We start from the raw sequence: 70,236 nt of genomic DNA, 5'->3' as shown, positions 1-70,236 counted from the left end.
GATATTCTTTAGAGAAGATTTAATTTGTAACTTAAGTAATTTGTCATTACATATGACAATAGCATAGAGCCACATTTCTCTGGTCTGCTTCTAGCTTGGCTGGGAGAGATGATGTTTAATTACAGTTTGCAGTTTATCGTTCCTATATAATTTTCCATTTTCTTTACTTCAGGGGTGACTTTGGAAGGTTAGGCCATGGAAATTCTAGTGATGTTTTTACTCCACAGCCAATCAAGGCGTTACAGGGCTTCCAAATTAGACATATTGCTTGTGGAGATAGCCACTGTTTGGCTGTGACTATGGATGGGGAAGTCCAAAGGTTACTAAGCTATTATGTTGATAGCGATAGCTATATTAATTTTCCTCAGTTAACCTTTTTATTCTTGCTCTTTAAGTAACTTTTGATAAGAAGCTTTTTGTTATAACATAATTTATAGGTTTTCATAGAGTTTGACTAGATAACACGAAATAAATGCATTTTTTTTTGAAGATTTAAATGGTAGACCTAGTCGTACTCAATAGTTAGCAAAGGCAGCTAATGGTATTAGTTGAAGTGTTACAAAGGAAAAATGAGTCAGTGATAATGAACTCTGCTTTGACTAATTGAAGTAGTCCTCACATTACAATAATGATTGAAATGTCTTCACTTATTTGTACCTTTTTTGTGAGAATGATACTCAAATAAGTATACAACAATTTATATACATTGGTTAAAATTGCAACTAAAACAAGTATGAATGCAATGGCTGTTATAGAACAACACCAACCCATTTCAGTTCCAGCTATTTAGGTTCAACTACATGGATTTTACCTTGTTGATTATGCCATATCTATTTTATTTCTCCCAAGCATAAACCATAACTTGTCTCAAATTGGGCTTTAGACCAAGGTTCCAAGATAAGCCATGATCAAAAGGCCCTCAAAACTCCCCTTTAGTTCAAAGAATATTCAATTCCAGATATTTTCAAAGACTTGGTCAGCATGTGTGCTAACTAATTATTGAAATTAATAAATGAGGAGATGATTTCCTTTAAGTGCATCTCTCTCACAATTTGAATTGATCGCTATATGTATTCTATCTCTGCATTAATATTATATTGCTTCCCAAAAAAGTACAACTGGATGTGTATGCCTAACTCTGACAGAGTCTGCCAATTCTGACCAATCTGCGTCCATGTATCATACAATTTGATGATGGCAATAGTGACAATATAAAAGGCCTTTTCTGTGATCATTCTTGATGTATTATAAGATTTTTAAGGCTATCCCAAGTGATTATAATATTGGGCCTTAAGAAATTGACTAATCACAGTTACATTTATGATAGTTGGAAGCTATTTCAACCACCCATCTAATCTATAGTTTAGATTATTAGCATTGTAATTCTGTCATTAGCTAAGCTTAAGTGTTGCTGTGACGTTTGTCTATTATATGTTGCAATCTTGTATATTAGCTAGGCCAACTCTGCTCAAATCTAGCTTGGAAAAACATGGGCCCAAGAACTTGGCTTTGCACATACTCATATTGAAGTAAACAAGCTTTCAGAACCATTAGATTATATACTCATTCTTGGATTCTTTGTGAACTTACTTTCTCATATCCTTTATATTTTTAGTTAACTTGTCAACTTATTTTTTTCTATTCAATTTATAGTTGGGGACGAAACCAAAATGGGCAACTTGGTCTTGGCACAACAGAAGACTCTCTTGTACCACAAAAGATTCAAGCTTTTCAGGTACATTAAGCACATTATACTTCTTGCTTACAAACACATTTTAGGCTTAATTTTCTTTGAGGGAAGGAAACAGTTAAAGAAAGAAGGGACAATAGCAACAACAACAACCAAGCCTTTATCCCACTAATTGGGTTCAGCTATATGGAGTCAAAGACAGAAGAGAGCAAGGAAAAAAAATACATAAGGGAAGGATAAGGAGATATGTGTCTAAGTTTGATTTGCTTTGAGTAAATTTTCTCTTCTGGCTGTTTATGAGAGGGAACTAACGTGGAAGGAAAACTTAAATTTCAATTTTTTTATAAAAAAACAAAAAACTGAAATTTTTATTAAAGAAGTAAAGTTTCTCTTCTTCGTATGTTAGAGTAAAGGTGCAAACTTAAGAAAATGTTACATCTTTCATTAGTTTAAAAGATCAAACAGATTTCCTTATTCAGTCTGAGAGGTCTTAGATTTATAAATGTAATTATAACTAGTCATCCCTCCAAGGAATTTTGAAGTAGCTAGTGTGCTGCATAGGGTTACCTGACTAGGAAGCTGCTGAACTCTTTGTACTTGAACTTTAAACACTTCAACTTCACTTAGTCCATTCTATTGAGAATGGGTAAAACTTGAGGGTTAAGTTACATTTGCACCAATCAAACTATTATTATTATTTTTCCTTGCCAATATCTCAAATAGACACATTGGATAACCATGTTTACATATCTTGTTTCTATTCAAAGATGTGGGTGGACAATTGCTCCTTCATATAGGTTTCTGTTCTAACATTTTTGAGCAACCATTAGGGGATACATGTTAAAATGATTGCTGCGGGTGCTGAACATACTGCTGCAGTTACAGAAAATGGGGATCTCTATGGATGGGGTTGGGGTCGTTATGGAAATTTAGGCCTTGGTGACCGTAACGATCGCATGCTTCCAGAAAAGGTTGCTTCCATTGAGGTACAAACTTTGCCCTTCAATTGTTTGTAAGAAACCTGTATGTTTTATTTTGCATGTGGAACTTTGTCATATATCTTTATATTTAATTAATACATCCAAAAAAGTATATTTTTAATTAATTCAATAATAAGTGGCAGTTTTTAACTATTTATGATTGGATTTTATCCTATTCTTGAACTCTGTACATGGATGTATGATTTCTAATTATGCTCAACTAATTCCTAATGCCTTCAATTTTGTTCTTACCCTATGTATTCAGTCATATTTTTCATAACCTTCCTACCAGTATACATGATTTTTCTTCTGTGGTGTTCTGAATTTTGTTTCCAATAGTTTGGAGAGTTGTAGAGCAATCCAAACTTGGTAATTCTGCAAGACTAAGCATTGTAATCTGGCATAAAATTTTGAGAAGTCATACTGCATCAACAGTGAAAAATTCTATTCTTTAGTTAGATTTTTAGAAGTGGCTTCAATTAATTTCTTATGTTTCGGAATCCATTTTTTTATATTCAAACAACTTAACAATAGAAATTTCTTTGCTAATGGATTTGGTTTTTAATTCACACACACACACACACATATAGGTATGCTGGTAATTTTTTATTCTTCGCATGGTCAACCTGCACATTTATCAATTTCTCAGTAAGATACTCTTCTATCTCTTAACAGGTGCTTGAATTTGACTTGCTTATTCAGATAGGAATTTTTCTTGAAGCAAAGTATAAATTCAATATCTTAGGTTGACTTTGATTGTATACTTTGGCCTTCTATTTCTTGATGCTATGACACACATGGGGAAGATTAGAGCAACATATGCATTGTTTCATGCAAGTAGCCACTTAAAGAAATAATCATAAAAATTTGGAAGGTGAAACACGTGTGTTGCTTCTCTGACAACATAGTGAGATTAATGACACTACTTTGAAGCAACAAGAAAATGATTGTGGGAGTAACATGTAGGTGTTGGCATGACCATGACAACATAGCCAGTTATCATGTATATTTCTTTAGAAACACCGTTGTTTAAATCTTGAGCCGAAGTTACTGCTACTGAGAGATGTAACATTACCTAGCAAGGTGGTTCCTTGTCTTTGCTAGATGACTATTTAAGATTGCCTTCACCATCATAGGTTTGTGACCATATGAATGCATACTTAACACTGTCAAGCTTGTCTCAACTGATTCAGCACATTCATGTTTATATCATGAACATGGACTTCTTTTACTTCATTTCTTTGTTGATTCATTATGACCACCACCCTAAGTTTCCCAAATGGAATTGCAAAGCTTTACAACATCAGCAATATATGTGGCCGACTGGCATTTCAGCGAAGCAGAGGAAGAGAAACTCAACACTGGTGTCATTGGCTTGAGATCCCATAATGTGTGAGCTTCAATGGCTAATGGAGTTTCCTGTCTGTACATTATCTCCGATGCAACACTTTCTAATGGCCATGAAGTGGTGTGATCGAGTGGGTGAAGTAGATAAGGATGTTTACTATAGGTCTTGCTTGTGTTTGGTCACCAATTGCAAAAAAATTAACCAATAATTCTACCCTGTTTTTCTTGGGTCATGCCAATGCAAGGTAAATATTGTAAATTCATGGTGTTTTCTCGGAGCTGGTAGAGTTTGGAGATTGAAGATCTTCACAATGACAGAGTTGTGTAGTATGCGCTCGTATCAATCTGGTTGACAGCATGAATGAACATGACAGTGATAGGTTTTCCCTTTCGTGAAGGATAATTAATTAATCATCCTTTATTGAAGCATCACACCAACTCTTCACAGCGAAAGTAGTGCATGCATCGAACATTTTGTTAAAATGTTACATTTATTTATGGCAAGAGATTAGTGTTCGTGCATTATTTAATTTTTGTGGGTACAAACTCTAGGTTGGAAGATTTGATTTTTTAATTTTTTTATACATGCCTCAGCTTGATTTTTACCTTGCCTCATGGTTATTTGTCTTTTTGATGCTTGAGGTGTTCTTGATTCCATTATGGTAGTGGAAGCAAAGATTTGATTCAATCCTACATCAAAGTTAGTGGTGGTGGAGGGTTAAGGGTGGTATTGATGGATGTCACCACTACTAAGGCGGTTATTGTCAACATGGAGAGGACTCTTGCTCCTAGTCATAGTAAAACAATGCAATACTGATGGGAGGTGTTGAGAAGCACAAACACAATGAAATACTAAAACAATGCTGTAAACAAATATTATGAAGCGCAATACCTTATGCAAACTGATTGGTTATCCACTAAATGCATGAAAAGGTACTTCTTGGGAGGAATATGATTGTGATGATTAAATACATGGATAAAAAATATAGTATAACCCATAAAACTTGTGTTTTAGTATCAAAGAGCGGTTCTTGCATATGAATGTGGGAGCTATAAAGGACTATCTGAAGGCTGGTATAGATTGAGGTATGGAATAATTACCGAAATAGAGGTTATTTTGTTTATACACAACTTTGTCAGCATATGGATGTGGGAGCTATCTATCTGAAGGCTGGTAAAATTTGAGAGGTATGGAATGATTACCAAAATAGAGATTATTTTGTTTATACACAACTTTGTCAACATATGAATGTGGGAGCTATGCAGGTCTAGCTGAAGGCTGGTAAAAATTGAGAGGTATGGAATGATTAACGAAATAGAGATTATTTTGTTTATACACAACTTTGTCACAATCGGAAAATATATGCATCATAGTTCAATGGGAATTGGACAAGAATCATATGAGAAATGTGAACATGCGATGTTACATTTCTAATGCATTCTGTATAGAATACATGAGACTGAAACTTATCTCCTTTAAGTCCTATAGCTAAATGCATTGACAGTTTGTACTTTGTCCTTAAGCTTGTGGAGTGATAGAGCAGTTGTGGACACTTGATGAGTCTGCTTTTGCAAGTAGAGAAGTGAGAGGCTGCTTCGTAAGATTATTCAGTAAAATTTGAGAAATCTTGCTAAGCAAGTACAACAAGGCTCAGTAATGCACTGCCATGAGAGAACCATTATATGATAGTATAACAATTCTAAGCCTGGGGCTACCTTTTGTAATAAGGTATGTAAATATTCAGATCTTTCTTTCTTTCTAAATATATTATTTGAAAATGAGTGGCGAATCGTTATATATATGTTCTAATAATTAAAAGGGATTTTTAACTAATCAGGGGTTTGATAATTGTATTTTATATCATGTGTATATTATGGAAGAAAATTAAAAAAGAATGAATGATAGTGTTTTGATGGGGTGGTTTGTAAAAGGAACAACCATATAAGTGGAGCCAAAATATTTTATGAAAACGAACTGAGACCTTTACTTATAGAGCCACAAGAATTACGAAGGCTTCTAATTCTTCTCCCATGTTGAGCAATGTAGATTTGGTGCTGCGAGGATAGGCTTTTTTATCCTGGGGATGAAATCATGTTTTTCAATGAAAAGATTTGCAATTGAACTTCATATTCATGTTATTAACAAGGTTATTTGATTTTTTTCTCAACTTCAATCACTTTTTATAGGGTGAAAAGATGGTTCTTGTTGCATGTGGATGGCGTCACACTATTACTGTCTCTTCTTCTGGAAATTTGTACACCTACGGATGGAGTAAATATGGTCAACTTGGACATGGAGACTATGAGGATCATCTAAGTCCACATCTATTGGAAGCCCTAAGAGACAATGACATATCTCAGGTCTTTACTGTTTCGTTGTCACTAATTAATCTGTTATGCTCAAAATTATAATTGTCAACTAGTTGCTAAGAACAAATCTTTATGTTTGGAACTATAGGCATATGGATATATTTGTATCACATTATAGACACCTTTCTGTCATGATTTCCATGGAATTTTCGACTATAAGTATGACCAATTTTGGCTGGATTTCTAAATTCTGAATATTAGGAATGTTGTGATTCAAATACCCAGATCTTTTGTTTCCATTATACACTATATAATAAATTTTGACCTTACTATACAAACATTGTGAAATGCCAATGCCCATCAGGACTTTACCTATGTCACTCTTCTCAGGTCATATTAATAGAGATAAAGCAGAAAGAACCTTTTGTATAGTAAGGTCTTTGATGCTTTGTAAAAAGAAGGATTTGTGATGCACTATGCAAGCTAAGATTGTTTCTGGGTAACATATCTAGGATCCAAATTTAAAAAATTGACCAATTTGAAGGGGTGCTGAGGAATGAGATTAAAACTGGTTCTTCACCAGACTTATCAATCACACTCGTGTTATATCTTGTTTAGTAAGCTAGACATGATTGATATCTATCAAGCTACAGCTTGAGGAGTGAGGCTTCATATTAGGGTATCTGTATAATAAAATATATCTTAATGCTAACCTCTAAGATGTTCATTACTCTATTTATGAGCAAGGTTACAGTTGCATGACAATTTGTCTTGTGCTTTAGTTTTCATACAGTTATCCAGTATCCCCAGTCACATAAAGCTTGCAAACCTGTATTATTTCTGTATTCCACAAGTATTTAGTTTGCACATTTTGATATCATTTTCTTCTTCTTTAGATTTCAGGTGGTTGGAGACATACTATGGCGCTTACAGCTGACGGAAGACTATATGGTTGGGGATGGAATAAGGTTTGCTGGTTCCTTCACGAATCCCCTATTTATGTATCTGGTTCTATTCTGCTTCATATGCAATTTGTCATTTATTAGTTTTTGTTAATGAACTGGGGTGACCCGCACTGAAATTTTTGACCCCTGTGCACAGAACAGAAATTCACTTGACAGTCTGACAAGTACTTCCATGTGTTTTTGAACTGAACTTTAGTAATGAGATAGGTATGTAAAAGAAAATCTAGGATTAATACTTTACTACCATAAAGACTTCTTATGCCTACTATATATATGGGAATAACACCAAACTTTGCAATTATGCTTGTTAGTTCTATTTCATTTGTGGATTTGTCCAATATCCATATTTGATCTAGTGTAAGATTCAGGTTTAGAGATGGAATTCCCTACTCCTTTAATGTGCTCCATAGATTATCCTTGATGCTTGAACTCGTCATCTACTACCTCCCTGATTTGTGTTGGATACTCAGATATTGTCTCTCAACGTGAACACTAAAATCTTCATTAACAGATAAATTTTTTGGAAATAATTGCTTCAGAGATTTGAATCCTTGTGTCAGATATGCCTAACATTGCCAATTACTAGAATTTGATATTTTTGGTTTTATATTGAAAAGATATGGAGATCTTGCAGTTTGATAAGTATAATATCAAGAATCAAATATAATGTACTGTGTACTGCGAAGGATCAGAATCACCTTATATCCCATATTGAAGTAGGTGCAGTGTAATCCTACACTGTAACAGATATATCAATTTCTGTAATATTAAGTTTTTAAATGTATTACCATAGAGAAACAATTATAATCAAATTCTGTGATATTGTGTTAACTTAGATTCCTTTTAAAACATAGTTTCTAATTGTAATCATAGTGAAACATCTCAGTGTTTGACTTAGCAATTTACTTTGTTTCCATCTGTCCTTGTTACACAATTTACTTTTATCTAGTTTGGCCAACTTGGTATTGATGATAATGATGATCGGTGCTCTCCAGTTCAAGTTAAACTTCCGGCAGATCAGGTAAGTGGTTGTCTCTTTTACATGAAATACAAAATTTTAACTCAACTTGTTACATTCCCAGGTATTTTTCCATCTTTGTCTTGAAATAATTATAACAGATCTGCTGCAAAAATGGCTTGAAGGAGTCTTACGTTACGGCATCTATTTAGCTTAATCTTTATATGATAATCATGTGCAGAAATTGAAGCAAATTTCCTGTGGTTGGAGGCACACACTTGCTCTGACAGAAAGAGGAAATGTTTTCTCTTGGGGCAGGGGCACAAGTGGACAACTTGGCCACGGTGATACTCTTGACCGGTAAATGCATCTGCAACTCTCCAAATTTATGGAAGAGTAAGCAGAATGTTTAGTGTTTTATTCTGAATCTTAATCTGTCAATGCAACTCTACAATATTCTTAATCTGTTAAGTTGATCTTCTGGTCTGCTGCAACCTTTACTATCCAAGTAAACCATGTGGATATTCAATAAGCTTTCTTGAGTACTAAACACTTAATGGCTTGCAGTTAGAGGTAGAGATTGTTAAAATGTACTAACACCTAGTGCTTTGGAGGATATATTTGGATATATGCCAATTATAAAAGCTGCCTTTTCGAGTAATATGATGGTTATAGTACATACATCATTTATTTGCCTATTTATGGCTGTGCGAACACTATGTTCTATGAAGTAATTTCTCTCCTTTTTTTGGGGTGAACATTAAAAGTTGGTCATTCACCTTTCTCTAAGAAAGATCCTTGTAGCCAATAATTCCATTTCAAAGATAGTTTAATAAGAAGGGAAATGAGCTTGGTTGTCTCTGCGCTTCAATATTGTTAGGTGAAGGCAAGAGGTGGACTCTTCGCATTAAGATAAAACTTGTTGTTCACAAGTAGCTGACAATCGTCTGCTAAAATATAATGGCATCATCTTGAGATAGAAACACTCCATATCTGGAGACCCTATGAAGCCTTAATAATTTTGAACTCTCTTGATTAGAGGAATGGAGAGACTCAGAACTTTGTAAGAGAAATGAGAAAAATCACTAGAATTTGATCATTAAAAATTAAAATACATGGAGAGAATGGCGTTATACTTGTTGGGACATGCTAAAGAGGTCTGGTGGGTAGATATATCTTTCATGCTTACCTGTCGCATGTGCCAGCAGGCTTTCTAGCTTGCAAGTGTATTGGCAAATGGATTGTGTGCCTTTGCAGGTCATGCACAATCATTGTGTGCCCATCGGCTTGAGAGAGCTCTGTGTGTTTGCGAACTTCCGTGTGCCTGTGGGCTTCGGTTTTCTACTTATGCTTACACTTTTGCTCGTGCTTATCATGACTTGGACTGAACTGGCAATGTTCTCGTGATTTGTTCCACCGTCATCTCTCAGGTTCTTTGGGCATTAGTTTATCATTTACCACATTGATTTAAATCTTTAAGATAATCTACTCTCGACATAGATTGTCATTAACAAATAAAATCCTACTCAAGTCTCTACTCAAAGTCAGTCATCGGCCTACCTTGTCAAAACCAAATTTCCAACATAAATTTTGTATGTGTATACATAGTTTAGTTTACAGACAAATGTAGTATGAAAATTACTCAATTTTTGGTATTCTGTATTGACATTTCAACACCATGCACTTGCCTGCTTCAGTAAATTATCAGTAAGAAGTTAGATGGTGTCCAATATGGACTTTATATTCTCTACAAATTGGACTCATGTTTATGCATTTTTTTTCAAGAAATACTCCCAAGATGTTAGAGGTTATAAGCAAGGACGGCTTAGGTTGCAGCCAAATGGAATCCTCCAACTCGCTCTCTTCATCAAGTAATTTATTCTCTTTATGCATCATCCTTCAAGAAGCATGTTTGTGGTATATCCCACTGTTAGAAACTCTCATAAAACTTGTGCTTCATAGGCAAAATCTGGGTTTCTCCATCAGAAAGATATGCGATTGTTCCCGGTGAAACTGTAAATTCTCGATTCAATTTGTGACTTGCAATATTTGTGATCGGTTGGTTTTTTTTTTATTTTTTTGGTTCTATGACAATGCTGAGATTTGTGTTCAGGCTGCAAAACTTTCAGCAGATCCAATCAGGGGTAATGGGAGCGATGCAAACGTCCCTGAGAATGATGTCAAGCGGATGCGAGTCTAGCTCCTCCTCCAATGTTTTAAAAGATTATGAAGATGTGCACCATTCTACGCCTCTTTACCTTGGTTGGTAGCAGTGCAGTTGTTATTTGGATCAAGTTGCTATTTTGTTACTTGTCTTCATTGGGTCTAGCTGGTAAAATATTTAAACATGTTATCATTTTAGAACTTTTTAACTTGTATTCTGAGTTGATAAATAATTTAGATTTCCACATTAGATTGCCACAATTACCTACAGAAATTCTGGTACATCGATCCCTGTTGCCTCGTAACCATTTGTCTAGAAGTTTCAGTTCAAAGTTGCGTGAAAATAGGTTTAGTATTACTATTACTAAATCGATCAGCTAGAATTCTTTCATTGTACTTACAACAACGTGATTGGTGTACATTCTCTAGCAGATTATTGGCAATTTTATCAATTGGAGGTTCCCTACTTTGTAATCTTTCAAAGCATCATTTTTTTTTTACATATTCAATGTATTCTCGATTCTTTTAACATAACAAAAATGTTCTTGGTTTTTAAAATTAACTTATTCTCTTTTTTTTTTTAGTTTTATTATACGATTGAAGTTTTATTATTTTAGATAAATACTCAATTTAGAATGCATCTACAAATTCAAACTTTAAACTACAATTTTGAAATAAAACTACTTCATAACTATTTTTTGGTGTTTATTTTTTTAAATAAAAAGAATACTAATATTCTAAAATGTATCTATATATTTAATTTCTTATTAAAAAAATAAATATAGTTTTAGTCATCATTTTTGCTAAAATTATTATTATTTATTTTAAAAAATAATTTACTTCTAAACTATATCACTTGAATTTCTATTACTTTTTTTAAAAAAATCCTTTCGATGACAATTTTAAAATGTTTTTTATTTATATTTTTATAATACTTCTAAAAATTTTAGTAGAATTGATATCGTTTCAATCTCTATCTTTTTTATTTTTTAAAACGTTAATTACGTGAGTAGTATTTCAACATGCAGTCTTACAAAGAATTATTAAATAAGTTTTTTTGTTTTGTTTTGTTTTGTTTTGCATGCGCTCAAGATCTGATTTGTGCTAAAAACTAAATAAATAACTGATATGTGAGTGCAATTTATAAGCGAATGTTGTATCGATCTAGGTAAAAAATTGCTTACATAGTTTAACTTTAACATATGTTTTGCCTTTTTTTTTTCTTCTATTGCTTCAAACGAGAAGACATTAATTAATATTAAGTTGGTTAATTACAGACACTAAGTGTCACTGTATTGTACAATAATTAATTCGTCATATACTAATTTATTTTTTATTATAGAAGGTAATTTAAAGGAGAGTTTCATTAGTTCAGATTTTAGAAATATCCTCTTATTATAATACGGGATAAAATTATATATATAATTGATTTAATATGATCTCATCCGGCTGTCTGCCCCGCGAAATCTATTTAACTTCATTTTATCCTGATGGCCTTGCTTATGAGGCCATGCACCCCATGTGATGGCCATATGAAAAACGACTACCGTAGGATCTTACTTCTCAATAGACTTTCTGACGTGGTGGAGTCAACAAAGGTCAATACCAAGAAAAATTATTTTTCATAGAGTCAATCGACCACATCAAGAGAAGAAAATGAAGATAAAATTTCGACATTATCGCTTCCTGATGTGAGATGGATTTCTATCACCGTATCATCGCAGATAGATTTCTGCGGCATCACTTTCTATATCACCAAATGCACAAGTGGAAAGCGAAAAAAAAAAAACAAAAGAAAACCCCCGAAACTTAAGGAAGACTTCATCTTTGTTGCAGCCACCAAGCACTCTCTTTAATTAATATTCAGTATAATGCCTTCCTCGCTGTGCAGCATTTGGCTCGGACCAACCTTCCCCTTTCCCTTTCCCTTTCCCCTCCACTCCATTAATGGCTGCAATTCATCTGCTCAACGTCTATGTCTCTGCCTCCCTTCCGGGCCCCTTCCACCGCCTAATTAACACGCCATGCCATTCACGCACTCCATTAACCTCCCACGGATCCCGTACATTATCATCATGCATGCCTATAGCGACTGTTCTGGTAATCAGGCACCAATCGCACACACTAAACCGTTTAATTCTGACAGAGTAGAGAGCAAGCAAAATGATGGATGATTTCAGTTTCCCCACCGTCGCAGTAGATGAAGACCCCCTCGCCCCCTTCCCCCACTTCGCCTCACCTCCCTTCTGCTTCCTCAGAAGCTTGCCCACCTCCGCCGGAGATCAGCAGCTGCTCAAGGACGCCGAAGCGATGAAGAAGATCAATCCCAAGGTAGACAGCGCACCGAGCAGCCGCCGGTTTGTCGACGAGGAGAGGATGGACATGCTGTGGGAGGATTTCAACGACGAGACGGCGAGGAAATTGAGCAACAAGGCTGGCTTTGATTCGGCAGGCAACAGCAGCAGCAGCAGCAGGTGTTTGATTCATAGGAGGAGGCCGAGCCTGATTGTCATGGTGAAGGTGCTGAAGAAGTTGATGTTGCTCCAGAAGGCGGCGGCTGCAGCTGCATCGTCTAAAAGAAAGCAGCATCACTCTACGAATTAAATACAAACATTTTCATGTCACGTAGTCCTGATGATTTCCTATAGATATAAACTAGCTAGCTAGTCAAAAGAGATACTTTGTGATACAAAATCGATCACATTCTCTCCACCTTACATGTACAGAAACTTGCTGTCTGCAACAGTTGGAGGTATTAATGAGTACTGTGAACCAAGCCATGTGGAGACGACTTCACCTAAGATCATTGAGGGTACTGTGTAGGACCTTGGCTCCACCAATTTAGATCATGTTGCACATGGGCTGAATTGCTCGATCCATCCTAGTACGAGCCCACGCCAAGGTGGAAGGTGGTGATTTTTTTTTTCAAGTCTTTTAAGAATTTTCAACCTTCCAATTTACATAACAATACAACTCCATCTAAGCAAAAACTTAATATGCACAAATTGCAGCAACACGATATGGTAAATAGTAACCCAGACAACAATTAATACAGATTTCATTAAACAAACAAAGACACACAAACAGTTATGACCGAGACAAAACATTTAACTTAAAGATGAATTTATATTAAAGGACAAGAAAAGAAAGAAAAAGAAAGAGAATGAGGAACATTAGACTCCCAACTTCAGAAGTTTTATTTCTGTCTAGATGGAAATAAAAGGGTACAAAGTCCTCCACCAAATAAAAACAACAGCAACGTATTATATAATCAAAGTTAGAATTGGATAGCAACTAGGACAGCGAGAGGTAATATTTCCAAAGTAAATAGTAGAAAGGGTATGTGAATTCCACAGAACATTTACTCAACTTGAGTTTTCAAACATAAAAGGTCCACTGTGCCCTTTGATATATTGATGCAGGAGTCTTCCTTATAACGAAGCAAGAAAACAAAATTCTAAATACCCTTGGATGCTTTAGTTAGGAAAGAATAAGAATTGCTTGAAGAAAACTATACAGAGATTTTAAGTGCATATATATTAACAAAAAGGCAACGTTAATTGCTAACCTCTAAATTCACTACGATCAGCACCAATGAACCAATCAATGAATTAGGAACACCTGTTTAGTTGCCATCAGAAACTGAGGTTGGGTTGACAGTCTGCTATGCTGAAACTTCAGTTCTGAATGTTATGTTGCTGCATGTCCATGGTGACTCTAATACCATTGTATGCTTTCAATGCTTCTGACGTAAAAGTTCCCAATTCTTCAAATGTTGGAACTAAAGTAGGGACAATATTGGAAACAATTTTTTCAAGTCGTCTTAGAGTTTCCTTGTGTAGTTCTCTCTTCTCATCAAGTCTCTTTTTTATTGCCATCAAGGATTCATCATTTTCGTCCATAACATCATTCTTACCTGCTACAATTTCTAGATGCCCATTATCCTGCTTTGCCTGCATAGATTTAACCCTTCTATTAAAGGCCTTCGACAGTTCTTCTTCTTCGAGTCTTTGGTTCTGTTCTTCATTTTGACTCACAAACATTAAATGGACGGTTTCTGCAAAAGATCGCATTCGTTCAAGAACCTTGTCGGCCGAAATACACTTCATTGCATGATACCAATCATTGGAGACAATAAATACGGATGGAGCTCCAATCCTGCTTGGAGAGAAAGGAGCAAGACCATCAGGTGTTAGTTCTTGTTCTTGAGGAAGCCATTTCATTTGCCATCCATTGAGCGCTTCTACAAATGACTTTTGAATGCTGATCCAGTTGTTGAAACATTCGCACAAGTTTAGGAGAGCCATCTCCAATTCTTTTGTAGCCTTCGCTCCAGACTTTCTTTTAATAACTAGAATATAACTTTTGCAATCAACCAGAGCTTGCAACTGTTTCTGATGGCAATCCATCATAGACTTCCACATTCTTACCAAACTGCATGGGAGAAAGATTACAATACGAGAACAAGCTTGGAACAAATAAAACTGGCAAAAAAGGTTGTTTGAAAAATCTTGAGAAGCTCATATTATCAACTAAATTGATGAAACATTCATGTATTTCCAATTTTCTCTTGTAATAATTTCACGAAATGTCATATTGTAAATTAAAGCATTAATATAACTCTCTATTAAATATGCAAAAGACTATCTGCTAACTTTTAGAGCCCGAGACAGGTCTTCCTGTCTTTTTTACCCTTTGGATCACTACCAAGATCTAAGAGAAGAGCATAAACAACAATTGCATTGTCCAGGTTGGTATGTTTGACGTATTCTTGTAGTGAATCTCTAAGATTGACATAGAGATTGACATAGGACCCCTATCTTTTAAACACTACTTGTGCAACCCAGCTTGCACCCAAGGAAAGCAGAAAATTAACAAAACATGCTGTATCAAGTTATGCCTTTGCTTCAGTATTCGGAGTAAGATTCATGTTTGTTTTCTCAACTAAAAAAAATATGAATATTTCTCATTTAAATCCTAAATAGTTGAGACATTCAATTATTTTGTTACAGGTATTTTGTTCAATTTTTATTTGGAGTTGGATTGACTTTCTTTGAGAGTTTATCCTATTAAGACCTAAAATCCAATTAAATTCAACTTTTTTTTCTAAGAACCCCACCTTATAAAGTTGTGTCAAGTTTGTTTGAGCTAGTCAGGTTAGATAGATATTTCTATTTTTCCATCTATAAAGTGAGAATCTATGCTCAAAATCAGATATAGGAACCCAACACTGAAGGTGTATGCTGCATCATTTTGCATAATTTGAGATTGGGATCAAAGGGATCCAGGCATCCAACATATGAAACCGTTGTGAAGGTCATGTTGTAAACGGAATTGCCAAGTCTGATAAATGTTAGAAAAGATTTTAATAAAAAAAGTTTATAATGATGACCAGAAGACATCATAACTCTAAAGTAACCTTTTACTTGTATAAAAAGGCATGCACTTATTATCTATCCCAAGGTAATAGTAGCTCTTTATGATTATAAGGTATTCTTATTAATCTAATAAAATGATTTATTTAATTTTAAATGTTACTAGCAACATAGCCTTGGATAAAGCTCAATAGAGGAATAAGATCCATCCCCTACACATCATCTCTCCTCATACTATTTTCTCCTTATAAATTCAACTTGGTCTTCCATTCTATAGTAAAATAGATTTTTAACAACTATTAACTCTTCTTTTTATGCCAATTGTGTTCTATTAACCATTTTAGAATACCACTATGTTACCAACAGATTAGAAGTGCACCAACTCCATATGACAGTTACATTAGAGTATCTGAGATTAATTACATATTTGAGAATTAATAATAATTTCAAATATCATCTATTCCTTGATTTTTTTATAGAGGAAATATAATTAGGTATTATTTCATTTATACTATTCCTCAATTTACCATTTATTAGGTCAATTATCCATATCATCCTCATGTCCAGTTTGCCAACCATACAAGGTCAGCTAAGTGTGCATTATTACTCTGTTGAGCTTATATAACTAGTAATCAACTAATTAGATCCTTTTGTATAACATCAACTAAAGTTTTCTGTAGTCCACTTGGATCCCTCGCACCTTCCACTCCAGTCGCATCAAATAGTCTACCTATAACTTTTTGTAGGCTTTTTTGTTTCAACGCTGATCCATGTATAGTGGAATACATCAGTCATATCTTGTCTTTTAGCCAAAGGGGCACACTTTGATGCAAAAGAAACCAAGGAATTCTCTCTATGATCAGACTCTTTATGTTATTATTCCTATCTTCATTATTGTCATCCTTGTTGAATAATAGATCCTAACATCCAAAACTCTCATAAGAATGCATGTTCATCTTAACTATTTCACTGATATTATTGAAACTACATTTGCTATTTAGTCTTATAATTACTTAAACGTATAACCTTTTGTTTCTAAAATTTTCTCCATAGTTCAACTTTTCATTTATTACATTAATATAATTGACTATATGTCTCTTTCTTCTCTCACCCCACTGATTTTACAAGGCCTCTGCAAATCCTTCTCGTCTCTCCATTTTTCATCAGTTATTTTACTATATGAACATAGTCTCTAGTTGATCTTCCATACAGGAAAATAAATTGATTTTCAAAATATTTATCTCAACTATAATTCTGCTCTTAATAACTCTCCCAAGAAACTTTCCCTCTCTATCTCTCCATTATGTAAAGCAAGCCTTCAAGAAAAAAAAATTTGTGATATCAATTCCTCCTTAGTTGTGAACATATTATTGAAAAAAATTGAAGCAAGAAACTTATGGTAGTTTACAATAAAAATATGTATCATGGCATGACATGGCGGTCAATCTAAATTTTTGTTTAGCCTACCAACTGTTAAATCCTAAAATCTCTACTCAACAAATTAATTAGTTTGAGAAATATCAAATGAAATTTTGAAACATCACATGCAAGATCCACTGAGGAAATATTGAAGCCTACCTTTGGATTAATTGGATAAGTCGGGGCCCCAACTCTTCATCTCTAATCTTGTGCATCTTGTTTGAGATATTGGTGACTGATTTAATGATAATGCTTAATTTTGCATGCAAGTCTTTTACTGATGCCCAGGCCAAATCAATCTTGGAGTTGTCTTCCCCTTTGTAATCTAAATCTTTCAAACGCTTATACTTCTTCTCATAGCGGAACCGTAGCTTTTCTTCATCCTAAATACACCACCTAAGCAATTTAATGTAAATGTTGATGCCCCAAGGAAACCATACTTTACAAATAGTTTAAAAAGCAATTATGATATTATATTTCACTGTGCTTAAAAAAGTAAATTTTTTTTCATGCAAAGGGCCTGCTGATTGAAATTCAGGGTTAAAATATATGAGGAGTGAAGTGATTTGAATATGTTGGATCAAAATTTCACTTTAGGACTATATGAATGATGTCGTTTCTTATAGATTCTAGCAACACAAGAAGAATACTTGAAAAGAGCATACAGAGATAAAATCAAACCATGTTCTTTTGTGAGTTCTTTATATCAATTTTAATGAAACAGCAAAATTGTCTAGTAATAAAATTATGAACAGTAGAGAGAACAACAAATTTTTGAACCTGCAGGAATTACTTTATGCAGATAGGATTTATAAATTAGCAGTCAAATCTTAATGTGCAAGTTGTTTAGTCTCTTTTCTATTCTTTTTCTCTGAATAAAACATGGGAATTGGATTTCTTTTCTGAATATGCATTTTGATTATCATATGGTTTTTTTATGCCTCCACATTCTAAAGAAATGTAGATCCAGAACTTCCATACTTAAAAAAGTATATTTAAAGAACTAAGGAAGAATTGAAATCAACAAGAAAAACTTCTACTTTTTTATGTGTGGGGCAGTAACCACTATGCAAGTACAGTGCAGAAAGATCTCAAAGATGCTTCATGATATTTATACTGCTAAAGTTAATAGTTATAGGACTGTTAAATATAAAGGATAGTCGTGATTGACCATTATTACACTAGTTGCTCCATCAGAGCCTCATACATGAGTGTAATTGTTTTCTTTCAACTAGAATAATATAATAATTCTGTTTCCACTTAATTTGGCATCAGAAAGCAAATTTCCTTTCAAGGTTATGACTTTTCTATTTCAACCCCAAAAGAGGTATGTTGTGGATTTGATGTGATGGAACAATCTCCCCCTTACATTATGTGTTCGAAAATTCCTTCTCCACATCCACTTTCATCCCTTCTTGAGTTAATAGCCACCCTTCTTTTCAACTCACTGTAGCACAACAACAATGTCCCAATGAGGTAGGAGGATCCATATAGCCAATCCCATTTAATAGGATAAAGGTTTGGTTGTTGTTTTTGTAGCATGACAACAATGTGTCGGCATCCACAGCATAACTAGAGATGACAATTAGACCCGGACCCGATGGGGAATCCGTTCCCCGAATCCATTTTGACCGGGGAATCCCCGAATCCGAGAAAGCGGGGATGGGGATGGGGAATCCCCGAATCTCGGAAAACGGGGATGGGTCGGGGATGGTATTCCAAATATTCCCCGTCCCCATCCCCGAACCCGACCCATCTTATTGTTAACTCTTTTTATTTTTTTCTTTTATAGGATAAGTGGTGTCAAAATTTTGAAAAATTGAAGAATGGAAGAACTTCAAACTTATTGCATCGATTATGCATTAGTTGAATGTTGTTTTAGAGATAATGTTTTGTTTTAGAGTTTAATATTTGGTTTTATAATGTTATTTTGTAAGGATTTTATAATATATATATATATATTTAAATTAATATTTTAAAAAAATAAGACGGGGATGGGGATGGGTATGGGTATGGGGATACCCATGAAAATATCCGCGGGGAAAACCAACCCCGAAACCCGTGGGGATCCCCGAAACCCGCTGGATACCCGAAACCCGACGGGGATGGAGATGGTATTTAAATTATGATACCCGACGGAGATGGGGACGGGGATGGTATATGGGTTTGGGTTTCGGGGACGGGGATGGATAAGGCTTCCCCGCGAACCCCCGAACCCGTTGCCATCCCTAAGCATAACTCTCATCCTGAGCAATCAATATCCTCCATGTCACAACATCAACATTTGTGGCATTATTTCTCCAATGTGAATTGCATGTGTCCCCATCCACAGCTTCTATGAGCTCAAAATTAGCTAGGCTTTAGCTCATAAGGTTTTTATTATTTTTTTTAATTTCTTTTCTCTTATTCTTATTACATTATGTGTAGAGAGAAAAGAAAAGTTATTAATTTCTTTTAGGCTACCATTACTTGCACTCCTCTTGTAGAGAAATTCTTATAGTGGGTTTTCAAGAGTGATTAACCAATCGAAATAGTAAGTTGTAGTGTAGGAATAGGGAAGGGAGCCTTGGCGCAATGATAAAGTTGTTATCATATGACTTAGAGATCACGAGTTCGAGTCTCGGAAATAGCCTCTTGCAAAGCAAGATAAGACTGTATACAATAGATCCTTCCCCGGGACCCGCATTGGCAGGAGCTTCATGAGCTGGACTGTCTTTTTTTTTAGTGTAGGAATAGGGAATCCAAACTATGTTAAATTCTCTTATTCACATTGTTATTACTTGTTTTTTTATTATTTCTCTTGCATTCACATCTCTGATTCTTACAAACAAATAAGTTGTGATAGTCAAACTTTTGTTTTAACCTTGCACTTGAAAGAGAATAGAGTTTATAATTTTTAGGTTATCCACTATTCACCTCCCATTAGTCATGCCTCTTTTTTTTAGTTGGCACGAGGTATCCGGCTTATGCTGACTAATCTTGGGGGTGATCGGCCTAGGCCCAAGGATTCTCTCGACTATCATGGTAAATCGGGAAACACTCGTAGTGGCTCATTCAGACAACCCGTTTTCTCTAGCCCGCTACTCACTGGAGGACATCACCCCTGTAGTGCGCTGCAGTTAAGTCTCGAACTCGAGATTCCTAGGATCCGTTGGAGGACCTTAATAGCTGCACCGTTGCCCCAAGGGCATAGAAGGTGGTGCATCAACCAAATCGACCATAAAATAGAAAATCAAACCTTGCAATATTGTCATTTGTTGTATTAGTAAACAGAAAAAGTGTTCTTTATATTTTTCCAATTATCTTGGCCAGTAAAGTCCACATTATTTTCAAAATCTAATGCATATAATAACAAGGTTCCTTTCTCATAATCTTCATCCTTGGTCAACGCTTTTTTTTTCTATTTAATAGTTATTGAGGTAAGCCAAAACTATTCTATACAGTTCAGCAAAAGGTGGAATCCGCCACCCTAACGGCCCTACACGGTTAGCCCCACGACCATCTATGAGGAGGTAAATCAGGAAGTTGCAATTGGTGGGGAGGGCATTGTCTCGGCTTCGCCGAAATTCGACCCTTGCCCACTTCAGCAAATCTACCCCATAGTAACCAACTCAATCATACCCCGAGGGCAAGTCTATACAAAAAACATACAAAATGTAGTCAATAAACAAGGACATACATAAAATGATCTAGCAATTGATACAAATAGTTGCCAACATGAATGAAGTGAGAAAGTCATATAATTTCTTGTACTGGTAACCATACCTTAACTTCTTTGAAGAGTTTCTTCTCCCATAAATACAACTTTTCCAAAACGGATGAAAGGTTGCTAGATATTCCAGCCACATGGTTATTCGAATTTCTAGCCTTTTGCCTTGTACTTACAATTGAATGTTTTGACTGCTTGGAAGGATGTGAATGAATCAATACACGGAGAGTCATGGGACGAAAGATCCTGGAAATGACAACTGGAACAAGATATATGAGATTTAGAATTTCCGTTTATTGTAGAACAATAGTCCTCTCCTGTCAACCTTCTTTAACAACTGCTTTAAGAAGAATTTATAGGACAGTGCATCAAGTATAAATGTCATTAGAGCATACAAGCTGAATGAAACAAAAATACGGCACTCGTATGTAATTCAGGAAAAGATAAGCTGCAGGTGAATGCATCAAAAAATTTGAAATTATATTGCTACGTGACTATTACTCAGTAAATTGAAAAGAAACATGTTATCATACACATAAATAAAAAGAAATCAGAAAAATACTTGTAGATCATCATTGATTTCTTTTTGAAAGGAAAAAAAATGATAGTGGTAGAAAGGATTAACAAAATTGTTACTTAAGAGATAATTCAGTGTATTAAACATCCATGTAAGATGTATCAATCTGTTTCAAATTTAAACAACGACCCATTGCAAATAGTGATTTAGCCAAGATTATAGAGAAGTTTGCATAGCCACCGACAAAGATGTTAAAGAAAAAAATTCTAGTTTGGAATTTAATTTTCTTTTCACATTCACAATTATCTAGAAACCCAAAATTAACAAAGGCAACCAGTAAAATCCAGGGTTATATTATTCTTATCATTTTCAACAAAATATTTGTTTGAATTGAATATTGAATGGGCAAGACCATGGAAGATAAGCTTTGCCATTTCTCCATGTGAGAGTTGAAAGAGATTTCTTTCAGGTATGAAAACCGCAAACAAGCTAATACCAAAATGAATCTGAGGATGTTATTTCTATTTTTATTCAAGAACAAAAACTGAAAATGGTGATAAAACAAAAATGAAACCCTTCTTACTGAAAAAAAAAAAAAAGGAAACCAGAACCTCTAGTTACTCTTTTAATGAAAATGTCAAATAAATAAAAAGATCCAGGTCCGTCCAAAACCATTTCAATGATAGAATTAGGATAACAAAATCGATGCTCACCTCTATGCCTTCTGCTCCGTGGCCGGTATGGCAACTCGTCCACCTCGAGGGTCGTTGATACTTCTTCACCACAATCTGTAGCTGACAAGAAATTATCCTTGATCTCCTTCACAACCTCCATCATATCCCTCGTACCCTGGAACATTAGTGTCTGTGCATCACTTCGTGCAGACAAGGATTTGTCACCACTAGGCCCACCCTCGTCTGTCAAATATGAGCTATCCTTATACGTTACCGTGTTCTTGTTCCTACTAGATCCTTCATCGCCTTCATTGCTTGTCACTATATTGTTTGCTGAACTTTTGTCTTTATCTGCCAACCCGATTTGTGCAACCTTCTCATCCTTCTGTTCCGTTGCTTGAGTAGAAAATAAATTTGAGTTTCCAACTGTTGTTCTTACTCCTGAATCATCGTCTCCTTTCTTCTTTTTATTTGTCAATTTCACAGGTTCCACCTCTGCTACCTCCTCAAGATCAGGAATACCTTCCTGCTTCCGCAACTCGATTAAGTCAGAACTGCTAACAGAGGAGCGTACACCAAACTTTCCTCCGGAATAATCTGGCATGAACTCCTCGTAGGAAATAAAGGGATCCAAGAAGTCCCAAACAGAGGATTCCGGAGCTGGAGGGGGAGGAGTAACAGGGTCGACTTGAGGCACGGATGTACCTGTCATCATAGCCTCTCTGCCATGAGACGGAGATCCTATTGGAAAACCATAGGGAGGATAGTCAAGTCCATATCCATATTCATTGTGTGAAAAGTTCGTCCAAATTGGAGCGAATGGATCCTCGTATACCAACGTGGGGATTGCCGTGGATGACCTCAAGTAGGAAGAACTAGGACTGTCAGAGAAGTCACGAAGGTTGGAGGAAGGCATCTTCTGTTGTTTAGCATCATCAACGCCTCCTCTGTTCTCGGTCTTCCTTCCTCCTTCACTTTCTTCGCCGTTTATCGACCCCGACCCGGAGGAAAGCGGCAGGTGGGAATCCTCCAGCGAGATAGAATGCGAGAGCGACGTCGCCGAGGAGGAAACGGAGGCGGCAGCGGCTAGAGGCCCCGAACGCGGCTTCCCCTTGCCGTCCCCGGGGGGAAGGACGAGGACAGGAGAGCCCGATACCACGGAGGCCGGTGCCAGCTCCTCTTGGACGAAGCGATGCAACGCGTTTCCGACGGCGGCAAGCGCCCGGCAATAGGCGAGGTGGGCGAGGGCGAGGTCGTGACGGCGGTCCCTGGCCGCGCGAATGAGCTCCAACCGGTCACGGCAAAGCCCGATCAACTCCGACTGCTCCTCCGCCTTGGAACTCGCGCATCCCATCTCCCGACGGCGAAGACGACGACCTCAGTCAGCCCTTCCATCGCGCGCCGACATGAAGGAGGCATCGACCTCAAGGAACCCTAACCCGACGAGGAGGGCAGGCCTCCTGGTTTTCATCCATCACCGATCACCATGAGAGCTCCTCCGCTTTCCAGCGATAATGCGAAATGAACGGAGGCGTCCGCGTCGGCGTTGCAATAGGCGAAAGCGTTACGCGGCGGGGGCGGCGCGGCGCGGCGGAGGTCGCATGCGAATTCGAAGCCGAAGAAGCGAAACGGCCGGGGAGGCAGGCCGAAACACTCGTTACCATGAAAGCGTGGTGGGTCCCAGCCTACGACCGTGGAGTTTCTGTTTCCTTTTTAGAAAATAATAATAATCATTTTGCTCCCCGCGCCCGGCAGGCCGGCGCCTATCTTTTTTTCCAAATAAATCCATTAAAAATTTTAAATTTGTTTAAATACATCTAGAAGTTTAAACTTAAGAAATAAAAAATAAAAAAACACTCTTTTATTTTCGGGCTTATCAAAAATAACATTTTGCCTATCTATTCAAACTTATTTACTAGCTAAAACTAGTTCAATTTAATTAAAATTATTATAATATAAAAGTTTTGATAAAACTGCTGCGATTAATAATATAAAAAGGATACTTTAGGGTAATTTTTTAAAAAATAGAGCATGTTTTTGATTTATTTAGATGCCCTTGAAAATAATCAACCTCTCTTTATGCGGTAGGATAGCTGTCTAACAACTTGCGTGGGCCCACAAGGAATTTCCTGTGCATTTGTTTCTGGATGCGTCGAATTCCACGCGGGAATTGAGAACGCAGACGGGAAAGTTGGCGGTTTGTTTGAACTTCAACTTTATTTATTATTATTTCAACATCCCATTTTTTTGTTTATCTCAATTTTGCTCATTTCATTAAATGTTTTTGATTTAATAAAACACTGAGGATAAAAAAAGGAAGAAAATTAAGATTTATAATTTATAATTACAAATATCAAAAAAAAAATCATCACGTTACTTTCATATTAAAACGAGGAAAAAACGTGATGACTTAAAAAAATTGATCAATTATAAATTAGTCCTCTAATATTAGAAAAATATCTTGATTGAATTTCTTTGCTCTAAAATATTCAAATCAGCTCTTTCTTTTTATTTTTGTGGAACGAAATATTCTTCTTTATAAAAATAGTTTATTCCAATAGTCAAACTTATTTGTCAAAGGGTTTGAAAGCTTAACTAGCTGAACCTAACTAATGAACATGAAAGCTCTGCAAGAGCTTGTGGTGTTAAAGTTGAAATAGCTCTTGTATTGTTTTGGGGCTTGCATGTAGAAACCTTCTTCAGCAAAAAAATAAAATTCATCATTTCAACGACATGCCCTACAACTAACAGGTAAATCAAAAAATTTTAACCAATAAAAGATGATTTGGCGAGATTCATCATCCAACTAATCCAACTCAACTATACCTCGGATGTAACAAACATTCATGACATGCAATAAAGTAGTTTTGATAATGCTATCAAGATCAAGGAGATTCAATAATATTGAATAATCATCCTTTCGAGTGTCCTTGAGTCTCATTTCCCACCAAAACTATAATGTCTTGGCATTGGAAATTTCCATGAATGTGAAGCAGCATTGGAAATAAAATGGACAAAAGGTATTGACAAGTTTGATGAAGAAGCTATCTCTTGGCAACTGGCCCTGCAATTTGATATTTTAGGGAATGAATCAGCACTTCATCAAAGGGAGCATTCAGATGTCTTTTGTACACCATGACTAGTCACGAACAAAATGGCATGAAGTCAACAATGTATAGAGGGTGTTTCTTTTTTACATACAAATAACCTGAAGTGGAGCAGGATGCACCTGCCAATGGTCTTCTCACAATATCATATACACCACAGGATAAACAACTTGAAAACAGCCCGACTCCCAAACGTCTCCTTTTATTTCACAAGTCAGCTCAATTTTAGCCAGATAACCAAACCATTAGCATGACAAGCTACATAGAGCAGGCTCTAGCACACTGCTCAGCGAGTTCTGCGGCTGTTGGGTGGCTTTAATGATGAAGATGATTTAGACTTGGCAAAATCAACCAAGTCTTTGAAGAGTGCATCCTCAGGCTTGGTTTGTTTTGCTGATGGTGATGAGTCCGATCCTCCCAAATGTTGTTGATGAAGTGGACCAAGGCTGGTATTTCCCTGATCAGAAGAGTAGTTATTTTGAGAAACAGATCCATCATGAACTGTGCCCCCACCTGATAAAACATTCTTCTGTTGCTCAAAGAACTGCTGCCTTTGGCCATATTTTGAAGGGGGAGGTGGTAGTAAACCAGTGGTCTGGTTCTCCTGATGAGATTTTGGAAGTGGCTCTGCACTGGATTTCATTGCTGAAATGGGCTCAGCATAACTGGTTAGACCATGTGACTCTAACATTGTGGCTGTATCAGAAGCTAGCAGAGAATGAGATAGGGAAGGTGGCAAAGGTGGGTCAGGAGGAGCAACGTCATTGTTAAGATAGTCAATTGAGTTTGCCTCTTCCCTGACTGGCTTTGAGGGTTGGGGAGGAGGTTTTAGGGTAGTTGTGTTTCCAACACTAGAAGAATTCTTGCTCTGCCCTATTGCACTCTCCCTAGAAGTCCTGGAGCAATTTCCAAACATTTTTATTTGTTAGGTACGTCTATACAACTAAAAAAAATGTTGATACGAGGTAGGTAGAGCTCATGATAGAACATAGGCCACCAAGAATAGAATAATAACAACCGTGCCTGATAATAGAATAATTTCTAGTTCCTAGTGAATTGAATTTGACATTCGATAAAGAATACAATGACAACAGATTTTAGTTCAAATGGCATATGATTTCGATGTACTTCAGCAAAGGCACTAAGAAATAATGAAAAATGATTGGAATGCTGAATGTTAGGACATGGTCAAGTAGAATATCTAAAAAAAAATTATCTATCTGCTTAAGAAGATATTATTAAGCCTCCTAGTGGCACATCAGTCGAGCAAGAAAAAAGTTGAACTGTTAGTTGCAAATATCTAAAATTTAGCGTATCATAAATTTCAGAATTAAATAGAATAAAATAAGAATCAAACTTTCATTAATCTAATCAAATAGCCTTATGATAAACTTTTGATTATTTCACTATAGATAAATTTGGCCTAACCAAGAATTTTTAAACCAATCACCAACCAACTCAATTCAAATATTAGACTAACCAACAGTAAAAATCAACAACAAAATATTTCATTGATCTCTTTTCTAGAAATAAAGAGTTTAGATCAACACTATTAGTGTATTGTCTGCATTGTAACTTGGTCTCAGATGATGGTGAAGCACGCCACCCCCTCATCTGTCTACTAGGGATGCCAGATTTCACTAATACGCTATGTGGATTGCTGACATATGTTAATCCATCCTGTGCTAGCAGTGAACATTACAACTTGTACAAGGTTTCAGCTCAAATTCTTTTGGATTATAATGTGACAGTATGAAGCTGATTCGCTCATGGTAAGAACCCTTTTCTAAGCCGTACGGCATCATTTACAAGCATAATATGAAATGATATCAGTTTTCTTGAAGAAGGATTCATTCAAGGTGAAGCTCTAATATTGTGACTTGCTACAGTGTATGAAATAAATATCAAGAGTATTCTTCTACCATAAATAAAAACCAAGTTACAACATGTTCAAGCTCAAATTCACCTATAGTGGACTTAAGCCTCTCCTAGTTGTCCGGAGTTGTTTTGGATGTCAAGCCTACATGACAAGTCTAAAGTTAAATTTTTGAGGGATCTTCCTTCATGAGCATGACAATTTAGAATGAATACTTGGATAAGAACTATGAAGAGGAGCCTTGGTGCAACGGTAAAGTTATTGCTATGTGGTCTTACAATCATGGATTCGAGTCACATAAACATCCTCTTGCAATGCAGGATAAAATTGCATACAATAAACCACACCCTTATCCGAGACCCTACATTGGAGGAAACTTTGTGCACCAAACTGCCCTTTACTTGGGTAAGAACTATACCACTTTTGAAAAACATCTTATTGTTGAGAGGAAAAAAATCTCTCATAAGAGATTGAATGTGCACTATGCTCAACTACATGGTTTCTCCCTTGTAATCATGAAAAAAAAAACTGTGCATATGGCCAATGAAGTTTCCCTTTGATGTCTCAGTCCTTGTTTGGTTTATTTTGGATGCATAACCAGGAAAGGTGAGGGGAAGCAACATAAAAATGTATATGAATAATCCATGAACATGTCAATTCAGCCATGATATTCCCTCCCTCCCCATTACCTTTCTTCCCTCCAGCTATCTTTCCAACCATGTCTATAATTACCTCCAACCTTTCTCTCTTGATGATAATGGATTACTCACAAGGAAAATAAATTCTACTTCTCTTACAAATTATAATGCCACTTGGCTTCCGTAACTATCTTGCATCAAGGTGTGATAGCTTAGTATATTCTATACTTCTTTACAAATTTATTTAAGACTTCATTCAGAAAAGTGGGCATCAGGGACAGAGAGAATCCTCATGTCTAGTACCTGAGAGATAGCTGAGAGAAATCATCCTCAACCTCATCATCTTCATGGTTTATATTGACAATAGGCGCAATTGAAGCAATTGGCACTCCAGCACTAGGAGCAGATCCCTTCAACATATCATTATATCTTTGAAGTACACGCTGAAGTTCATCATTCAGTGCCAGACCCCGACAAAGAATCTCTTCATCTCTGGAACAAAACAAAAGTCAAACTCTTTATGTATCATTTTGTTTTGCAAAAGAATTAGTGTCTAAGATCTCAATTCATTATCTCCAGAGTAAGAGTAGCAAAAGTTTTGAGAATATACTCTGTAGTGTTCACAAGAACCATCACACGCTTTTGAAAAGAATGGCATTGCTCAATGAGGTCGACTATAACTTCTTGCTTTAACTCCTGTCATATGCAAAATGAGTAATTGTCATTCTGATACTAATTAATATTGAGGTAGAAGAGAATCTTGTGAGTCATAAGTTTCTACCTCTTGATGAGTCATAATTTTGACCCACTAGCAGCCAACCAATAGTATAAAGAAGGGAAGGGGGTTGAGCTAATATTGAGGTAGTCAGTCATATAAAAGACATTGAATGGAGACTCACACTCTCTCCTCAATCATCAAGAGGAAACATAATTCCTTGTTGGTGAAAGAAGTTGAAAACATTGTGGCAGAAAATACACATTGAGATGAAAGGTTAAAATGATCTAATTTCTATTTCATAGAAGAATTAGATCAAATTGATCAACTCCATTAGCCTCCCTGCCCTTGGTGTTCCTTAGTACTATGCAAACAACAAAAGTACAATCGAAGGAGAATGCCACCATGTCAACGCATCAAGCCTTCCCTTGTCCAGCAAGCACCCCACCCTCACCAAAGGCTAACCATTAACAGTTTCTGAAACAACCCCTTGCATTCACTATATTTAAGTCTCCACTAACATTAAGGAGGGATGATTTGAGGAGGGAAACGAGTTGGGGGAAGGGGAATAATTTAGTAGACGAGGTAGAAGAGACAAATTTAGAGAAAAATGAATATTTTCAATCAACATAATGATGCCATATTAGTCACTCCTAAGGAGAAACTATTTAAGTTCAACTATACGAATCTTATCCCTTTATTGCCCAACAAATAGGGTTAAGACTCATGTTCATTTGTCTAGACAATTTTAAGGTTGGCCATCTTAGCCTAATGAAACCCTCAATCTTTTTCATTTGGGCATAGGTCTCACATTGATGTTTTATCTAAAGCTCTCAGATATGAATATTTATTTTATCCTTTCTAATGACTCCACACATCTCGCCATTTTATATCCAATAATTGATTTTTGTAAATGTTCACAATTTGAATTATGCATTAAGAGGGCCTAAATTGATATATATCAAAGCAATCACAACAATAATCAAAACAATTCATGAAATGAATCAGCTGAGAGAATGTAAGTTGCACAATCATATAGTTATCTTTCTAAAAGCAATAAAAGGGAAAACTCTACCTCATGGTTCTTTGGATCTAATGCATTGAGTATGTCAGATAACACATCTGCTACTCCTTGAGCATTCTGAATTTCCTCCAAGCTGCATCAGGAATTGCATTTAAAATGAATCTTTTTTTTTAAATCCTATATTAACAAAAGATTCAAAAAAATATATTTCACAAAGCACCTGGCTTACCTAAATCTTTTATGCCTCACGTCCTAAAATTAAAACAAATAACAGATCAAGAGCATTCCAATATTAGATCATTATCCATTTGGTAATTAGTTCGAGCATGCATTCTTCCAGCGATACAAAGAACACATTCAGCAAAAAGGGAAGGCCTCTTTCTCTTGTTGTAATTCCTGTGAGGCACTTACAATGTTAACCATATTCCCACTATCCAGGGGGGTTGATATATGAACTATATCCGGTCAGATATATCGCAACATTAAGTGTATGCCTAAACCATTTTCTCACAGATTTATTCTAACAAGCACTATTTTATCTAGACCTCTTGGATCAACCAATATGCATAAATTCACTTAAGTTGTTTATTCATATATTAATCTTCTATAGCTGTTGTTTAAACAAGTTACGCTTGCTATTTGGCATCAGTGTGTTGCATTTGGCATCGGCAGAAAGGTCCACACACAAGTAGTGAGTTGGCACCCACTTGAATATTTTAATATGGTTGCATGGTGATTTGACTGCATTATTGTATGGTTGCATGAATGCATTTTTATGTTCATGTTATATTCTTGAATGGGCAAACTAACCACTGTCCTGCAAGTGATATGAATATTCCACACATGCATAATGTTGCTAAGGTTATTTTTATTGTTAGTAGTTAAACACTTACAATTAGTAACTTATAGTGATAGGTTGTTCACTCAATCTTATCTGTCTTATTTTGGTTGAAATACTTATATATGATGGACTAATACCCTACTTTCTGTGGTGTTGTCCCTAGATCCCCAGGTTGGGGTGTTTTGTGCCCATGATTGGCTCACGAGGATGACTCTACGATGCCAGGCCAGCTTCTACTTGATCCTAGAGCCTTCCTATTGGTTTATTGCTTATGTTCCATTATCATGTTTACTTTATTTAAATTTTTTCTACCTTGTTGAGGCTATGGATGTTGGTTCAATTTTGTGTTTGTAATATATGTGGTCTTGTGTCCCAGGAACTTGTTTAGAGCTTGCTTTATTTCAGTGTAAGTTTTATTTACAGTAAAGTTCTTACTGATGTGGCTATGTTTTCTACTATTACGTGGTGGATTGCTCTAATTATGGATCTAGCCATGTACCAGGGAGATTCTGTCAAATTTTCTTCAAATGCTCTCCCTTATGATGTGTTTCTCAAGTCATCTCTTGGAAAGGATCCCATATTAGTTTTTTATTATTATTATTGAAATCAATTTAGTACAAATTAGATATCTGAAAGGTCAACCAAGCATAACCATTCATTTAATAGACTACTAGAAAATGTACAGCTCAGCATGTGGTTTACTGAAAGAAACTTGTTCATCAATAGCACATGACCACACTTGGACTCCCTATATCCACAAGACCAATAAATTGTCAGTCTAATTTAGTACGACAAATATGTGAACCTTGGTTGCAAGGATACATTCTGAATTCAATTTCATTTAGTAACAAAATTATTTCAGAATAAAAGCAAAGAATAGCACCTAATATTGAACAAAAAATTTAAAAAATAATAATATCAAAGGTTACATTTTAGCTGATATGGAATAGACTATGAACTTAAAGCGATCAACTATTAAATTAAGAACATTTGTGAAACCAAAAAGACAAAGAAAGTACCTGAGAGCAGAAAAATCAGACTGAAGTGAAGCTCCTACATTAGCATTTTCAAATGCTGATGCAGCATTTTCATATGATGATGCATTTTCATATGATGATGCAGCAGGCTGATATGAGATAGGAGGATTTTGTGGTGGGGTAAATAATGGCACAGTGTTCTCAGTATGGGGTGGGAACTCAACTCCAGCAGCCTAAGTCAATCCATAAAGTAAATACTACACAGTCAATAGGAGCAACATTAACAGCCCTGTAATGCAAGAAACTAACAAAGTGAAAGTAAAGAGCAACATAATAAATATCTGTTGGTCAGATCAGATCTTGAAACATTCTAACAACGCGTTCAAATATTCAAAAGCATGCCCCACTCCAAAAAAACAAACACTTTCAAATAGCATAATCATCAAGTTCTATGTAAATCTCCATCACTAGCAATTCCCAAACACTTTTAATTGAGTTTTCTTTGCTTTCATTTTATGCCTCACTCCTACAACCCCAATTATCAGATAGTCAAATTATTGAATCATTTAAACATTGTGAATGCTCATCATCTATAAAGTACATAACAAAGATGAATTATGACATACGAAGGATGCTAATAAATACTTCAGTGATAAAGAACACACAAACACTCGCTGGGGCTAAATAAAATCTTGAAATCGTTGCAACTAGATAATGATACGTGTTGTAGGAATATTTTCAAATAAAACCAAAAAATGCATGATGAGATTTTCCACTTAACACATTAAAAATTTATCAGCATATAAATTATAAACTATTGATTTCATTCAATGGTTCGTCAAACTCAGGGAGATGAACGGCAAAAAAATTACAAGGTATTAACTAGGGACAAAAACAATAAAGGTGCCAGGACAAATGCATACTCTAAGTTCTCTGTATGCAGCATGATATTGGGGATATTTTCCTACTGCTCCTCCAAAAGCCTCTTGCCATGCATCAATTAGAACTAGTATCTTTTCTCTTACGTTTAAATCTGCCTGCAAATAAAATTGACATGTAATTCAGTTGTATGAAAAGTACTAACAGAAGATCAGATCATAACTAAAAGAAATACTTACTTTTTTCTTCACTATTTTGACCATTTCATGTAAAATATCCCGCTCAACAATTTGTTGGTGAACGTTATCCCCACAATTTTTACTCAGAGTTTCTAGCACCTAGTTAAAGTTTTTCAGAAATAGTGTCATCAATGCAATCTGAATATAACAAAAACAAAAGATATAATGAAGTTCTAAGGCCAAAAAAAAACAAAGGTAGAAGAGCCACATTAGAGAGATATTTGTTTCATGAGTTCGGTGTGAAAGCACAGTTTAGCCAACCAATTTTACTTTTCTTCTGACATGAATGTCACTCAAATTAACGTGCAATTAGTTTAACTACTAAGGATCAGGATAAACCCTATGCAAATAGAAACTGCCAAATTGAATTACACTTACAATAGTTAAAATGGATTATCTGAACGAAACTAGGTGGTTTTGAGTCTTTTGACCACTTGAACTCAAATTGTCCAACTGCATTCACTCTGCTCTAATTATTAGGAGAGTAAAGTTAGAAACAAATTTAGGCTGTTTTCCCCAGTTCTCTATTTTCCATATCAAAGTAAAGGAAATCTATCAACAAAAAATGTGCTTGATGATAATTTTTTTCCTTATATTTTAGAGGAAAATCAATCATCCTCTGTATAAAAAATAATTTTTTATTACATAGGGAAGTCAAAAAAAAAAAAAGGTTGCAAATGTCCTTTGAAAATTCCTATTTTTTCTAACAAAGGAAAACTGCACATTTTTCCAGAAGCAAACATGCTTAATTTTTTAATCTTTGAATCATTCAGAAAATTGAATGTCAATATCCACTTGGCCCTTCTCATGCTTCAAGATAAGAATGATTATCCTGTACTTTTTGTCTTGTCTTGTTCCTTTATAAAAGATATTTCGAAGTCATCCTAACCAACAAAACATTCCTTCAATTTTATCCACTTGACACATGGATGATGGATCCATCTGAATGTTGAGGTCAAAGCATATTAGTTAAACCAAGAGAACAAAGGTTTTCAACCACAAGATTACTTGCATTGGTACATAAATTTATGAGGCATCAATGCACATACTAACAATATTCTGGTTCTCGGCTCATGACATGAGCACCAACACACTATCAGTGAACCAAATCCTTGTCGGCTAACATTGACAAATTTGGTGAATGTGTTTCAGACAATATCTACAGAGTAAACAAATCCAAGACTAGATGGAATAATATTGTCACAAGATTTCAGGAAATGATTTGGTGATTGTGTTTCAGACAATATCTACAGAGTAAACAAATCCAAGACTAGATGGAATAATATTGTCACAAAATTTCAGCAAATGATTTTACCACCAAAAGATCGATTAAATTTAGTAATGATTTCTTCCTACTATGGAACAAGGCCCTTTTAGTTTCAGCAAACATTAGCTTACATACACACTTATGTGATGTGTCTAAAAAAGAGCCCGCTTATATACCTATATATAATTCGTGTTGTTGGCAAGCCAAACAAATTGTAGTACATTAGTTATCTTAGCAGTATATACATATGGTCAGAAAGGGCATGAAAAGGATATGGTTAAACATGATACATGTAAGTGTAAATATTTTATACAAGAATAAATTGGTCATAAGGGATGAAATTAATTTATATAATGAGTTTAGAATTGAAAATGTGAGATAACTATGATCAATGACAACAATTTCTACATATTTTGTTGCACCTAAAACCTTTTAACCTATCATATAATTAATTTTTGTAGTCACTGATAGTCATTTAAACCCGTACTCTTCTCATATTTGTAGAAATCCATAATGATACTGAGTAAACCAAACTTTAAGCCTCATAGGGAGTCAAGATTAATGGTTGATAAGAGGATGATAGGAAAAATATGGTGAGTACATATTACAAGGGTGTACATCATTATGAGATAAAGACTATTAGGATGAACCTGAATTAGAATAGTTCTATGATAATGATATAAAGTCCTTTATGGTCTCTTAATGAAATTTCGTGCACTTGCCTAGAATTGAAACAATTCAGTATCTACCAAGATATTTTAAGTAATGTTATGCATAACTACTATGGTCAACGATGGATATTGTAATGTACATGACAATTTGTATCAGAAAACACACAAAATATAATTCCATTGTACAAGCTTTAAAAGGTGCACCGGGCTGCCCTTTTCAAGCTTTAAAAGATGTTTTTCATATGCGCTTACACTGTGAAATCTTGAACGACATATATTTTACAAATACTTGCTAAAGAATCTGTAGTAAATTCATGGATAGGGCACAACACATAGGATTCTAGAGTAAAATTGTATAAGCCTGCCAAGACAATGGCTCAAATTATTTTTTACTATTACATGTGACATCACCAATTGAAGAGATTATGGAATAGAGAACTTGAGCAGTTAGACCAACAAAGAACTGATATAGCTGCATTCCTTCTAAAGAATTGTAACTAAAACACTCTGTACATATGTCATAAATAATTTTATTTTTAATATCAGGAAATTTTATTACTTTCAATATAATTAGAGGAAGAGAAGATAAAACACTTACAAATAGTGCCAGAAGTTGAATTTTTGGATTCTTACTTCCAAGGCGCTTCTTAAGTATTTTCAGTGCATCCTTTGCTTGTCTGCTCAGATTTGTAAAAAGAAATGTCAATAATGTAACATCAATTTAGTAATAACAAGTAACAGAAACAGAAATATATATTAATTTAATAAAATAACTAATACATAATGAGGATAAAATAGCACAGTGAAATTAAATATTAAAATGATTAGTTAATCACGGAACTGGTTGAGCCAATTAACAATACCCCCTAAATTAATTTCCATATTGCTTGTGTGTGTAAATATATATGCATATATACAATACCATTGACATATCTAAATTGATAGATGAATGCCCTCAAAATTAGTTAATATAATACACTAAAAAAATAACATCAACACAAAAAATCTATACATATAGCATTACACCAAGTACAGCAACTTCATAAGTAAGCTTCACGCTAAATTTCTCTAACCATACACAAGAAAGTTCACTCCTTCAAAACTGAAGATGCTGAAGAAAAAGGGAATGTCCACCGATAGACAATATCAAGTATACAATTCAGTTGAAGCTTATCTAGTCATCGAAAGGTACAAATCTATCAACAGTATGTTTTGGAAAACCAAAGAAACTAGCTGCAGAAAGGTGGAAACAGGCAGCATCCATGTTCACTGATAAATTGACTCATCCATCCAGTAACTTTCCTCGCCGTAAAACTAAATGCAACACCAAAACAAATGAAAACGCCTCGACAATTCGAGATCTGCTAAACGGAAAGCGCAAGCAACGAAAGGTACCCAGGATCCATGTTAATAATGTCGCACAACTCGATGTTGATCGCCCAGTCCGGGCCGATCAGCGAATCGCTCGTAGCCCGTTCCGCACACACCGCCGCCGTAGCCATCATAAACTAATCTGCTCGCGTAAGGAAACAATGAGCACACCAAGCACAAGTCAAGCAAAATATCAAATCTCAACACACCAAAAGAACCCCTCCGAGAACCCTCAAAATCACCTTCTTCCTACAAAAAAACAAGGAAAAAAAAAAGCCAAAATACCTCAGATTCGTGGCATTCCAGAAGTAAATCAATCAGATCATGAGCAAGGGTTTACCTTCAAGCCAGCGGGCGATGAAAAATCCCTTTCCACAAAATTCTTATCTTAAGGAAGAATTAAGTAGCAGAAAAAGCAGATTAGATCGTCAACATCGAGTGTCCATTAACAGAGATTAAAAAAAAAAATTAACGGAGAGGAAAGAAGAAGTCGTCGGCAGTTGGAGGGATCGCGACGAATAAAATAGCAAACGTCTACTCCGTCCTCATTCTTGCTTTCACATCGTGCTCGCATTTCTAGTCAAAATTCACCGCCACGAAGTCTAACTTTACGAACGGGTTAATGGTATGCGAAACCCGATCCAATCGATCGAATCCATCAAATTCTTTTGCCTTATGAAACCATATGGCCCATCCATTCCCAGTTCGGGTTTGAAATTCCGGATTCGGATTCTGTAGAGTAGCTTTGACTCCGCCGACTTATTAATTGGGTTGGGTAAAGATAAAGCTAATAGCTTGTTAGGAGAGGTTAATTAGTTGTTCTGATGTTGGATAACCGAATTAGGTCGATTGTTTAGGTGTCATTTCAATTAACCTGTAAATGGATAATATTCCTTTTAGTAATTTTTGTTCTTTAGTAATTATCTATTAGTTTGTCCTTTAAACGATCACCAATTCAGTAAATTAGAAAAACATTGAGCTGACTAAGATTAGAAGGGAGCAGTTACCTTTTTCAATGTCGGTGGAAAGGCTTGAAAAAAAAAACCTAAAGAAAGTATTTGAAATGCAATATTAATTTCATTATTTTGTTAATACATATTTTAGTTTTATTAAATCATATCTAACCAAGCTTCATTATCGAGATTTAGATAGTTTTCGCGGGGCGTAGTTGAATTGGTATTCGGATGGTAAATTTGCAATGATGAAATAAGATTCAAATCTCCACGGGTGTATGCCTTTGAAAAAAATAATTCCTCCCATTTAGGAGGTCACTTAATAATGTGATTTATCTTCTTTCTATAAGACTTTAGGATGGACAGTAGAGGAGTGTTTGAGATGAGCATTATCATCTTTTACAACAATTATCAAGAATTTAGATAGCCTCAAGACATGATATGGTGGTAAATAATGGGGTATTTTTTCTTAAACAATTAAGGTTCAAAACACACACAGTGCATGCATGCGGTGTTTGAACAATTAATGATGTTGGGCGCCACGTCAGAAGTCATCTTGCTTTCTGAATTTACATAGTGTGTGAAATGTAAAGTCGAGTCGTTCATTCAAGTATTAATTAATTCATAAGATATAGATACTTTGTAAATAAAAAAATATACATCAAAATTTAGATAGCCCCGGAACTATGGTGCAACGGTAGAGTATATACGCAATCTCTCAGACATCTATGCACTGCAAGATGAATTTCCTTCGATGGGAGATAGAAAGTCGAGTTGTTTAGACTGTCCACTGTAAGTACTTTCAAATTTATTCTAATAATCAGTAGAAAATTTTTATAGAACCGAATCGATCATCTTTAGGATTAACCAATTCTCAAGTCAGATATCTTATACTAATAAAAAAATATCAAGATTTAGATTGTATATTTCATATTTCAATTATTCATTCCTCCCTTTATATTGATCCACTTTCTCGAACAATTAAAATTCAAAATTCATATAGCACATATATGCGGTGTTTGAATAATTAATGATGTTGGGCACCACGTCATAAGTATCTTGCTTTTTGAATTTACATAATATGTGAAATGTAAAGTCCAGTCATTCATTCAAGCATTAATTAATTCATAAGATATAGATACTTTGTAAATAAAAAAATATACATCAAAATTTAGATAGCCCCCACTATGGTGCAATGGTAGAGTATTTTCGCAATTGCTCAGACATCTATGCATTGCAAGATGAATTTCTTTTGGTGGAAGATAGAAAGTCGAGTTGTTAGACTACCCACTGTAAGTACTTTCAAAATTTATTCTAATAATCAATAGAAAATTTTTATAGGACCGAATCGATCATCTTTAGGATATATTTCAGATTTCAATTATTCATTCCTCCCTTTATATTGATCCACTTTCTCAAACAATTAAGGTTCAAAATTCACACAGCGCATGCGGTGTTTAAAATTCATGCCAATTTGAATAATGATGTTGAGCACCACTTTAGAAGTATCTTGCTTTCTGAATTTACATAGTATGTGAAATGTAAAGTCGAGTCGTTCATCCAAGTATTCATTAATTCATAAAATATAGATACCTTATAAAAAAATATACATTAAAATTTAGATAGCTTGTGGATTATGATGCAACGATAGGATGTCTACTCAATCTCCCAGACATTTATGCACTGCAAAATAAATTTCTTCCGTAGAAAATTGAGTGGTTAGACTATTCACTATAAATACTTTTAAATTTATTCTAATAGTTAGTAGAAAATTTTTATAAGATCTTCAATCAAGATTAATCGATTATGAGAGTCGGATATCTTATACTAATAAAAAATATCAAAATTTAAATTGTATGTTTCAGATTTTAATTATTCATTCCTCCCATTAACTGATCCACTTTATTAAGTATTGCTCTTTAATTTGGACCAAATGAATCAACCAGTACGCTAACCCCGTTGACTGGACTTCATTCCGGTCTCCGCGCATTGTCGTTTCTGCTTTATTTCTCCAAATCTTGAAGCCGATCCTCATGGCCGCGTGGAAGTCCGCGTGGCTCCGCAACGGAGGATGGAAGAAATGAGGGTCGGAGAATTTCCACACGTCCAACCAATTGTCACTCAGGCACGACGAAGAGAAGGAAGATCTGAGAAGCATGAGGATCTGGAGATGGAAAATAAGATCTCCAGTGGCTGCGATTAATTTACGTATGCATCATCTAGAAGCCGTCTGACTAACGGGCTTGCGGCGGTTCCATTCCACAGCCGACGTCAACACCACCGAAGCAATCGAAAGTGTGGAGCTTTAATTCTTGCTTTCCGTCCGTCGTTCCTCTTCGTCTTCCTCTCGTCTCCTCTCCCCGCGCGGCTCACTCATGGTCCCTGATCTGTTCCAGGACAAATCCTCCGGCCGCAGCCATTTCACCTTCTCTAATCCGAAACCGCACGGCGGGAGCGATGCAGGAAGCGGTTGGGACGGAAGCGATTACATGGCGTGGGCGGAAAGAATCAAAGGCAATCCCGGCGGGTACTTCGGGCGATCCCGCGGCCGTAGCGTCGGCGCGTGGACCCGGAGAAGTACCGCGACGCCGTTGATGAGCAGCCCGCGATACGTCAGGCAGCACGGGTGGTGGTCGGCTGAGCAAGCCGAGGACGAGGACGAGGGCGAGGGCGACGGCTATGGGACTCCCTCGCCGCCGCTGTGGAAGAACTTCGGTAATTCTCCCAGACGCCCGGGCCCCACGGCGAGATCTCAGGAGATCGTTCGGTACCGGCAGGAGATGTTGGAGCTGGTGAGGGGGTTGCCGGAGTCGGAGTACGAGCTGTCGCTGAGGGACCTGGTGGAGGATCGAGGACTGCTGGCGGAGGGAAAAGAGAGTAAAGATGGGGAGGAGAAGAGCGAGATGAAGGGGAAGAGGTCGGAGAGGAAAGGCAGCACGGCGACGGGGGGTCTCCTTCTCGGGATGCGCTTCCCCTTTCCTGTCGGAGATAGGAGGAAGCGGCTCTCAGCTTCAAGAGAGAAAAAGAGCGGTTTGGGCGGAATCGGAAGCAGCAGCACCAGCAGCAACAGCTCCACCGGCAGCAGCAACAGCTCCACCACCACCACCGCCACCATCACCAGCAACAGCAGAAGTAGAAACAAGTAGTAACTGTTCTTTCTCAACTCTTAAAATCAAGTAATCTTGCATCTTCCAAAACAAAACCAGTGAAAATCTTGCGTTGGGTTCCAGGAAAACGAGCAACTGCCACTGTTTCTTCCAGAGGAACGCAGCTGCAGACATGGATTGAAGGAGCTTCATCAAAGTAGAACAATGGAACCAAAGTCCCTGTAGATGAAGCCCGTGTTTGACTGTTGGATGCCATGATTATCAATTACCTGATGTCTGTAAGTTGTTAGGTGGTTTGAATGAGAGCTTAAAATGATATGTAAAATAACGTAGAAATTTCATATTCCCTTGACGTTTACCTAAATCATCAAAGAACAAAGTTGCTTTTCAGTGGCACAGTTTCAGCATCAATTCATAGTTTCAGACACCCAATCAAATCTTCGAACATATGATTAGAGGCTAAACATGATGCATCACAAATAAGAACACAAAGATTAATTGTAACACATTCTAACAAGCATATTCAGTACGATGCAGCTACAAACTGCTTTCTGAAAGCAAAGTACATGCTGGCAAACTAGTACACAGCCATATATCTGTTCCTCGTCCCCTAAAAACAACTAGGCATGACTAAATAACAGCAGTAGGCACTTGAGAAGGACTTCTCTTGTCTTTTTATTTCAGAGAGCCGACCATATTAGTGAAGAACCAGACAGCCTTCTGTAAAGTGAGGCGCAGCAGACACTGTAGTTGAGGACTGATATGGAGTTCCTTCATTCTTTTCCACGGCAGCCGTTTCCTTGGACTCCACTAGACCTATGGCCTCAAAGATGTAAGCTTTGACTTCTTCAAACCTTGCTTCAGAGAGGGAGACCTCAGACAGCAGTCTCCAAGCGTAGTCCTCGGATGCATCTTCATAATCTTTCTTCCGCTTTAGTACCATGTGTCCACTTATCTCCCACACAGCAGGATTTACTTGAGTATCTAATAGTTCCTGGCTGACTTCTCCTAGGGCCTGTTTCTCAGCATAGCACTGCGAGGTTGGAAGAATAATTAATCAGCAACACATGATTCTTTGTAACTACATCATCAGAAGATTGAAGTATCTATCGAAAGAGCATACTTTGATATAGGTAGGAATAATGTTCATCAACAGCCACATTAAGTGTAGGTGGACCAGACAACTTAGATATGCAGAGGTTCATATTAACCATGTATTTTACTTGATTCGTGTATTCTGTAAACACCACAAGTAATGGAAAAAAGGCTAGTTCTACAAGCAACCTGGACAAAGATTTTCAACCAAGAATGAGGAATTCAAGCCTTACCACTGCCATAATACCAAATACCCATCTCTATCCAAATATTTTAGTTTAATGCAATGGGTTCCACTATTTGAATGGTACATAATGAATCACGATCACTCTAGAAGTCCTACATTTATCAGTGTCCAATTCACAAACCAAATGTACAATACTCCTATAAAAGCGTCACCAGCTGCTAATGAGGAGTGGATCAAAACTATATAACTCAAAAGTAGCTCTAACAGCTATATGATTAGTCAAAGATTAATTAGGTGAAAAACATTTCCTTTTCTTTTCTAGGGCCATGCATTAGGGGGTGGATCCTCATCATATATGACTCTTTTTTATTTCTCAACAAGTATCAACATGGGGAAAACATATTAACATGGAGAAGAGTTTAGAATCAAAAGCACTTGATTATACAAATTTTATACAACTCCAATTTCTCATCAACATTGTTTAAATAAAATTTGCCTAATGAAAGTGATATCTGAATCATGTATTTGACCCTACCGATAATTTTTCCTCAAAAAAGTTCATAGGCTGAAGTATATCTGTGATGATCAGCCCCATTCTTTTATATCTGATCCGCTAACTATTTTACCTTTTAACAGAATGGAAGAATTGAGAGATGGAAATGGGAATAATGGAAAAAAGAGTAGAGAAGAAGATGAAAAGAAGTGGAGAGAGAGAGAGCCACTTTGAAGATGGGTGGATGAGATACAGACTTTAGAGATGAGAATGGCTTGGCTGCTGGAAACCAAAGAGGGGAGTAGGATATTGTTTGCTGGTAGAAAAGAAGAAAAGAAAACAAAATAAAAGGACGAGGAAAAAAAGGAGAGAGAGAAGTGAGAGAGGGAGAGGAAGAAAAAAAGAAAAGAAAAAGACGGGGAGCGTGGGATATGGATTTTGAGAAGAGGTGGTGGTGGCTGCACATTTCCTACAGTGAACAGAGAAAGAGGGAAAAGTGAGAGAAAAGTGATCAAATGAAAGAGGGAAAAGAATAAAAGAGAGGAGTTTAGGGCAATTGAAAATTTTGGAAAACAAAGGAAAGATGGATGAATTAAGAAGGGTACCATGTTTAGATTTAGAGGAAAGAAGGGACTGTTTATTCATCCATTGGGTAATGCCTCTCACCTAGCTTAAAATCCTTATGATAACAACATGTCCCATATTTTATATACAGATGTTATTGTGTTGGACAAAATTGAGATAGGGTTTCAAAAGGAACATTTTGGACTCTTATCCACAAAGTAAGAATTAGTCTAGCAAATGAAAATATCATGTCATAAATTTATTTGTTGCAAATGAGATGTGTAATGATTGGTTCATTTTTATACTGATACAAAATGTTATACATTGGTCAAGATGAGCTCTAGGAAGTGAAAGTGAGCGCCAATGAGGGTTATACATTGGTCATGGCCACATGTAAGTGAACTGTTAATATAGAATTAGTATATGTTATCTAAGTGAAATTAGAAATGCAAGTCTATCAATATTAAGTTTCTTGTACAACAAGGGTTAATTGAGACGGTAGCCTAAATCTAAGGCAAGGTAATTGATTGGATCAACTTCATATTATTATGTTTATGCAAGTGGTTTGATGGGTTAATAATTGAGGCGGCCTAAACCTAAGGCAATAGCTAATTGATTGGATCAAATTCATAATATTATGTTTATGCTAGTATTTTGAATAATAATACAATTGAATTTTCCAAAAAAGTACTGGTGGCTTCTTTGGTTGAATTTGCAAATATCAAAAGTAAATCCATAAAGTGTTATTATTGATGTGGAACTCAATAACAACTCTAATTTACCTGGGGGAAGAGGAAGATCCTCCGGCCAGAGTCAGAGATGAGAACATTAAATGGTATGTTGTTCTCTTGAAGCCAGATGCAAGAGCGGGCAACTATATCAGATAATTCCTTCAAAGTGCTTCCTCCTTCATAAACAAGGCCCCTCACAGGATAATCAAGCAATTTTGAGAACTTCACTCTGCACTGGGACAAACCATTCTCAATTGGAATCTTCTGAGTAGGCGCTTTCTCAACTGGGAATGGTGTGGATAGGACATAAGCCTGTCATGACACAGTTGTGTTTGTCAATGAAGTTGCACTTAAATTAATAGTAATGTGTTGTGTTGATCAAATTGAAATTTTAAACACAATTTTCAGCAGGACTGAGAAAGGATAATGAATTAACCTGGAAGTGCAGATGGTTAATGGTGGCAAAGGCACCCAGACTATTATAGCCGAGCCTGAAGTAAGCACTTCCTGCTTCAGCGGCCATATGAAGAGCAAGCAAGAGATTATCAGGATCAATCCTCTGAGGCAAGCAGTCGAGCACACGGGGAATCAACAAAACGTGACCATATTCAATGGGGCTCACCTGTAAAGTGCAAGCTCAGTAATATGGATAAGGAGAGGGGAGAAGATATGTGGCTAAAACGAGGACAACATAACAGCAAATTGAGCTCTCACATTGATTGCTACAACGCTGGGACTCTTTGTTTCATCTGCAACGGCATGCTCCAGGAACAGTGATTTGTGATCTTCCCCAGCCTCGAAGCGGAACAACACCTCCTCCTGGCCAACCTTGGTGAAGTTAAATTTCGCAGGATCAAAGGGTTGGAGGACACGATCGACCCGGAATTCGGTAGGCCTTTTCTTCAGGTGGCGGCCCTCGTTTAGCTGCGCCACGAAGCCATACTTTCCAGGAATCACCTTAGTCTCGCATGCGGTAACATCATAACGGAACAGCCCACGGCTCATCCGATCTTCCCACTATGATATCCCAATAACAGTTTCATATAAGCACCAAAAGAAGGGGGAAAAAAACAAATTTTCTTAGTTGTTCGAGAGACCTGTCCCAGCAAAAGGGTGTTCAGAAAGAAATCGGATGGTAATTCAGCCACACCAGAAGAAACGTCAGGACTTGCGTCGTTTTTGAAGGCGTACAGAGGAAGCTTGGACACTGCAAACAATCCCGAAAAAGTTCAGCGAACGCATATGGACAAAAAAATATATAAAAAAGCAAACAAATAGGGAAAGAGCGTCGAAGAAAAATATCAAATCGAAGCGAATCATGTATTATACCAGGCAAGCAGCACTCGCCGAGGCAGTTTCTCCCGCAGCCACGGGGCTCGCTGGAATCATCCTGGTAGTTGGAGAGCACGGTAGGGACTCTCTTGATCGTAAGCATTTTTTTTTCTTTCAATATTTTCCAATCAGAGAAGTGACGCAAGGAAAAGGAAAGCCTAAACTAATCTAAGAAAAGGGGGGGAAAAACGGAAGGGGGCAAGGAAGCAACAGAGAAGCGACCGCCTCCGGCGAGGAAGAGGAGATCGGATGGGCTGCCGCCGGCGGAAGGCAGGGCCCCGCGACCACCGTGCGGAGCGGGACTGCGAACTTTGTCCAAGACGAGGAGAGGGCGGCGGAGGGTCTCCACCTGAGATGGGGGGCAGAGAAGGCGGTGGGATCCCCACCGGCCGGCTCCAACGTCACAAGCCGTGGTTGCCCTACTCGATCGCGCGCTCGACTGGTTCGCACCGCTCTCTGCACCACCGGTTTCTCTTTCGCTCCTTCTTCCCTTTTAGCCCTAGGCCTGTCCGAGGGGAGCAGAACGGCCGTCTATTTATAGACAGCCAAAGAAACGCCAGATAAGGGAGCGGCGAGGAAAGAGAAGCGAAGGTGCGGTTGCAGATGCCTCTCTAGTCTCCTCCCCGCTTGCGTTACTTGTCTAATTCTCCTCCTTTTCTTTTCTTTTTTTTTCTTCTTTATTTTGGCGATATAAATAATTATTATTCGAGCGTTCCTAAATAATAACACAAAAAAATATTTTTTTTAAATTATGATAATTAAAGATTCATGGACAGACAGACAATCATGAAAAGCCAGCCACCACAAAATCAGACAGAGGATAAAAAAGAATATTTTCAAAATTTATATTTAATTTAGTTATTTAACATGTAAAATATGTAATTTAGTTATTTAATCAATTTAGATCCGTAGTTCAAATTGAACAACATTCGCTGAAAATGATTGGAAGGAATCGGTGGGTGTGGCAAAATGTGAAGGGCCGCTTGGACATAACTCATTACGGTTTATAGAAGAAGGTAAGGATTCAAATCCTAGGCAAATCTTTGTCATGATCAACTGTAGTTTTTCGATTTATTAAATGATTGTGGGGCTTTACGAAATTACAGATTTACGAAATTATAAATTTATTATTATTATTATTATTTTCTTTCGCTTTCGAAGAGGAAAAAAGGGAAGAAAATTTGGGTCTGGAAACTTCGCGTGTCTTTTTTCAACTGATTTTGTGGTATTTTCTTGCCCACGATGTTGGAGTCTGCCCAAGTTAATATTTGTTTTGTCATGCGGAATCTAATCGAATCTATTTGGACGTAAAAAAAAGTATTAAATGATAATGGACGGCAGTGCAGTCAAAGTTGGTGGCTTATGAGATTTTGACTAGATCTAATGATTCAAAATTATTTTGAGCTAACCGTCGATTATAATTAATATAATAAATTAATTAATTCAAAAATATAAATAAAATAAAATAAAAATAAATATTAATTTTTTAAAAATATGAAATAAAAGTATTTAATATTTTAATATATTCAAAAATATAGAATAAAAATATTATTGAAGTTATACTCTTTAATTCTTCTCCGAATCAATTTTATTAATTATTATATCGTTATTAATTTTTTCAATCAACTCTCATTTAACGTAGATAACTATGAAATCAGTTAAAAATGTTTATTCCATTATTAATGTAGAAACGAAAGAGGTTAAAATAAGATGAATCAAAAGTCTACAATGGTCCCCATGATTTTATTCGAAACCCTTATTATTATCTCCATGGTTCAAGTCTATAATGATATGATATTATCCATTTTAGCTCTAAACTTATATAATTTTATTTAGAGATTTTACTAAAAAAATCTCATACTAACGGAGATTCTTATTTATGTATTTCTAATGTGAGACTTTGATTATAATTCTAATATTTTGGACATAACTCAGAAATAGTTGATAAATTCTAAAATATTCCTAACATTAAGCTTATAGTTATCCAATTGCATTCTTAAATGGTACAAATCTTATGCACTGAAATCAAGAGGATAGAATTTTTTAATAAGTCAATAGATGTGATCAATATTAAGAAGCTTAAATTTTTTTTAGGTTCCAACGCACTACTAAAGTTAAGAAGTTCAACTACGTACCTTATCCTTAAATCTACTATTCAACTCTTAGACTTGAAAAGCTATTATAACAACAAATACATAAATAGATAGTATGTCAAATCTTATATTTCAAAATTAAGAAGATCTTATATTTCGAAATTAAGAATTTTTTCAACAAGTCGATATATATAATCAATATTAAGAAGGTTAAAGTTTTATTTAGGTTTTAAAATACAATTAAGCTTAAAAAGTTCAATTAATTTGTTTTTGAATCTACTATTAAGATCTTCAACTTAAAAATTTATTATAGTAATAAATACATCAAATCGATATTGTGCTCAATTATATAATGGAGTCATTATGTCGACAAGTGCAAATTTTATGTATCACAAATCAATAGATGTGATCAAAAAATTAAGAAACTTAAGTTTTCTTTAGGTTCCAAATTAAAGCACAACTAAGTTTAAGAAGTGCAATCGTCTTATTATCCTTAAATCTACTATTAATTAGCTCTTCAACTTGAAAATCTATTATAGCAATAAATACATCAAATTGATAGTGTGCACAATTGTGATCGAATCATTATATTAACAAGAACGACCTGTAACAAATTTATAATGAACTTCCATATGAGGTATCTTAATGTCATATTTGGCATAAACTTTTTTCACATAATTAAATAGAAGAACAAATCTTTCTTCTCTCAAAGTATCAAATAAAATTTTAGTAGTTGAAACATAGTTTATTATATTTAAAATATTTAAAAATTTCTTTTGTGATGCTCAACAAAAGAGATTTCAATCTAGCTATATGAGTCAAAAATAAAACTAAATCAAATGGATAAAATTTTCACTTAAGGTAACTCTAATCGACTAATACAAGCTATAATCAAACTTCAAAACTCTCAAAATTGCAACTCGGAAACTGTTAGGAAGGTGGCGGTCACAGAATTTGGTCAGAAATCTTCTCAAAGTTCGAATACATATAACCCACGACATAAACTCTAAGAAATTGCCGACGAAATGATAGAAATAAAAGGAAGAACAGCTCGCGTACGATCCGCACCAATTATCATTTTTCATCACTTGTTCAAATATTTCGATTATTATTCAAGTTATAAATCGATACAATAGGTCGACCTAGTTAGATTGGATTAGCATCAGACGCTCTTTTGGACAATTTTCGTAGGGTTGGAGCCACCGTAACCCAAGGGTTGCTTCGCCCCATATTAAATTAAATATATATTTTATCAAAAACTATTATCAAACTTTTCTCTTACGAGCTTCTTTAATGCACTATAATTTTAAACACTTAACTGGTAAAAATGTTTGAATCTATGATATATATATATATTAAAAAATTAATAGGCCAGGTGATATAAGCTAAAATATTTTAATGATTTCCATATATTAAAACATATATAAAAAAGTTAATTTTAAAATATATATATATCCTTTTAATATTTTTAAATGTAAAACAAAATAACTTCTTCTTAAAAAAATAGAATCCGTATAATGTTCTAACGGTCGATTTTATAATATCTGTAAAAAATAAATCAAAAAGTTACACTATTACAATAAAAAAATATTATCTTAATTTTAATTTACTAAAATTTAATTTTTATCTATCAATACATCTATTTTATAAATTCAATATATCGAGCATAAATGTAAAATAAAATAACGCTTGCCATTGAGTTTGAATATACTACAAAGAGACATGCGCTTTTTGTCCAGGAATAAAAATCGTCCTATTTTAGGACACATTGACAGTTGTATTTTGCATATCCTTTCCGAATTCCAGCTTTTAGGAATATTCCGGCAAAATATTACAAGTTACTTTTCAAAGTTTATTTAAAAGAGAATATTTCTTTGAATATTTTAATAAAAAGTATATACTGCAAATCTAATTTATCATCTTCACAAATGTCGTTTTCTATTTTTATTTTGTTCGTCCTTTTCCTTCTTTTGTCTTCTAATTAGCACATGCATTAAAAAAAATAAAAAATAAACTAGAGAAAAATTATGAATGGTGGCTGTTTTTATAATACAGAAAAGAAAAGGACGTACGCATTTTTATTTTACCATTTATTTTTCTTACATATCTCTTACAAAATATTCGAATTATATTCATCATGAGTCATTCCTCCTATAATTAGGTTATAAATGCTATACAAATTAATGTGATATACATGCACAGGCAACACCACACATCTGCATTAATGGACGGTAGCTACGCAAGAAGCTATACTTCATTTCTTAGCAAAAAGGATCGGCAGCAGAACATGCAAAGTAGTTCATTTCTTTCAGCTGATCCTCTAATCCTTTCTTAAATGAAATGCATCCTAAATATGCAAAGAAAAGTAGTATCGAAGAACATCAGCCAAAGGAGTTGTGTTTTCTGCTGGCACAGTACAGTGCATGCAGTTCCTGCATTACACTAAGGTTTTGAAGTTCTTGATCAACAATTAAAAAACAATTGATAATAATCGATCGATCTCCACTAGATGTTTTCCACTTAGTCCGTATGATTCTGCAGTCCGATCGAGAAAAGCTGCTGCGCCAGAGAGAATAATCAAACAGAGAGATCACAGGAAAGCATGCACCCTTCGAGCTAGTCCATGCATGAATGAATGAAAATTCCTGCAGACATGGAAAGAAGCGAAGCTTTTTTTGCTGGAATTCGAGGGTTTAAATCTTCATATAATTGCATATATATACTAAGGTTTTACCTGCATGAGTACGTAGTGCTGCAGCAGCTCGTGACTTGATAAATAATAGTCATTTGACTGCCAATGCAGCATCATCAAGATTCTCAAAGTTACTACAAGCAATATTATCAGAACTGCAGGCACGCTCTTGTGAATCTTGATGATGCCACACCAGCAAACAACGACTGCGGCCTGAGGCAATCTCTCATGCAAGCTAACAAGAAAGAAAAATGAAGTGAAGGAAGATTAAACCTAAAGGGTTGAGAAGGAGGAGGAGGATGAAGGTCTCATATATAGCCGAAAGGTAAGGGGTGAGCATGAGGTACGAGGTGCTGCGAATTCATTAATCCACACACGGACAGAGACACATGAGAGAGAGAGAGAGGTGAGCATGGTAGTCCTGCCTGGCAGGAGAGAAGAGCAACAGTTATACATCGCAATCCGGGTGCCTCAAAAAACCAAGACCTTTACTGCCTTCTGAGCTCGCCAACTTGCCATTCAACTGGATCCGATGTATATATATATATATATATGTGTGTGTGTGTGACTTTATTACTGGCAACAAAGAATGGAAGGAGAAAGAGAGGGAGGGGAGGGGCAGCAGAGAACCTTGCCCTGAAAGGGAAGATAGCGGAGCCCAAGGCGAGGAAGAAATGGCAAAGGGGAAAGTGGAAAGGACTCCAGCTGCCTCCCTCCCGTCGCCTTTGTGAGGTTCAGAGGATCTGTTGCGTTTCCTACAAGCATTCTCGCTAAGGATCAAGGAAGAATTGACAGCCCCGATCCAAACCACCCCACCGCAGAAACCAAGTTAAAGCTTAATTAATTTTCACTGCGCGCTTGTAGTTTTTTAGCAGTAATTATTTGTTCTTCATCAAGATCCTAAAGATTACAAGTTCTTACTCTGTTTGGATTGGAACCAGTATATATATGAACAGGAAAAAGTTAGTAATATATGAGTATTAGGAATGTATTTCATTTGATGATCATGATACAACACTCGAACGAATTCTAGCTAGTATTTTACAATTCTATGGAAATGATTGTTTTCTTGGGATTGGGCTCGACGATATTTTATAGATGTGTGTTGATAATGAAGTTAGAATTATATGTTTTAGATTTGATATGTGTTTCAATTCAAGAGCTAGTTGAAAGCTGCAGGGACGATGCCTCCCTCAACATCGTCCTCTGCCTCACGCGCTAGCTCATTCCGATTGGCGTCCTCCTTCCCTTGGCACATCACAAAGCTTCTGTACGTAGTTCGGCCCGCATGACGGTGGATGAGCGCCGCAACCACGCAAGAATCGTCCTCGGTTAGCTCAATATTCCACTATACTGCTTTGCCTCTCATCGACTTCCTCCCAGCTCAGCTCAGCTCGTGACCATGGCTGGCAGGACCACCGGTGGCCCTAAAAGCATTGCGGTCATGGGAAAAAATTAAGTTCCCGGATCGTGACATCTGAAAGATGGATGGATGCATGGCCGGCCGCCTGACTGACTGGCTGGAGTGACCGTACGTTTAGGCATGCAGCTAGCTAGCTATCGACGTACGCCGTAGGCGGAGGAGGAGGAGGAGGAGGAGGAGGGAGAGTTCAATCAAAAGATCCGTGCGTGGTCAGCCGATCCCCTTAGCAATCTTCTTGAAACTTGGCGATCTCCATATCCGAGAGAATTGATATTTGTGTCTGTGAGGATGACAAGAGTGGCATGATTATGCTTTCGTTCAAAAAATTCTGTTGCTAAATAATTCTGATTGAGCTGACTCCGGCGAGACAACTTTCTTACTTTCCAAATACAAAATCTTTTCGAGCAATAAAATCTGAAGAACAGAGCTTCAAGTCATCCATCATAATAACTCACTACGTTATTGAGGGATGAGCTCCTTAATTCTATTTATTTTTATTCATTTATTCATAATTTAATTATGAACATACATTTTAATTTAATAATTAATTTATAATAATTATTATATTTAAAATTAATATTTCATTTATATTTAATAAGTTAATTTTTTAATTTATAATTATTATGATTTTTATTTTTAATATTTATTACATAATTATTCAGACATAAATATATTTTAAAAATATTACAAAATAATATAAATAATAAAATATATTTAAAATGAACATAAACATTTTAAATTTTTATTATATATGTTTTAAAATTAATTAAATAATATATAAATATAATTATAATTAAAATATATTAAATATATTATAAATAAAATTTATAATAAATTAAATTATTATAAATATGTATAATATAATTAAAATATGGTATTATATATATTTAATTTATATTTATAATAAATAATTAATATTACTATAAATAATAAGAAAAAATAATAATTATAAATTTATTTTTATTTATGATATTTAATAATATATATTATATTTATTTTTAAATATAATAATATATATTATTTTATTTTTATTTTTAATTATATAATATAATTACAAAAAATAAATAAAAAAATGGCATCACCAAATTTGGTGATGCTACAGTGCATCACCAAATTTGGTGATGTACTGTAGCAACACTAAATTTGGTGATGGTATTTGGGGTACCGGTTGGAGGGGAAATGGTGTCAATTTGACACCATTTTGGGTATTTGGGGTACCGGTTGGAGATGACCTTATGCGGAAACACAAGATAAATATAAATTAAATTCCTTGTCAAATACATTGAAATGATCTTTTGATTGTTTTCATATTTTCCTCTGATTTCTTGAATGTCTTTTCTATATATTCACTAATATTAACCTATATAAATCATTTCTTTTGGACCTTTAAACAATAAACCCTTTGTCTTTCGGGTAATTGTCCCAATACACCTCTATGATTCTATCTAATAGTTTACTAATAAAGAGAGATCATCACTTCTCTAATCCTCTCCCTCAATATCTTCTTCTATTTCCAAGCGAGCTGCAAGGAGAAGACAATAAACAAGAAAAATGCCAGTCCAGAAAAGTCATGCACGCATAAATATTATAATAGATATATGATAATGATCGGTACATGTCCTCTCATTGAAATTTTATTTAATTATTTCCATATACTCTCTCTCTCTCTCTCTCTCTCTGTGATGAATTCCTGGCAGTTCATGAAAGGGAGAGCATGAGTTTCTGCAGAGGATTGTCGATCAGTTGCAGCCGCAGCAGGCACAGCTGCAGCTGCTGCCGCACTTGCACTTGGTGCAGTCGCAGTTTCCACCTTCAAACCCAGACGCCATCTCGAATCCCTCAACGCTCCTGCAAATTAAAGCTCTAATAGTCAGTTCATCAGGAGATCGATCGAACAATTCATGGTGTAATAATAAATAACAGACCCCTTGTGGCTGCTAGCACCAAAGTCTACGACTGCTGCAGTCTCCCCAGCCATGTCCGGGTACATCTTGCACCTGCATTATTAATTCAATCATTATGATCTCTACGAACATCTACAGATACTGATAATATAATTAATTCATACCCTCCACAGCCATTGCCGCAATTGCAGCTGGATCCGCAGTTGCATTTTCCACCGCAGCAAGACATCTTCTTGTTATGAGCAGCTAGCAAGCGCTGTGAGATCGAGGTGCTTGAATGCCTTGATCCATGGTGGAGAAGGAGCACCTTATTTATAGGCCTCGAGAGGAGCGATAACGTCTTGGTTCAGCTTGTAATAATCGTCTACGTAAAGTAACGAGAGTTGCCGAATCAGTCAGAGTTGATAAACTGGAGGTGAAGAAGCAGCATGGCCACCACCATCACTCTGCTACTGATTGAATAAAGGTAAAAGTTCTCTCGATAAAAGTTGGGGAGAGAAAAGCATCTGCAGGCTTCAATTCTCACCACTGATTAATGGAAACAGCTTGCTGTAGCTGTCATCACCGTCTCCACCATTATTGTCTTTATCATTTCAATAAAAGGAGAGCATATCGATGTAGGACCTTTGAGGCCGGCCACACTGGATGGTTGAGTGCGATCGAGCGAGCGAGAGAGGAATCTCATAAGCATCTGCATCGTCGTCTTCATCGCCATCGCCATATCGCCACAGGGTTACCACTTGGCTCGAGGCATCATATCAAAGGGTGGCTCTGGCTTTAGTTTTCTTTTTGAACTTTTCACTGCAATTTGGTAAAGATGTGAAAGGAATTTGAAATGATTGATGAATTACAGAAGGGTAAGATGAAGTTCCTCCATTGATTAATTTGAGCATTGATTCCTTCTTGTGCACGCGCAGTGTAAGAAAGATCACCAAGAACATATGCAAAGCTTGATTAATAAGATCTTAAATAATAAACAAACAAGATAAGAATCCGACAAACAAACTTGATAAGTAATAATAAAATAGTAAGAGTAGAAATAAGATTAAAATTAAAATTAACTTTATTTTTTATAACATCTACTTTTATAAATTTAAATCATGCATAAGTTAAGTATAACGACATAAGTAAAAAAACTTCACCTGGAATACGAATTTCTAGATGAATGCTTATTTAATCACACATACATTTTTAAGTTTAATTAACTATAACTCACTATACATTATAGGAAATCAAAGAAACTCTTAAACCTGCAATACAAAAATGAGAGAAAAATCTTAATGCCATTAGAGCTTTATACCATTAAGTGATATGATTTAGTAAAGATATTCAGGACTCGAAGATGAAATAAATTTTTTTCAAACCTTATTAATTCATTCATCTTAACTTGCCCATCAAGAACTAACATAGAATGCCAAACAGCATAAAGAGAAAATCTAAATTTAATTTGTTGGAAGGACTAAGAGAAGGCCATCCTTTTGTGCTTTATACACTTGTAGCTTTTTTGCTTTATACACTTGTAGCAACCACAGGTAAAATTTCATGGTCACTAGGCGATGACAACAGTGACAATTGATGACGACAAAGAAGAACAACAATGGAAGACAGTGAATCAATGATCAAGTAACGATGGTAAGGATTAAGATTTGCATGAAAGAGATATTATGTGTGGGAAGCAATGAGATAAAATTTATATTTTGTAATAATGAAAAGGATGAGGCAACGTCTTTAGCGTGTAATGACAACGACAACGAGAGGAGATAAGAAAATTAGGTTAATAAGTTAGGTTATTGTAAAAATGTTCTTACATCTATAAAAATTACAAATGAGTATTTTAAAATTTTCAATAATATAACATATGAACTACTGATATATTTACTCTTGCAGGCGTATATTTTTATGACCTCAATCGGACTAACTTGCTCCTATAGAGATTGACAAAATATAACTATAATGTGAAGATACAAAAAGAAAATTCTCAAGCACATTGAAATCCATTGGCACTACTGTTCTAAGACGGGAATTTGAGAACCAGCTTTGAAATAAGACTCTTTCATATGAGTAATGATTCATAGCATGAAAAATACCAGCATGAATGCAGCATGACACTCACATTGGTAGTGGGTCCCACTGCATGTCAGTGGGACCCACTGCATGCAGTTGTGAGTGTCATGTTGCATATATTCCAATACGGTCTCATTGATCAAATCAGAAAGGAGCTGGTGATCAGGAGAAACATCAGAAGAATCACATGATGCAACCTCAAGATCATCAGATTTGTCATACACCTCCAGAGATAGTAAAGGGCCAACTAGCTGTGCCCCAACAAATTAACTCAGCTCCATTGATACCAGATTCATGTTTTTGGCTCTTTTTTAGGACAATTGTGGTCTCTAGCACTCATATTATGGATAACATTGAAACTCAATTCATTGTGCGTTTTTGCCAGAAAATCATGCCCCTCGACATGTAGACAGTCTCCTTGTGCTGGTCTCCGAATCTGCTAAAATAATTAAGAATCACATAAATTGAATCATATAGTTAGGATCACTGAAGACCACAATAGATGTCTTATACTCAGAACTATGGGATCTTGATGTTCGCTTGTTTATTCTGTTGAAATTGAGATTGCGAAGGTGGAAGAAGGAAGAAAATAAAATTATTGGCAGATGCTATGCAGATACTTTCAGAGATTAAAAACAACAATACAAGATAAATCAGTATCTCCATTGAGCAAGACAATCACGGAATCAAGCCTACTCTTCATGTGGAAAAATCAACTTTACTCTTGTTTATGCAATAAGGGATACTTTACCTTGAGGTAACTCGTAACCTTCTGGTCTTAGATCATCATCAGGATCCAAGGCAAGAACAGAAGTTGGGCTTGGCTTTATTGACTCATCAGTGTAATCCAAGTTCTATGCTTAAGTGAATTTTGTAGAAGATGTGGTGACAACAAGGTAACATAATCCCACGAGCTTGACCTGCGAAAATCCTTCAAAACATTTTTTGACATGTCAGAATCTTCAATCACTTCCAAGAATGAGTCTTTTTGTGCCCTAACTAGCACCATTGTTTTGATGAAATCATGAGAATGGATGTCAGCCAGTCTTCCATGCCCATCAATTGCTTTCTTCACTTTAGAAATTTCTTCCACCTGCAGTTTTCCAAGTTTTTCAACTGAATGCGTGGTCTCTGTTTGACTAACAAAACTTCCACCTTTGAGTGTGCCTTTCTTCGTGGAAGGCTCTCAATTCTTTTACAAGATTAAATGAGAAGTGGCGTGGGGAAAGGACTGAATTGATCAACTAGCCAATCTCATCTTCGACCACACTTATGGAGCCACAACCTTCATCATCGCTGACACCACCTAGCTGTGTCATCAACCTCAGTCTCTTGCTGCCTCCTCCGAATGCTCATCTCATCAAGGTTGTCACAACTCATGGGGAGACCATATTTATATTCTTCCACTTCCACTTCCACTTCCACCTAATCTGACCTTATAGACCAGTATGGACAAGAGAAGGTGCCAAGGGAAACAAGCAATTTAATCTTGAATATGGTTTCTTACCGATGCAATGTTCTGCATCAACACGGTTAGTGGGCACCATCACTGCTTTTGTCAAACTTTTGACCAACAACTATAAATCAACAAAACAACAACTGGTATCCTCTCCTTTCTGCACAATTAAGTTGACCTTTGAGGCAGCCCATCCCTGTCTTTAGTGGACACCTTCACACGATGAAGCTATCCTCACTCTATTCCAATAGGTGGCCCAAGGTGACTTGGTAGGTCTTCGTGAAATAGTCGCAGCAGCATCTTCCCTCTTGATTCAAACCATATCATTCTCAAGAGGCATCACAAATTCCACTTTCACTCATTGACTGGACAAACAAAATGATTACATAAAAAAAGTTGGTAAATGGACTCATTGATATTGCAAAGTAGGCAAGCAGGCTTACAGTTTCAACATGGTTGATGGTGTGGGAGAGCTTGCAAAATGGCTCTCCCCATCTCTCTCTATATATCTCATGATAATTGGTTCTGAATACTCCATTTAGAAATGTGAACATACAAGCACTCTTTCTTAAAGAACATAATCTCCAATCTGTGGCTACTGCATGTTTGATGACTTTAGAGTGAGAAAATCTACTCAAGGAATGGACTGCATCAGCAAGATTAACTGGAGTTTCCAAAACTGGTAGCTATGATACTACTGAAACACAATTACATTGGTTTGTCCTCCATATCTTCGCTATTCATTATGCGTCCGGAGCTACGTCCCATCTTACTAAATGATCCCATAGACAATGCCAAGCCCTTGAAGCTACTGCTTCCCCCACTAAAATTCCTTGACCTCCTGGATCTCTGCAAGTTAGAGTTGGTGGCCTTCTCTCCCTCGTCTATGGACTTTGTCTTGGCGACCACTAAGCGGGCAATGTTGCTGCGGCAGAAAGGGCATGTTGGGGAGGGTACGCACAAGGTTGTTGGGTTGGGTTTGTTGTGACAGCAAAGAGTCAACATGCAGCGAGCACACATCTGATGCCCACAGTCTTGTACTTCAATGGTGCAGACTTGGTTAAAACAGATGAAACAAAGATCTGTATCACTCGCCTGCAAGACCATTCTTCTCATCAATAAAGTTAAGTCTCCAACATTGTGTCTAGATGAATGGTGATAAAGCACCAATTAACAATTTATTCAGGTCTACAGCATAAAAGTATCCATCATTGTGCTTTAGACAAGGTTATGTAGTTATACTGTCAATTATCTCATTAAATACTCCAACAAACTTATAAAATTGTTCTACTAAATTGACAGTTAAAGGTCAAGTGAGATAAAGAAGCTAAGTTTTATCGACAATTTTACTGGAATTATACCTATCGATACTAGTGATGTAAGAGGTCTGATTATTGCAGTCTTCCATATACCTCAATGGAGGATAAAATCCATATAAACAGCCCCATACAGTAGAGATTAACATGACTTGGTGGTGAAGTACAATTCCATTTGTACTGTGATAAGGTTCATCAAGGATTTAGCGCAAAATCAACTTTACTAGCAAAGTTGAGGTATTTGTTCCTCATAAAGGCATGCTCAAAATTAGCTCAATCATTATGATCTTCTCTTATCAGTAATCACAATCATGCATTTGTGAACAATGCACCGTTGTTAGACAAATACATTCAACAAGTGAAATAACTACTAAAATGCTGTAAGGTTCACCAAAGCCTCTGTGGTGCTGCAAGATCTACTAGCCTAAAATCCATTACTACTATTTACATTACAAGTAGAATATCATTTGCGTTTCTTCCCTAAAAAGACAATCAAGGAAATGTTGTAATACCTCAGAAGCATCATCATGAAATGCTTCATCCACATTTGCAGGAGATGATAACAATTTTTTTCTTTCATTCAATATTATATTCTCGCTTTCCTTGTTAGCCTCCATCAGAGCTACTTGTAGAAGAGCTCTTGCATCTGGATCAAGTTCACTGATGAACTTTAATGGAGAAGGCCAAACAAGAGGTTCTGCTGCTGATGGGTTTAACAAAGCTGCACAAGCTCCATGATTGTGCTTTATAGCTACAGAATATGGTATTCGCCTGTGGAAAACGGATCAGCATATGTTTAAGAACAGTGAAACAAAGACAAAACTTCCCTGTAGAAAATTAAGAGAGAAAGAGACTCCTTAAATCGACTCTCCTGATGTATGAAAATTTTTGATTCATTATAATTCACTCTCAACTAACAAAAGACAGCTAAAATATAAAAAGGCTAAATGCCGCCTGAAAAATTCCTAAACAGAGATTTCATGGTTGTTGGAAGATAATCACCAAAAGGCCAACTAACAAAGAATCTACACGGTCTGTATGTTCAAGATTTCAATTGTAAAGCTAGCAGTTCCAATTTCTCCAAGAGTATAGGCAATTTGAAAAGATAAAATATGCCCACCCTGATGAATCCCTCTGGTGCCGATCAGCTCCCCATGCAAGTAATGCGCGAATGCAATCCAAACTTCCTCCGCGAGCTGCCAAATGTAGAGGAGTGCTCCCAGGATGACTGCAAATATGGATTTCGAGCTCAAAACAGAAAATTGATACATAAACAAATGATCGGGTATATAAGTCAGTCAAAATACCCATATTCTCCAGTGGAAGAAGAAACAAGAGCCCCGTTGTCTAAGAGTACACGGACACACTCAGTCCGTTTTCGCCATGCTGCAAGATGTAGAGGCGTCGCTCCCCTTTCATCCCCAACATTTACAAACCGGGCAAATCCCCTAATAACAGTATACCAAAAGGCAAATTGCAGAGCTAAGTAATTAAAACAAGGCCAAGGACCATCAATCAAAATGAATCAAGGGAATTGAGGAAAAACGCACCAAGAATCAACAACCGCAGTGGATTGGGCAGCAGAGAGGATGGCTTGCAGACAATCTGAATGACCATAGTAGGCAGCATGATGAAGGCAAGTTCTTCCCTTCAACGAATCGAATATCAGAATCTAACCACACAAAACTGAAACATCATCATCCTTCCATCACGAGAAGAAAAAAAAATTCAAAGTGAACATATCAACCAACGAGATCATATAACGCACATTTGCCCCGGCTTCAAGCAACTTTTGCACACATGCTATCTTCCCATGAATCGCAGCCAGCATCAGCGGAGTCTAAATATTGCATACAGTTCCAGCAAAAAAACACCGTCGTCAAAACACTGGAGACGCCCTAAAAATCTGAATCTATTTTTATCCCAGTACCTGTTTATGACGATTAACTATATCCGGATTGGAATACTTCTCCAGGATCATCGACAAGATCTGCAACAATTTCCAAGCACCTTCAACGATCCTAAAACACACAGCTTTTATGCCAAATGGAAACGCGGAGAAAGGAGAGGAATATTCGACAGCACCTCAGCATGACCATTGGCGGCGGCGATGTGAAGGGCTGAGAGTCGATCTAAGAAGGTCCACCGGAGGAGCAAGGAGGGATCTTCTTCGACGGCGGCGCGCACAGTCTCCAAGCGGCCGGCTTGGACGGAAGCGAAGAAACCGCCGAGGTTACCGGTCGACCCAGCGCAGCTCAGCGTCTGTCCCATCTCGCACTCCCCCACTTTTCGAGTCCCGGCGGCGACGGCCGGGGAGGCAGGGCAGCGGAGAGGAGGAAGACGACTGAGGCAGCGGGGCTGAGGGAGAGCTGCCGCGGTCAAATCTTAAACCCAAATGGTTATCGTGACTCGCCTCATTTAATGCGCTAAGCCAGGTCCAGTCGCAGACATTTAAGATCTGCTCACCGCCGGTGATCTTACTGCATCTAATTGAATTATTATTATTTATTAACTCGATCCAGCTCTTACACTAATTTTAAATTAAATCGATTCGATCTTACAAATATTTTTATCGATAATCAAATTAAATCGAAAAATACAGATAAATTTTAATGGACGATCTAATATCATTGATCGTCCATTAAAATATCATAAATCGAAAAATACAGAGCGGGAAAAAAATTAAAAACGCTCCTTTATTATCTTTTTCCTTAAAAAGGTACTTAATTTTTATTCCTAAAATATCCTTTTCTAATAAACTCGGAGCAATTTTATGCAAAACTACTATACTTATTATACATTATAATAATTTTAATCATATTAAAATAATTTTGATTAAGTTAAAAAAAATATGTGTTGATATAATAATACGTAATATTCTGGATTAAGTAGGAGATTTTTTTATAATAGTGCTAAAATATAAAAATTAGATAATAACAAAAATAATGAGCAATTTTTAAGTTTTACCTATAATTAATTTTATAAACAACCATATCTTACCTAAATTTTTAAATATTTAATTAGAAGCCCACTAACATGTAAGGGATCAAGTGGCATATGACATCGCCATGCGATTTTTTCACATTTAAAATAAAAATGGTTGCATTATTATTAACATAATAAAATTGTTGTGGAATTAATTAGAAATAGAGCTTCTTTTTGTATTACCTTTGTAGGTCTTAAAAAAACTATGAATGTGTGGTATTGATTTGATGTAATAGTCAGGGATCAATTTTAAGAGGTGATGATTTACCAATTCTAAGAGAGCGGTTGAAATAGCAGAGCTATTTTTTTTAGATTGTAAAAGAATTAAATACTCATAAATTTAAATTTAATAAGAATTATTTATATTCATTCAATAATATAAGATTAATTAAATGAATAAAGTTGAATAACTTATTAAATTAAACGAATAAGTTTGAAACATATATACGTAATTCATTAATGTTCGTAAACAATATTCGTAAATAATATTTATGAATAATATTCGTGAACAACATTTATAAATCATATTCATCAATAAAATTCTTATCAACGTATTAAATAAATAAAAAAATTTTAAAATGAACAATAAATTTATATTATCAAACTCAATAACTAATTAAAAATTTTAAAATATAAAAAATTTAAATACAAATAAGTTTGAATAAGCTTTAAATAACATTTAAATCAAAGTCAAATTTGAATTAAACTCAAGTTAAAAAAATTAAATCAAATTTAAATAATTATTTTACGACTTTGATTCATTTTAAATTCTACGTAATTTAATTATCTTATCAAATAAATTTAAATATTATAAAACTTAACTAGACTTGATTAGTTTACCGTCCTGCCTTTGACAAATACACTCGAATACCTTTGAATAACCTTTTCTTTATTGACGTAAACAAGAACATGTGGACAAGCACATGCCTTGAAACTGGCCTTTCAAACAAAACAAGTGTATGTATTTAATTGCATTCAAAGAAGAAAAGAGAAGCCATTCATGATTCATGGAAGAAAAGTTTCATGCTTTTCGGGCAATAAATGAAATTTCTTTTTCGCTGAAGGTGATAATTAATTCAAGTCTGAAAAATGGAGTCAGATTAACTTGAATTAACACTGAAAATGACTTTTGATAGAGAATCATTCTAAATACTTATGAGGAGTTGTTAATGATCAAACAAACAAAAAAAAAAAATCTCTATTTTTTATTTTGTGGTTTAATGAAAGGATTAGGCGAGGGTTGACACAAAAAGGTCAGAGCTTTGATCTACTAATGCAACTTTCCCTATTTGAGACTCAAACTACCAATTGAATTTGTGAAGCAAATTTACTAAATCAATGGCAAGAAGTTAATTCACTAATTGGACCTGTAATTTATGAACAAAGATTAATTATTTGAATTCTTTCTGACCAAATATGTATTGATTCAACAAGGAGTAATATTGAAATTATGGTTTCATCACAGAGCTAACAAATGAAAGAGTTTTCTCTCAAATTTTGACAAAAAAAAAAAGAATTTACGGATGAATTTATCTGTCATAAGGTTGGTAAATGACAAAATGACGACTTTGACTATGACTCCAATTCGCCTCTCCATGTTTACTCTTTAAAGTAAACAAGCATTAGGAAGAAGAATGAGAGGAGAGAAGACAAAAACAAAAAAACAACTTTCTAGAAGCGTTAGAGTTTAGGCGATTTATCAAAACGTACAGTAGATTTAAGAAAATTTTAAATTATACATCATACTTTGAGAATTATCAAAGGCGCACTAATTTATGATGACCTTTCCATTCTACCCCTCCTGTGGCCTGTAGATTTCAATTCTTACTTTCAAAACATTCAAGCTATATTCAAAAAATTAAATATAAAAATTATTTTTGTGATTTGAATGTATACAATCTAAACATCTCTCCCTTTCTCTACACTCATGGAAAGTAAATTTTTCTCTTCCTCTTTTACTTGTTGATTTGTACAACTCAAATTTATTTTTTTAATTTAACTACTAAAATCAAAATCAAGATTTGATATCAAATCTACCTTATCTAAACTCTACTCTTTCATTTAATTATAAATTCACAAAAATCTAAATAGTCTAAGTCCATTAATCAATTTCAAAAATTTACTAATCGATCTAAAGAGTTTCGATTGTATTTATTTCAAATCATGTGAGTTTTTGAAATGCCACGGAGTCCAAATGTGTCTTTCTTTATTGTTTTTGGGCTTCCCTAATAATGTTTAGAAGAAAAACAATTATCAACTAAAGCGCTTGGGCTTGATCTCTTCTACTTGGGCTATCTCCAAGAGACCAAACCCAAACATTCTAGTTGAAAGTTGTTAAGTTAATACTGAAGAACCTTTGAAAGTTTGAAATAAATAATGGAGTGCACTTTTAAACTCTTTACAATCTCAAAACCCACAAGATCTGAAATGAATACAATTTAAGCTTTATAAATCGATTAGGATTTTGATCGAAACTCATTAATAGATCTAAACTATTTAAATTTCCTTGTAATCATTCAATAGGATTGAATAAAAGGAAAATAAATATGATATTAAATTTTAATTCTGATAAAGAAAAACTACGGGCCTGATGTGGAAAGACTAAATCAAATCCTAACTATGATATATTATAGATTAATTTCTTCTAATGAGATGATAATCTTAAAATATTAGTTGCGAATAATGCGCTATTAACATTTCTTGATTTACTCTAATCAATGAAAAATTGTCGTCACCTTAAATGTTTAATTTGAAATCTATTCAAAAAAATTAAATACATATATACAAATGTACAAATTTTGTCGGGTACCGTATTGTCGGGTATCGTTCCTCCCCGGACGCATGCACGCAATGATGACGCAACGCCCACCTGCAGTTAAGGCGTAACACGTAGCAAACTCAGCCGCGGGTAGGATGGATTGCGGTCGGAATGATTGTTGCCTGTTTGTTTGTTTTTTTTTTAAAAGGCGCCTGAAAGACAGCGCTACGAGGACGCAATTCCAAATGTGGTGTGGCATGTGATGAAAAATTCGAGAAAATGAGGGATCCTAGCTTGCACCACCGGTCGTTCTCAGGTACGCGAGTGCTCACTCACGAGACACAGGACCCGTGTTTTCTTCATGCTCCGTGCCTGTCTGAGTGCGCTCACAACGCGGAGAACACGGTCCGATGCATCGGATGCACGATGAAGAAGCCACGTCAACAATGGCGGTGTTGTTTGGCATCGCGTGGTACTTGATTGTTCTTCCTCGCCAATTACTACGCGAGCAAAGTAATTAAAAAAAGTTAGATATCTAATACAAACTTGGATGATATACAAATGAAAAGGTTTAATCTATTTAGTGTACTTATCTAAGAATAAATAACTAAGAACTAAAGAATCACATGGAGATTAAGTTTTACTTCTAGTAAAGAATTTTAAACATTCTCCTACAATAGTTATATAAACTATTCTATAAGATTTTAGAACGATAGCAATGCAACTTAGAATGCTCCAGAATGTTCTAGAAATTTGTTGTTGGAGCATAAGAGTCGTTCAAACAGCATAAGGCAGCTACTGTTAATTACCAATTTCATATGTCTTTATTGATCGTACTAAAATTAACACTTATAAGAGATTTAGCCTGTTGACCATCATAAAATGCGATAATAGGATTCAAAATTTAGGTTACCTATGATGATTTTAAAGAGCCTTATCCATGCAGCCAAGATTTAAACAGCCAAACTTTGTATCGGTCAACCAAAATTTATGTTACGGACAACCTAACTTGTAGAATTATAAGTCATGCAAACCAAAAATTATTTTGGCTGATTAAACTAGTTGAGGTGACCAAAATCCTTATCTCACTTTAGACTTTATAAATGATTTCACAACACAATTGCGATAGAAAAAACAATCGTCTACTTATCTAAAACAGAGCATGTACAAGTAACCAAAGCAATAATAGGGTCCTCTAGTCTAAACCAGTGTGCAAATTTAGCAGTCAGAAGAAAGCACAAAAGAAGAAGCATCTTTGCAATCAAGTATTTAAAAAAAATGACCTAACTTGTGCATGGCAAACACGATATTTACTGGCATAAGCACGATATCAGACAGATAGCAGGCTGTTAACTTTTGAGAGAACTGTGAAACAAAAGAAAGCCACAGGTAAGATTTGGGACACCACGCTGAAACATAGAACAGGCTCGTGCATACTGCTTGTGATATATGTAGCGAACTATGCCTACATGCTTTGGTACCTAATTATGGTACTAAATTGAATAAAATACTATGAATATGTAGTATCGGAGAAAGCATAGATCCATTTACCAATGGAAATAAAAGATACTGAAAACATTAAACACAAAAAATATAATAAATGATTAGCAAATTAACAATTAGCAACAAAACTCAATTATTTGATTATCAGTTATCAACAATCTAATTGAGATAATAGTATCATTAGTTAATCAGATTAAATACCTTTAACACCTATATCAAATTAGTAATTTAATTAAATCTTTACCGCAATATTAAAATCAACTAAAGCTAGATTTAGAATACCTTTAACTCTGATATTTCGTTCCTTTTTAGTTCATAATTTGTATCCTCCTATCTAGCAAGCCATAGTCTTCCACACTTCTCCTTTCTGGCCATAGCCTACTCTTCTTTGGTTGCTCATCTTTACACTCATATTATGAGAAAGGTAAGATCTGATTTGTTGGTCTGCAGTCTCTCATTGCACTATTTTATCCCCTTCAACATTATTCCAATTCCCAAATCATGCAGACGAGTTGGAATTGCTTACTTGAGCAACATTATTCCATTTTCCCTCTGGGCCAGCACTTGTGTTTGGGTATTAATCTTCAGTTATTGCAATTTAATGTATTACAACTGATGAACATCCCCATCCTAACTCATAATGCAACAATAGAGCATCATCAAATCTAGGAAGAAATTGTGACTGGCAAAATAGTATAGCAGCTGATAAAGCATAATTGAAATATGCTTCAGAACTTCACCTTTTACTGGCTTACTCAGAGAGACTTCTTAAACCAACTAGGCAGTGCTGATTTGATGCTGCCGAAGAACTTTACTTATAATCTTCCTTATCCCTGAAAGGATTAGCTGCTTGTGCAATAGCTTCAAAAAAGGAAAAAAGTGCACTCGATACAATTGATTAATCTGGAATTGGAAGCAAAAAAGTGAGTTCAGAAATACCTAAATTTTCAACTGTGGCACAAAGGAGCTGGACAAGGAGATATTGTGTCATCTGGTAATTCATGTATAAAACCATAAGTAGCCTGCAAACAAGCATGAATCATTTTCTTTTCTAGTTTAACTAGCTGAACTGCAACTCGCTTCTTCAGATACAGGTTACCACCTGACAGCTGGTAATCAAATGGCGTCGATCTGCTTACTAGCACATATTTGAATACTATGGCATAAGTACTAAAACTGCAACTTCATTACCAGATCTTCATCCTCAATCAAAGTTGTAGGGTAGGCAGTCAACCTAGCCTCAAAGTAGTTTATGAGTTGGTCAAGAACAGCTCTCTCCATGCATGGACTTAGCTGTTGTAAGATAATAACCAAATGTTATACAAACATGAACTCTGGAATAAGTGATACAACAATAAAACATCCCAAACAGGAAAAAGACTTCGTGAACTTATCCAAGTATACATTCTATCACCTTGACTGAACTAATAAACAAACCAACCTTTTACAATAATAACAAACTAAACATGGTTGTGCTAATACTGCAATAATGAACTAATTGAGTTGGAGTTTCAAATTGTCACAACCAAGAATCAAAATAGGTACAAGAATAGATAACAAAGGCTTCATTCCATGACACAGAATTCAGAAATGGAGCCAAAGAAACTGTGCGATATAAAATCATGCTTTGGCTTAATTTATCTTCATTTCTTTTGACTGAGTTGAAAGTTGACATATGAAAGTAGCAATTTTTTTTATTTTAGAATGAGTGCTCCTTGCCAAAGTAGGAACATCTCAAGTACTTGGAAATCTAGACAACAAAGCTTACTGCCTCATATAATAGCAGGCAGATTAACACTGATTGGCAAAAGTTTAACCTTCTTAAAACTTGCTAAGAAAAAATTTTCAACATTTTTGGATGTTTGTAGATGAACAATGATTCAAAGAATGGAAAATTATTCAGTCAAATATAAATATATCTTAAAGGTAAGAAGAAATGACTTCTATTTCACCCAAAGAGACTCAATTCCTTGAAAAGATTGGGGCAAAAAACTATTTAACAGTTTGACTCTCAGATTAGGTTCAACTAGTTGACTCAATCCACATCATTGGGACCTCTCATAAGTTATAATCTACCAAACGTTTTGGCCCAATATACAAAAACAATAAAATGAACATCTTAAAGGTTTAAAATGCTAGTAAATCTCAAGGATGGATGGACTCAAGTGAGCCACGTTAAACCATACTTGGTCCAAGCTACAAAAAATACATTCAAAGTTATAAAACATGTTGATGTTGCAAAATTAATAAACATAATTAAGCTTAAATACCCAAAAAATAATACACAAACCAAATAACATAAAAATTAAACAAGAAATAATATTTACAGATAATAGATAAATAAAAAGTTCAAAAATATGATAAATTTGGGTTGGCTCATTTGAAATTATTATTTTCTTTGATTCCATACTGTAAAAAAAAAAATAGAAAACCACTTTCAGCACACAAAATTAAACACATATATATTTATAAGTCAACTGTAAAATAAATAAAAACCTGAAGCACTTAAATATAGAAATCTTGATTATGTTACCATACACAGATCATAACCTAAATATTTCAGACAGTTTTATGTATTTCATTACTGTAAATGGCATGATGAACAAAGCATATTCAAGTGATTGCTACAAGATTGATGATTTCACAGTTAACAGAAAAGCCAAAATATATGAGAAATCAAAAAAATGAAGTCTTCGAATTAAAAGGAGAACCAAGAATGCATATCAGCTGCATCGGATATGTAGCCTAATCTGAGGTATGGTAGCATCTCTAATATGGCTTCCTTTTCTCTACCTACATGGACCTGAAAAAAGAGACAATTTTATATGTGCTTGAAAAATTAAGAGAATGAAAGTTCAGCTCTTCATACACGAAAAATTTGGACAGCTAGCTTTCCATTTCTTTGAGCAACCATTCTCTTTTCTTGGTATTGAGGATCTTCTGTATTCCTCAGCCTTGTGGGTAGCCAACTCTTCTTGACTTTTCTTTAGTTCGGCTCGGGCTCCTTCCAGGGCAGACTCCAATACTCGTTGGCCCTCAACGACATCATCCGTATGCTTCTGATGGATCTTTGAATCCTCAATGGCCTGGTGCAGCTGAGCATCTCAGTCAAGCAGTTGGTCTCGGGCCTGCTCTAGATGAGATTTTTGTTGCTTGGTCAAGGCAACCAGACGAATTACTTCTTGTTGAAGCGGCTCCACCACTGTATGTATCAGGTCCTTCTCATGAGCTAGGGCGTCTAGTAATGCCTGTTCCAGAGCCGTCCTCTGTTCCTTGACTTCCCCAAATTCTTCCTGATAATGGGTCAAGCTAACTCGTTGCTCCTCGATTTCCTACTGACTCTTCGCCAGGTCGGCCTTCAAAGCTTCTACTTCCGACACTGGTTGTGTCCCCCGAGCTTCATATTCTCTTAGTTGTCTCACCATGGATCGAAGCTCTTGGTACAAGCGAGGCAATCGGCTCTGAAGCTCCAAGTGCTCGGACTATAGTTGCCGGAAAATGACTAGGGTTAGTAAGGCTAGTGATCGAAGAAATAATGTGCCTTTATTACTATTACCTTCACCATGGAGCCATTCATATGGCTGCTCAGGGCAATAGTGTCGACATTCTTATAGCCCTCGGCTCCACCACGTATGGCATGAATTTTGTTCATTATTCCCCACCCCTCCGGACGAGGGTCCACAGGGTCTTGCTCCCATGAGTCAAACTGACGGGTCTGACATCGATGGATTGACAACCCTGATCGTTGGAGATGGAGGTACTACCGAAGGTGACACGATTGTAGGTGGAGGCGCACTTGAGACGGTAGTCGGATCGACCTCCCGTTCGGTGATAGGGACTTGGGCTGCAGTTCGGGAGGGATCGAGAGGCACACCTCCATCATAACTTGGTTCAGTTGGTTGGGTCGACCACAGCGCAGTAGACTCTGATGAAGGGGGAGTCGGGTTGATAGCCCCGGATGCCACCTCGAGGTTCGAAGTTGAGGTCTCAGCAGCGCAGGCTTTTTTCTTCGCCTTCTCTGCTCGCGTCGGTGATTGTGACTGACTACTCTTCTTCTTGGGACGAGATGTCGACGGCCTCATAACTCCCAAGGGTACCACCACTGCCAACGGAGGGAGCATTCTCCAATACTGCCTCTTGACTTTGTTGGCCTTCCTCAACAATATCTGGTAATGCGCTCGACTCTGTGGCTCCTTTGTGGTCGGGAGCTAGTCTTCCGACTTCTTGATGACTAGCATCTTGGTTTCTGACTTCCAGATTTTCCTCGGAAGCGGTGGGAGTCATTAAGGACTCGAGTGTCGCTCGGTCCCACTTCAAATATTTATTGATCGAGGCGTTCATCCAGATTTCTTCTGCATCAGACAGTAACCTTCACTTAGCTATCACAAGTACGAATTACAACTTACTTACCGAGTGGTAGAGACAGATCAGCCTTTATAGGACTGAGTCTTCCTCGATACAGTAACCCTTCCTCGCTCACTAACTTGTTGACGTTAAATTTGAGATCTTTTAACAGCTCGACTACCTCTATGTAGGCCTGTTCTTTCTTGTATGACGGGAGAGGGGGTGGACTTGATAACTCAGACTGCCATTCGGTTGGAAAGTTCATTGAACTCGGCCCGCTCACAAAAAAGAATCGCGACTTCCAGCCTTTGTGGGAAGTCAGATATTTATCTAGGAAGCTGCACTCGGATCTCGCTGTAAAATAGAATACACCTTCCTCCATCCTCTTCGGGTAAAAGAAGAAATGGAAGAAAGAAGGACTTAAAGGAATCTGATAAACTTGAAACACTAAGGCCACACCACACAGCAATCAGAAGGAATTGGGGGTTAACTGTTGTAAGGGAATATGAAAATAAGTAGAGATGTCTTGAAAAAACTCAGGGATGGGAAATCTAAGACCACCTACTAGTTGACTATGGAAAAATGTTACAAAACCGGCCGGGGGGCTATGGGGCCTCTGGTCCGATTTTGGTACCCTAACCCTAAAGTTCCTCGGGATTCCGAAGGTAGCTCGCATCTCGCTTTTGAACTCATGGGTGATGATGGATTGGATAGACTCGTACCAAGGGGAAGAAGACGAACTAACAGTCTCCATGTCTTGACGAAAGGTGGAAGGAAGACAAAGGAGAAGGGTGGGACTTACACAAGACCAAAGATGTAGTCGGAGACGGGGGTCGTCGAGAAGAAAGTGAAGGCACTGAAGCAACAGTTGAAGATGGCTCCGTCTCTGTCTCCTCATCCTCTATATATATTGGATAGCAGGAGTCCTGGCCGTCAGATGTGGTGGCGTGTAAAAAGGAGGGAGGTCGTGCGAACCGTTCGATGAGGAACACAATCTGCAGCATATCTTTGCCTTTAATGGAGGTGTGCGACGTCTCATCAGCCATCCCATCCCATCAACGCGCCTCGGTTTTATCAAGTGCTGCTCGAGCCATGTGAACCATTCACTGTAGAACTGTAGAATGACTTGTCATCTAATCCAACCTAAACTATCTCTCCATCTCTGACCCGGTAACCGTATTCAATCTATCATAAACTCGGTCTAGTCAGTCGACTGGTCCGCTCCTTCGACTAGACTTGAGGGGAGACCCGTGTTATGGGTATTATGATCTGACCCGCAAAGATCAGTCTTAGATCGGGACATGTCAGACACAGGAAGGTGACTTGTCCAAACATGGCACAGGCAGAGGGAGACCTGATTGTTACGGTTGACTTGACCAGTTGACTGGACTTAATCAGACATGATCAACTCATTTATAATTCTTACTCGGCCACTTGCTCTGTTTAACCCTGATCCATCTTATACTCGGCCACTTGCCTGTTTAACCCTGATCCATCTTATTTGGGGGTCACAATCAAATCCAA

At 36.2% G+C, this 70,236-nt stretch overlaps 8 protein-coding genes and 1 long non-coding RNA gene across 13 annotated transcripts in view; 3 read left to right on the top strand and 6 right to left on the bottom strand.

Moving 5' to 3' along the window:
- Positions 1-10,674, top strand: part of LOC141840702 (ultraviolet-B receptor UVR8) — a 12,766-nt gene extending 2,092 nt beyond the window's left edge. Inside the window, exons 3-12 of one of the 3 annotated variants that reach the window (XR_012602755.1) lie at positions 173-319; positions 1,654-1,735; positions 2,521-2,676; positions 6,205-6,378; positions 7,224-7,295; positions 8,242-8,313; positions 8,492-8,594; positions 10,036-10,121; positions 10,213-10,265; positions 10,364-10,457. Coding sequence is in view for 2 of the 3 variants with exons in the window: in XM_074728759.1 (XP_074584860.1) it covers positions 173-319; positions 1,654-1,735; positions 2,521-2,676; positions 6,205-6,378; positions 7,224-7,295; positions 8,242-8,313; positions 8,492-8,610; positions 10,036-10,121; positions 10,213-10,265; positions 10,364-10,450 (1,048 nt within the window). In the remaining variant the exon portion in view is untranslated. Of the gene's footprint in view, positions 1-172; positions 320-1,653; positions 1,736-2,520; positions 2,677-6,204; positions 6,379-7,223; positions 7,296-8,241; positions 8,314-8,491; positions 8,647-10,035; positions 10,122-10,212; positions 10,266-10,363 lie in introns of those variants that run through there. The other 2 variants (XM_074728759.1, XM_074728760.1) reach the window with 2 other exon arrangements.
- Positions 10,675-12,426: 1,752 nt separating this feature from the next.
- LOC141842071 (uncharacterized) lies at positions 12,427-13,247 on the top strand. The gene has a single exon (XM_074730289.1). The coding sequence runs from the start codon at positions 12,577-12,579 to the stop codon at positions 13,015-13,017; it is 441 nt and encodes a 146-aa protein (XP_074586390.1). The 5' UTR covers positions 12,427-12,576; the 3' UTR covers positions 13,018-13,247.
- Positions 13,248-13,661: 414 nt separating this feature from the next.
- On the bottom strand, positions 13,662-23,461 carry LOC141840312 (uncharacterized). Its single transcript, XM_074728252.1, has 4 exons — positions 22,147-23,461; positions 20,973-21,175; positions 17,367-17,590; positions 13,662-14,847 (listed from the first exon to the last, which is right to left on the bottom strand). The coding sequence occupies exons 1-4, from the start codon at positions 23,459-23,461 to the stop codon at positions 14,091-14,093; spliced, it is 2,499 nt and encodes an 832-aa protein (XP_074584353.1). The 3' UTR covers positions 13,662-14,090.
- A 1,801-nt stretch (positions 23,462-25,262) lies between these two features.
- LOC141840130 (TOM1-like protein 3) lies at positions 25,263-36,268 on the bottom strand. 2 transcript variants are annotated; one of them, XM_074728032.1, is made up of 11 exons: positions 36,053-36,268; positions 35,922-35,961; positions 35,737-35,854; positions 34,940-35,018; positions 32,404-32,502; positions 32,209-32,322; positions 31,328-31,518; positions 29,519-29,600; positions 28,339-28,424; positions 28,032-28,220; positions 25,263-26,110 (listed from the first exon to the last, which is right to left on the bottom strand). In XM_074728032.1, exons 3-11 carry the CDS (start codon positions 35,844-35,846, stop codon positions 25,501-25,503), a joined length of 1,560 nt encoding a protein of 519 aa, XP_074584133.1. In that variant the 5' UTR covers positions 35,847-35,854; positions 35,922-35,961; positions 36,053-36,268; the 3' UTR covers positions 25,263-25,500. The 2 variants fall into 2 exon arrangements, with proteins under 2 accessions (XP_074584133.1, XP_074584134.1); XM_074728033.1 differs by lacking the exon at positions 35,922-35,961.
- A 2,523-nt stretch (positions 36,269-38,791) lies between these two features.
- Positions 38,792-40,162, top strand: LOC141840134 (uncharacterized). The gene is made up of 2 exons (XM_074728035.1): positions 38,792-39,807; positions 39,896-40,162. The coding sequence occupies exons 1-2, from the start codon at positions 39,041-39,043 to the stop codon at positions 39,951-39,953; spliced, it is 825 nt and encodes a 274-aa protein (XP_074584136.1). The 5' UTR covers positions 38,792-39,040; the 3' UTR covers positions 39,954-40,162.
- A 79-nt stretch (positions 40,163-40,241) lies between these two features.
- On the bottom strand, positions 40,242-44,792 carry LOC141840133 (GDP-L-galactose phosphorylase 1-like). The gene is made up of 6 exons (XM_074728034.1): positions 44,172-44,792; positions 43,940-44,049; positions 43,557-43,859; positions 43,279-43,464; positions 42,894-43,154; positions 40,242-40,805 (listed from the first exon to the last, which is right to left on the bottom strand). Exons 1-6 carry the CDS (start codon positions 44,275-44,277, stop codon positions 40,470-40,472), a joined length of 1,302 nt encoding a protein of 433 aa, XP_074584135.1. The 5' UTR covers positions 44,278-44,792; the 3' UTR covers positions 40,242-40,469.
- A 7,161-nt stretch (positions 44,793-51,953) lies between these two features.
- Positions 51,954-52,587, bottom strand: LOC141842111 (metallothionein type 2b-like). The gene is made up of 3 exons (XM_074730327.1): positions 52,451-52,587; positions 52,308-52,379; positions 51,954-52,230 (listed from the first exon to the last, which is right to left on the bottom strand). The coding sequence occupies exons 1-3, from the start codon at positions 52,513-52,515 to the stop codon at positions 52,122-52,124; spliced, it is 246 nt and encodes an 81-aa protein (XP_074586428.1). The 5' UTR covers positions 52,516-52,587; the 3' UTR covers positions 51,954-52,121.
- A 3,606-nt stretch (positions 52,588-56,193) lies between these two features.
- Positions 56,194-59,447, bottom strand: LOC141838636 (E3 ubiquitin-protein ligase XB3-like). Of its 2 annotated transcripts, none has more exons than XM_074726166.1 (8): positions 59,208-59,447; positions 59,053-59,112; positions 58,891-58,962; positions 58,673-58,794; positions 58,430-58,570; positions 58,243-58,350; positions 57,635-57,893; positions 56,194-56,901 (listed from the first exon to the last, which is right to left on the bottom strand). In XM_074726166.1, the coding sequence occupies exons 1-8, from the start codon at positions 59,391-59,393 to the stop codon at positions 56,515-56,517; spliced, it is 1,335 nt and encodes a 444-aa protein (XP_074582267.1). In that variant the 5' UTR covers positions 59,394-59,447; the 3' UTR covers positions 56,194-56,514. The 2 variants fall into 2 exon arrangements, with proteins under 2 accessions (XP_074582267.1, XP_074582268.1); XM_074726167.1 differs by having other exon boundaries at positions 59,053-59,143; positions 59,208-59,270.
- Positions 59,448-62,915: 3,468 nt separating this feature from the next.
- On the bottom strand, positions 62,916-65,414 carry LOC141837733 (uncharacterized). The gene is made up of 3 exons (XR_012602565.1): positions 65,308-65,414; positions 64,651-65,201; positions 62,916-63,365 (listed from the first exon to the last, which is right to left on the bottom strand). It is a non-coding gene; the product is annotated as an uncharacterized LOC141837733 (long non-coding RNA).
- Between the last annotated feature and the right edge of the window lie 4,822 nt (positions 65,415-70,236).

Source organism: Curcuma longa, chromosome 11, assembly GCF_044706935.1.
Source record: "Curcuma longa cultivar G26 ecotype Majalengka, Jawa Barat chromosome 11, ITB_CL_G26_1.1, whole genome shotgun sequence".
NCBI lineage: Eukaryota > Viridiplantae > Streptophyta > Magnoliopsida > Zingiberales > Zingiberaceae > Curcuma > Curcuma longa.
This window is presented reverse-complemented; position numbering and strand designations above follow the sequence as displayed.

Bases quoted from the DNA above. Each gene is read 5' to 3' on its own strand.
- LOC141842071 (XM_074730289.1), top strand. From the start codon at position 12,577: ATGATGGATGATTTCAGTTTCCCCACCGTCGCAGTAGATGAAGACCCC.
- LOC141840312 (XM_074728252.1), bottom strand. From the start codon at position 23,461: ATGGGATGCGCGAGTTCCAAGGCGGAGGAGCAGTCGGAGTTGATCGGG. The intron at 21,176-22,146 runs GTGAGCATCGAT...ATCTTGTTCCAG, and splicing joins ACGGAGCAGAAGGCATAGAG to TTGTCATTTCCAGGATCTTT. The intron at 14,848-17,366 runs GTAGGCTTCAAT...TCTCCCATGCAG, and splicing joins CTTATCCAATTAATCCAAAG to TTTGGTAAGAATGTGGAAGT.
- LOC141840130 (XM_074728032.1), bottom strand. From the start codon at position 35,846: ATGATGGCTACGGCGGCGGTGTGTGCGGAACGGGCTACGAGCGATTCG. The intron at 35,019-35,736 runs GTACCTTTCGTT...AAATCTGAGCAG, and splicing joins ATTATTAACATGGATCCTGG to ACAAGCAAAGGATGCACTGA. The intron at 26,111-28,031 runs GTACTAGACATG...AAATTGCTCCAG, and splicing joins TTCTCTCAGCTATCTCTCAG to GACTTCTAGGGAGAGTGCAA.
- LOC141840134 (XM_074728035.1), top strand. From the start codon at position 39,041: ATGGTCCCTGATCTGTTCCAGGACAAATCCTCCGGCCGCAGCCATTTC. The intron at 39,808-39,895 runs GTAGTAACTGTT...GTTGGGTTCCAG, and splicing joins AACAGCAGAAGTAGAAACAA to GAAAACGAGCAACTGCCACT.
- LOC141840133 (XM_074728034.1), bottom strand. From the start codon at position 44,277: ATGCTTACGATCAAGAGAGTCCCTACCGTGCTCTCCAACTACCAGGAT. The intron at 43,860-43,939 runs GTCTCTCGAACA...GGGATATCATAG, and splicing joins ACACCCTTTTGCTGGGACAG to TGGGAAGATCGGATGAGCCG. The intron at 43,155-43,278 runs GTTAATTCATTA...GTGTCATGACAG, and splicing joins TTAACCATCTGCACTTCCAG to GCTTATGTCCTATCCACACC.
- LOC141842111 (XM_074730327.1), bottom strand. From the start codon at position 52,515: ATGTCTTGCTGCGGTGGAAAATGCAACTGCGGATCCAGCTGCAATTGC. The intron at 52,380-52,450 runs GTATGAATTAAT...TTAATAATGCAG, and splicing joins TGCGGCAATGGCTGTGGAGG to GTGCAAGATGTACCCGGACA. The intron at 52,231-52,307 runs GTCTGTTATTTA...TTTAATTTGCAG, and splicing joins GGTGCTAGCAGCCACAAGGG to GAGCGTTGAGGGATTCGAGA.
- LOC141838636 (XM_074726166.1), bottom strand. From the start codon at position 59,393: ATGGGACAGACGCTGAGCTGCGCTGGGTCGACCGGTAACCTCGGCGGT. The intron at 58,571-58,672 runs GTGCGTTTTTCC...TACTGTTATTAG, and splicing joins ACTGCGGTTGTTGATTCTTG to GGGATTTGCCCGGTTTGTAA. The intron at 57,894-58,242 runs GTGGGCATATTT...CGTTTTCCACAG, and splicing joins CACCAGAGGGATTCATCAGG to GCGAATACCATATTCTGTAG.